This window comes from Eublepharis macularius, chromosome 5 (assembly GCF_028583425.1).
Source record: "Eublepharis macularius isolate TG4126 chromosome 5, MPM_Emac_v1.0, whole genome shotgun sequence".
Taxonomy (NCBI): domain Eukaryota; kingdom Metazoa; phylum Chordata; class Lepidosauria; order Squamata; family Eublepharidae; genus Eublepharis; species Eublepharis macularius.
The window spans coordinates 14,749,488-14,820,747 of NC_072794.1; the positions used below are offsets into that span (position 1 = coordinate 14,749,488).

Here is a 71,260-nt window from a genome sequence, read left to right on the forward strand (position 1 = left end):
TTCAACTCGGACGAGCTGCTACTGATGGACCGTTTCCGCAAGAAGGTCCACACTTTGGCCATGACTGCTGTCAGCTTCTACCAAATAGATTTCACCTTCGACCGCCGGGTCATGTCCACTATGCTCAACGAGTGCCGTGACCTCCTGCACCAAGCAGTCAACACCCACCTAACAGCCAAATCCCACTGCCGCATCAACCATGTCTTCAACCACTTTGCGGACTATGAGTTCCTCTCAGCACTCTATGGACCCACCGAGCCATACCGCATGCACCTGCAGAGGATATGTGAAGGACTCAACCAGATGCTCGATGAGGACAACATATGAGTGTCAAATTCACACCAGCTTTGGCTTGGCTCATGAACCGAGGAGACGCCGAGAGACATCCATTGACTTTGATGGTGCCCGCTTTGTACCTCTGTCTCTATACGGTGCTAAAATCTAATCCCCTCTTTCTCCCTCTCTGGTTTTATAATGTTTCAGAACTTCTTGCTCTAGCAGTGGCAGCTGGAATCTCTTCCCTTTCCTTCCCCTGAAATTAAATCCGTTCTGCGAACAGCTTGTATCTCCATCAGATGGAACCGAGGGAAGAAAAAGAATTAGGAGCATCTGTGGATTTGAGCCCGTGCTAATCTTGTGCCTTAAATAAAAGTCACCTTTGTAGATAAGACCAAAAGTCTATGTAACCTGGCATTCTGGCCTGTATCCTTCCATTCCGTACAGCAAGTTCAATGCCTTCCTTCGGGCAAAGGGGCCTCCCTCCAATGGAAGAAGCTGAAGAGAGGCTTCCATTGTAGAGAAGTCTCCAAACTGGGCTTGGGTGGAGTGGTATGATGCAAGCGCCGGTCTTCAGTAGCAGCCAGCCAGATGCCCATAGCAACGCCCTTCCCTTATGGTGCATTTCCAGCATCTGGAATTTGAGAGGTAGACTGCCTGCAAATGTGGAAGCTCCATTTAGCTATCATCGCTGTTGATAGGCTTCTTCTCCACAGATGAAGTCCTGTTAGATTAGACCATTTATTCCAATGTCTGTTTCTGACAGCACTCACCCAGATGTAGCAGGTAAACATGACATGAAAGCTATTGGCTATCCCCTTAAGTGCTTAATTTTGAGTGTTTGGTATTCAGAGATGGACTGCCCCTCCATGTGGAGGTTTTATTTAGTAGGTACAAACGGTAGCTGTAGGCAGACGTCTCTGTGAAGTCAGGGTAGGCAGATTGTCAAAATATTATGTGGTTAAGGCTACCGAGTTGCAATCATAGAATCTACATGATTTAACAGGTCTCACGAGAACTGTCCTTTAAACCTAGTGTTCTGTTTCAGACAAAATTCCACCTAAGAGGGCAAGTCATGGGTGTCTTATCCCCTGCTCTTGGTGCCTGGCAGTATAGCGCTTCTGGACATGGATATTCCATACCTAGCTACAGGAACTTGTAGCAATCCCTAAACTTACCCCCATGGATCTGTCCAATCCTTTTTAAAAAAGCTGTTGGTGGCACTTGCTGTCGTAGGACCTTGTGGCGGTGAGTTCCATAGGTGGTGTACGTTACGCATCCTTTTTTCTGTCTTGAGCCTGCTGTAATGGTCAATGCGTTCATTTTTCTACTATTCTTGCGGAGTTAAGTCTGTACAAATCCAGCCATGTAAATAAGTTACTCTTCTCTCGGAATATTAGAAGCCAGTTTCTATGCTCAGCGGACTCTTGGGGCTACGTGCCTCCTAGATCATACCACTTCACACTGCGGGGGGTTGCTTTGCCCTCCGAATAACAGCAAGAATACAGTCCCACACAGAGAAAAACTAGCACGGCCAAGTACTAGGCTGGCCTCTTGCCTCTGGTTTTTCCATTCTATGTTTGGAGATTTAGACAGCTGTAACTCTGCTCAGGATGGAAGACAAGTGGAAGGTTATGGAACTCTCCTCTGGAGGGCAAGTGGAAGATAAACTCTTCTGGAAGATAAGTGGTGGAATAGCACTTACTTCCCATCAGGGCCTGACTTTGGGGTACTCAAGGCTTCTCTTTCCAAAGCTAGTTCAGTGGGCAAATGAAAACACTGTTCCAAACTTTCTGCTTTCAGAAAACCTCCCCGCCCCATTGACTTACCTGCCGTGTAACCTGCAAGTCTCTTGCGGCGCTGGCAATGATCCCAGGCAATATTCCAAGTCACACAAGCAGATTTTGACACCTGCCAAGGTCCCACACCGACAGCATCCACCTCCAGTTTCTCAGTAGAAGTCTCTACAGGCAGCGGAAGACGCTGAGTACGAGAGAATCACATTTTACCACCACCTCACGATGAGGCCTCTGTAAGACCATTTTTTCTTGGTCCTTTTAGACTCTCCTCCTAGCCCCAGTGGGAAGAAAGAAGGTCGGCTTCCTCATCGAAACCACAGTGGGAGAGGGGTGGAATTTGGTATTATTTGGGGGGGGACTGCACTAGAGTCCATGGACAGACAGCTGGTACCTCATAAACATCTGCAGCCAGCTGTGTTGCTAGGCCTCATTGTGCAAGCAAAGGTGGCACGCCGCTCATCACTACGCTGCGACTGTGCCTTTCAGGGAAAGCTCATTCGCAATGGGAGAGCAACCTTCGAGGGCAGTATTTACCGATCTTTGATGCCAATCATCTGAGGGGCAGAGCATGGTTGGAAAACCACTAGTCAGTAACCTGGAAATACCCAGGTTCGAGGTCCCATCACAGTCTGGAGTTGCACATCAAAAGAGATCCCACAGCAATACTCCGCACTCCAGCTCTGGCATCTGTTCAGTTCTATGGACCATGATGAAGAAACTAGGATGGGGTGGGTGTGGAGGGGGGGATGAGGTCTGTTCCCTCACCCCCCCCCTCCACACAGAAAGGCAGAAGGGAGAGGGGTTTGCTCTGACCAGAACAAAGTCCCTGAATGTACTTGAGGTGATTCCATAGAAGTGAATGGCTGCCATTTGCTCCTCTGTGGGAATAGAAACATGAAGAAGCTAAGTTCCCTTATGAATCTGCTTTTGATCTGTTTTACTCTATACATCATTTGCTCTGACTGGCAAGTGCTTTCCAAAGTGTCAGAGCAAAAAATATCCTTTTCTTGAACTGGAGATTCAACCTGAGACTTGCGGCATGCAAAACAAGTGCTCTAACCACTGTACTGCATCACCGCCCCCTCCACTTCACAGTGGGGGCAAAACTGATTTGCTCACATTCCAGGAGAGGACGCCCCATTGTTTGTGATGCACCCCTTAGATGTTGTTTTCGGAGAGCTCCAAGGGTCCAAAATGGGTGCGGATGAGAGTTTAGAACCCTCTCCCCACCCCATCTTCTACAGATGGGGTGCCCTTGCTAAGACGGCCTGATTTCCAGATCCTTCCTCCACTTATCCCTCCTGGCATCGTGTCCTTAATATTCTTCAACCCTCTCTGGAAGTTCACTGCTTGGGAAGAAAGATGTACCAAGATCAACAGAAAAGGTCTTGCCTTCCAAAGAAAGGTAGTTTATCTTGTGATTGGGCCAATTGGGGGGGGGGGACGCAAAATAAACCTGAACTACAAGATGATTAAAACTATTTGCCATTGAAAAGCAGGGCCATGTGTATCCCATCACTGCATTACGCCTATACAGAAATGAACACCCGAGTCAGTTTTCGAGGGTTTTAAAAAAATTTATTTTACTAGTCCTTATGACTGCAAAGACGCATTTTAAGTCTAAGGTGAAGCTTAAAGCTCGGAAGACCTGGGAGAGAAATCGAGTGCCCTGTGTGGCTTCTTATCTCCTCTATGAAGAACTGGAATTACGCGAAGAGGCAGTCCAATGTTGTAGCTACAGAGTAAATAAGCTTGGAGCACCTGTGGATTGAACACATTTGTCTGTTTGTTTGGTTTTATTGGGATATGAAAAACGTACCGTGTTTTGTGGGTGTGAATTAAAGAGAGAGCTTTTTAAACCTGCTTTGTAAACATTTGTATCGTATTTTAACACGCCATGGATTACTTAAAACCATGCCGAGCTGGGGTTCATGTTTCATCTGGAAATGCCACATCTGGCAGAGATGAAACCTTTCCCCTACGGTGAGTGAGTTCTGCTGTGGTTGCAAATGGGGGTGAGAAAATGCCTTCCTCAAGGAGCTCAGGGCGTGGTGGTGCTTGGTTCTGTTCCACCCCTTTTATCTTCACCACAGAGATTGTTTAGCTCAGTCAGCCAGAGAGCTCCGTGGCTGAAGTCTGCCAGCTCCTAGTTCAGCACACTGCCCCTTGCACCACGGTACCTCCCCACAGCACAAACACAACCTGGGTGGGGATCTGTAATGGACTGGTCTATAGACACCCTAACAGCCCGAAGGCATAAAGCATTTCACTCAAATATTCGCCTCCTTAGCAATCAGCTGACCAAGAGCATGGTAGAATTAACTCTCTTTGCAAAGTTTGGTCACCTGGAGGAGATCCTGGCCTCACCCTAGGTGACCAAGCAAGTAGACATTATTTACAAAGGTCCCCTTGTTTCTCAGTTTCCTCTTCGGAAACTAGTTTTTGCTTTTCAAACAGCCCTTCCCCCCCCTTTCTCAGGTCCATTTGTTTCTACAAGCCGTTGCTGAGATGTGTGTTCTGGCAGCCATCCGATGCCATCAGCAAGCTCTTCAGAGCCTTCTTAAATTAAAAATTTTTGAACAGCAGGTAGCCCTCATGACCTCTTTAAAGGAGAGGCATCTTCCCCACACACAGGGAGCCATTGGGGCAAATTGGGTAATTAAAAACTTGGGCCTTCGCCTGTTCTCTGTCTCTCTCTGCAGCCGTAACTCAGTTCCACGGAGTCCAATTCTTTCTGACCTTTATGCATTGTGTCTGCAGAAGAGCTTAACCAGAGTAGCTGGGGCATCTACTGCCTTTAAAAAATACCTGAACACCACCTGCTACTTTGCAAAGGGTCCTTTTTAAAATTGGATGCTGTGATCGAGTTATAACGAGTGGAACAATTCCGAATTTGCTTTACCAGGCCCTGGGATGAATTTTAAGTTTGCAGCAATGCTGGAAAGGCAAGCATGCAAATTATAATAGATAAATGAATGGAGTTTTTAAATTAGAAACTGGTTAAACGTCAAAAGAAATGTTAAAAAAATAGAGGAATACATCCCAAGAAAAAGTAACAAACAAAAAAACCTTTGAGATCAAGTTTTATTAAACGTTAGAGCCCAAAAACCGAAATGTTATAAATCATAATGCAGCATAAAACCCAGATCCAAACTCTTAGCAGATAAGACCAATAAAATAAGATTAGGAGTAATAAGACAACTTTAAGATCCAGGTGTTTGCACTAGTAAACAGAACCCATCAGTAAAGCCCAGAAGCCCCTTAAAACATCCCAAAACACCCATCTTACTTGGAAGGAAGAAAAAAATCCTGGAAGAAATATATATCTTAAGCAAATAATTCTTGCAGCAAGATTGCTTCTTCAGAATGGCAGCTGTTCTCCAAGGTCTTAGCCAGCTCAAACAATTGAAATTCTTTTTTAAGGGAGAAGTCGGGGCCTGAATCTGGGACCTTAGATGCACAAGGCACGTCTTCCGCTGACCGCCGACCCCCTCATTGCATTCATCTGTCAACCACTGTTAGCTGTAATGGCTACATAGAACTTCCACATTCAGGAGCAATCTGCCTGAAGAGATCAGTGGCCTTCCTGCTCTGCTTGAGGGCTCCACAAGAGGCCACTGTTGGAAACAGAATGTAGGAGCAGCTGGACCTCTTATGTTTTAAGATCCCATGCCGGGACCGGCCATCTTTTTCAGTCTAACCAGTTGGACTAACCTTGGTCAAGCCTAGCCATTTACTGCTATGAAAAGGAGGGCCTCTGGTTTCACTCACCTGTCTCTTTCTCTGTCTGACTTCCTTGGTTTGGGAAACTTGTGGCTGTGAAAAGCAGTGGTTAGAGTATGGAACCTGGGTTTCAGTTCTGGGTTTTGCCTTGACCCAGCATAGCTCATTGCAAGCTATTTTGGACATGCCAGATTTAGCTATCAAAGAGGAAGATTCTTCAGCTGGAGAGCAATGATCTGGAAGACGGCTGGGCTTAGGAAGTGTTTTTGGTCCCTTTCACTAAATATGATGCCCCCAACTTGGTTCTGCACCTCTGGATCATCTCAACTGGCCGGTTTTATCAACTACCTGTACAGTTTTCCTCTTTTGAGCCTGTGAGGGCCCTTGTATTCTGCTTGGTGCTAAAGAGGCATTTGTGCAACTCCCCTGTTTAATATTTTCAACTGGAGCCAGCCGTTGCCATTTTGCTTCCCACAGTGCCAGAAGTGTAACCCTCCACCAGCTCTACCCAGCACCATTTTATCTAGTCAAATCTTTAAGAGCAGGACATGATGTTGCAATTTGATGAAGAGTTCTGTATAACTCAAAAGTTTGCACATTGGCTGGATTTCGGGGGGGGGGTCGCACTCTAAGGTGTTGCATGGCTTTTGGACACGTTTCTTCTCCCATCCAGCAGCTGGCAAAGGGAGGCTCGGGGATGGAACAGCAGGCAAGCTGGGAGATGCACAGCTGTGCATCCAGAGCCCATAGTGCATGGTGAGTGAGTGAGCCGTCGAGGAAGGGGGTGGAATGCTGATGGGAGAGAATGCCTAGCTGCCTGCTCCTCTGATTCATCTGTCAACACCGAGTTGCTCATCAATTGCATGCTGAGGAACAAAAAACTTCATTTGTGTCACATGCCAGAGGCGCCCTGTTGGATCAGGTCAAGGTCCATTTAGGGCAGCCTGCTGTTTCACACTACAGCCAACCAGATGCCTCCGGGAAACCCACAAGGAGATAATAAACGCTCTCCCTGTGTGTGCGCAAAGTGCCTTAAAGCCAGAGGATGTCCCTAGCTGACCCCCTTTCCAGCAGGTACTCTGCTTCTGAACTTGGAGGTTTCATTTCAGCACCGTGGGCTAATAGCTGTCGACAGACCTCCAATAGATTTGACTATTCCCCCTTTCGCAGCCATCCAGGCTACCAGTCATAGCACTATGCTATGGCAGTGAGTTCCAGAAATTAAATTATACAGAAGGCTGCTTTGTCCGTCCTGACTCAATTGCACAGGGAGCACCTCCCTAAGTTGTAGTATTGGGGGGGGGACTATCAGGTCCCCCTTTCCCTAAAATGATAACCCCCCCCCACCTCCTCAGCCTTTCATCAGAGAGTTTGTGCTCCAACTCTTTGATCCATTCAAGGTACTTCTTTACAGTTTTGCAATACCCCTTTGGAGCAGAGGAAACAACAATTGTACAGATCCCAAAATGTAGCCACACCACGAGGCTATCCCAAGCCAGTTCCAAAACTGGTGTTTTGTCCGCAGCCCATTCCCTGAGATTCCAGAACATCCGCTTTCATGTGCGTCTCATGGCTCAATGACAGTCTCTCACGCCCCCCAGTGGCAATCTACAGCACATGGATAGAGAATAGCCCCACATCCTACATACTTGCTGTTCACCAAGGCTGACCGGACACTTAATACAGAGAACATCTTGAAAATTCTACATACAAAAGGTTTTTTTAAAGTCGACATGGGGGAAGAAGGGGGTTTGAACCTCAGCTCGGCTCCAAACGCAGTAGATGGCCTCAAGCCAAGCCGCCATTTTCTCAGTCTCGCCACCCCTAATCTGCAACAGCCTATTCTAAGGCTGTTGAAAGGATGGTCAATAATTTGGGTGAGCCAAATTGGGTCCTTGCTTGGGTAAACCCTTAAATAAAAGGGTTATGGCATTTGAAATAAACTACCCAGGATGAGCTAAGCAGGCTGTGGAATACTGAGTATAAAATTCAGAACTAAGAAACGTCCTTCTAATTTTACATATTTTTAGAATGCCAAGTTCTTTGTCCTCATTATTTTAAAACCGTTTTTGGACCTAGTTTATATTTCTGCACATTCTCAAGGAGGTGTGTGGTCATGTGTAGAAAGAGTGCTTCCATTCGTTTATCTTCTCTCTCTATTCATCATTATTAGCCCCCTTTTCTCCATCTTCAAAGAACACAAAGCATTTCATAGACCCATCCGAGGTGGTTTTCAGGCTTAAAAAAGAACACAGTATTTTAAAGAAAGAAAAGAAATACAGCTGGGCATAGTAGAATGGAGCTTCTCGAAAGCATATGGCTGTGTCGTATAAAATGAAAAGGAGGCCCAAGGAGGTACCTCCAGAAGCCAGGACTTCAATGCTTCTCTTAATTCCTCCCCCCATGCTGCCAAATAGGTAAAAGTGCAAGCACGGAGTCATTGACCCATGGGGGGGACATCGCATCACAATGTTTTCTTGGCAGACTTTTTGTTATGGGGTGGTTTGCCATTGCCTTCCCCAGTCATCTACACTTTACCCCCAGGAAACTGGGTAATCATTTGATCGACCTTGGAAGGATGGAAGGCTGAGTCAACCTTGAGCCAGCTACCTGAACCCGGCTTCCGCCAGGATCGAACTTAGGTTGTGAGCAGAGATGGGGCTGCAGTACTGCAGCTTACCACTCTGCGCCACGGGGCTCCTAGGCTGCCAAATGCAGTGTGAAATGGGCACCCGCACCCAGCTTGCAACATCACCAAGTACAGGATACATAGCCATGTAACTAGGATAAAAAAATCAAGCTTCCATAAATAGAGGTAGTTTACCACTCAATACCAGTTGCTGGAGGCATGCAACAGGGGGAAACTTTGGCTCCTGGTGCTCCCTTGTGGGCCTTCAAGGAACATAGAATCATAGAGTTGGAAGGGGCCATACAGACCATCTAGTCCAACCCCCTGCCCAGTGCAGGATCTGCCTAAAGCATCTCTGACAAGTATTCATCCATCTGACTGGTCACCGTATAAAGTTGGGCGCTGAGTTAGATGAAGCCTGGATCTGATCCATATGCCCTTACAAGGCAGGAAAGAGCCAACATGTGTTTACAAATGAAATGACAGAGGATCTGGATAGATGTAGGGTTTAAGTCAGATATTCAACTGTTCACAAACTGAGCTAACATGAGAAATGCTCGAGTATGTATAAAGAAAAGTCAAGTGCACATGGATTGTACATGTCTTCACTGTGAACTGTGAACTGGAATAGAAGCGATGGGACAGGAGGGCGCCATTATTTCCATCAGGATTCCTTTTAAAAAATATTTTATTAAAGATTTTTAAAAACAATATAAAAATTTAAAAAAGAAAAATGAAAAAAAATAAAGAACACAGTTGTAATCATTATAAAGAAATAAAAGGAATAACTTCCGATATGTGACAAACACATACACATAATGTTGCACGCAAGCACAAAACATGTTTTTTCCCATTTTGTGCAAAAAGTCTGTAAGGGGTTTCCAAATAGCAATGAATTTAGATAATGTCTTTTCTCTAATCAAGGAAGTAAGTTTGGCCGTCTCTGCTGTTTCCATTAGGATTCTTAAACAGACCTGTGCAAGCACTGTATCTAATACATTTTTATCTTGCCGTTTGTTTAAGAAGCTAAGAGCAGCATCCACAGGTTGAGGATTCTGACAGTTTGCTTTTAGGATTTTGTGTAAATCTGCAAACATGCATTTTTTCACTGTAACAGTAACTTAGTTTTCAGCCTTGAGAAGAGGAGCAGATGCATCAATGGCTTGATGCCCGGAATAAATCCTAGAACAAATGAAACAGAATTTGCAACAATTATTCTTTGGAATGCTCAAACCTCACCCCTCTAGAGAAAACAAATTAGATGGTTTAATAGAAGTCATTTGAAGCTCATGTAATTGTGTCCCTGTAAGATGACACGCCCGAAACCCTGTGTTGTGGTGAGACTGTCCTATTTTTTCTGAAAATGTTTTGTAAGAATTTTTGACATTGCATTTTATGTTTAAATACAGGCTAGGTAGAAAAAGACATACTTACTTTACTTATACTACTTATAATCTCATTTGCATATTTTAATGTTTCTGTATAATTGTGATTGGGCACAAACTGAAATATGAACCAAAGTTTGTCACGAACCAGGTCTTTTTTTGATTTGTGAAACCAGCGGTTCGTTGGAGAGCATTTCTAATGAACGGCAACAATTTTTAGGCCGGTTTGGTTCGTTTTTTCGTTCGTCTCTGCAGATATCCTGGCACTGAACAATCAGTTTCCTAGGAAATGGGGGAGGGCTCTCTGCAGACCTTCCGCTGCCCTGGAAGTGACATATTCACGAACCAAATGAACTGGTTCACGAACTGGGCAATTTCATGCTGGTTCATGGCCTAAGGTCCACCCAGGGAGTTTCATAGCAGAGTGGGGATTCGAACGCAAAGCTCAACACTCTAAACACAGTACCACATTGGTTCGTCTATGTTTGTGTGGTTATATGTGGAATCTCAGCACTGCAGCATATTGTCTCAGGAACATTCTTCTAAGATAACATTTCACAAGGAAACCCATCATGTGTTTGGGTCAAAAATCACAGAGAAGACTTTGCTGCCTTTGTGCTTCGGCCAATGAAACATTCTAACTCCAAGACTTACCTAACTTTCCTTTAACAGCAGCAGGCCCATAAAAAGTGCATCCTGTCCACAAACAAAAGCCAGTAAAAAAGAAAGAGACACAAGTCTAATTTAAGAGACATACTTTGATTTATTCCAAAAAAAAGAATTTTGAAGCCCCTCTCTGGCTATTGAGCCAAATTATGCAGCGGGTGTGGGAGGGAGGAGGGGGGGGGGGGAAGAAACACGTTTTGGTTTGAAAATGTTCTGGAGGAGCCAAAAGGGTAAAGAATAATTCTGTGATATTCTGCCATTGCAGCCAGGGACTAACAATGTAGGTAAGTGCAGAAGGCATTTCCCCATCTCAACCGCTGATTTTTGTATTCGTTGTACCACCAAAGCAGGATGTAACAAATGGCACCCCCAAAATTCTCAGCAGTTTGGAAAGTTTGGGAATGCCTCCAAGTCCCAGCATATGAAAAAGTTCCAACCCTGACCGGAAAATCCTCATCAGCCAAAAATAGCAGCCAATGCATCCATATTGTTTCCAGCAAGGCACAACCCCTTCCCGTTCAAGTGTCACAGCTCGTCGTGGGCCGTTTTTGCTACGATCACCAGCTTGGAAAGTTCCGAGCGGAATTTGCCTTCCTTGTGAGATACTGAAAGAGGAAGACATGAGATGTGTGAGACAGAGGCGAAGCGGCAGAACCGCTCGGGAATCCCATTGATCCCAGAGGCTGAGAATTTGGCGCAAACTTCGCAATGCTAAGCAAGTTTTGGGGTTTGGCTGGAAATCTCCAGGGCAGAATCCTGAAAGCAGTAAGCACTCCACAAGCCACTTCTGGTACCACTGCAAAATGGCATGACCAAAACAAGTCACCCTCCTGAAGATAATCTACCAAAGAGGCTAATATTTTAAGCAGAATTCGGGCAAGGCAGCACATGAATGATAAACTATCTAAAAATGATTGGTAGCCTCAGGTCTTCTTTACGACTGAGACAGTTGATGTGGGAGAAAAAACTGGTGGCCACATCTGGGGAGCCCACCAGCAGGGCTTGAAGGCACAGCCCTTCTCTGGGGGGGGGGTCTATCCACAACATCTGGCGATCAGAAGGAAACCACTCCTGTCTTGGGCGAATATCATTGTTAGGTGTACACAATGTTATTTGGTTCTTATAGGAGGGGGTAAAAATTGAGACCCCAAGAACTGAATGAGACTAAAGGTCCACTTCGGCTAACATTCTGGACCACTTGAAGAAGCAAAGAAAAAGAATAAAACTGATGCAAGCAGGCTGATTTGGAGGAGATGATTTAATTCTGGCCTCCCCTCAGGCAGCCTGCTGGCAAAACTAGTTGTGATGAATTAGTCTCACATTACCATTAACAAGCAGGAAGGCACATAAAGTGAAAATCTCATCCCAACCCTAAACTCGCCGCCCCCCCCCCATTCTAAGAGCTCTCAGGGGCTTAAGCAGGCCCTCCTTTTTCTTTGAAGTGACCCTCAACTGCTCCCCATAGTCCATCTCATCTGGAGCACACTCACTCTTCAGCAGGCTGGAGTGTATCTTTTGATTAATTTACAAAGTCAGAGTTTTCTGCGTACCTGTGGACTCTGTCCTCTGAGTACATCTTGACCTTGCTCACGAGCGGTTCTTTTTTGAAGCTTTTGCCATCCACTGGGAGGGGTGTACTATGAGCGTGATACTCTCCAACCATACAGGCCAACACTTCAGTCCTCACATCAGACAACAATAGGGATCCCGGGTGCCCCAGTGGAGGCGGGAAATCCCCTGCTCCCACCCTCCACTCCCTGCCACCACTCACCTGGCTGAAAGAGGGGGAAAGCAGGCATCCTGGGCGCGCTCCCGGGGCAGTGTGACATCACTCCTGGGAGTGACGTTGTCGCGCAGGGCCCAGGACGGCTCCCCCACTTTGCTGCAGGCTGACTTGGGCCCCAAATGGATCTGCTGCAGAGCATGGGAGCGCTCCTGGGCCCTGTGTGATGACATCCTGGAAGTGATGTCATTGCGCTGCCACAGGCGCATGTACGCAAAAGTGCCTGGTCCCCCCTCTTGCCAGGAGGGTAAGGGGACCTGGCAACCCTCGACAACAAGCATCTCAACGGTCACATCCAGGATCAAAAAGCAACTACCGCTGATGGACTACTCAGGAAGAGAACAAGCTGAATCACAATTGGCTCATGGCAATCCCATCCACAGGGGCACACCCGGCAGGAGATGGGCAGAGGTGGTTTGCCACTGTGTTTCCTGGTGGTCTCCCATCCAGGTACTAACCATGGCCAACTCTGCTTAGCTGCCAAGTCCTGATGAGCTGGGCTAATCAGGCTGCTACAGACTACCTAAGCGATGGGTTAAATCTGTTCCCCTAGCAGTGGTGCTTTCCTCCAATGCAAGGCGGCTTCTCCAACCCAGGCATCAAGGGAAGGCCCCCTTAGGCTGAAGGAAAGCACCACCGCTAGCCTTGCAAATCTGCAAGGTCCAAATCTACACCGTTTCACAAGGAAAGCGACATTTCCCAAACTGCAAGAAAAAGAGGGGCACCAATAGAAGAACAGGGTGCATTTGTGAGCGCTCAGCCGTACTTCAAAAGCATCCCACGTTTCTCCTCAAGCAGCCCCCATTTCCAGCTTACCAGCCATTTCTGTCACATGGAATTCCTCCTCCTTCAAAGGGACGTCACTCTGTCCACCAGCTGCAGCCGCGGACTACAAAGAACGAAGGAAGGAAAGGTAAGACACTGCAAGAAGTAGCAGATGAGCAGGCACACACATGTAGAAATAGTTCTATCTTGCCCACCCTCCAGTTGTTGCTGCGGCAAGAAATTTCTTGGGCCTAAGAAAAGACCAGAGGCTGCATCTTATTTTGACCTTGCCACTCCTCTACGGAGCTCAGAGTTCCTCCTTCCCCATTTTGCCCCTCCCCACAGCCATGCAAGGTAGGCTAGGTTTAGAGAGAATGTCTGACCCAAAGGATTTTGCTGCCGAGAGGAGATATCATCTTGTTTCTTCCAGGCCCAGGGCTCATTTCGAAGGGGAACACGCAGGAATGCAGTTCCGGCAGTTCCCCAAAGAGGTCACATGTCAGGTGGCCCCGCCCACCTGACTCGGCCATTTTGGGCTCGTTTCAACCTGGACTGGGGCTGAAACGGGCCTCTGACAGGTGATGGATCAGTCTCCCACTCAGCAGTGGCCCGATCCTGACCATTTTGGGCCCCTTTTTGGCCGTTTTCATTCCCTTTTTGCCATTTTGGGCCCAATTTCAGCCCTGAATGACCAAGATTGGGTCTAAAACAGCCAGGATAAGTGATGTCAGGGGGTGTGGCATATGCAAACCAGTTATGCTAATGACACACTTCGGGGGATGTCAAGGGACATGGCATATGCAAATCAGTTATGCTAATGAGTTCCTCCAGCTCTTTTTCTACGAAATGACCCCTGTCCAGGTCCTAGCCTGACCCTACAACTCATTGAATAAGATAATATGGGAGTTACTGTAATGAAGAATGCAAAAAGAAGTCTAGTAGTATCTTGATGACAAACAGTTTCCTACTAATCTTTAAGGCTCCTTCACAAAGTGATCCGGTGGAACAACTGCACAGTATATTTAAGAGTACTTTGCAGCCAGCCCTCCGATTCCCCACGCATCTGAAAAAGACTTACGTAAGCCATGCCATATTCAATCTTTGCCCCTTTCACCTCTGCCTTAAACTGGGTAAAGAAGAGATAGGATTTTCCCTGGGGCCTGCAAGTGAAGAGAGAGACGGCTGTGATGCCAAGGAAGGAAGGGATTATATGCAGCAATCACATCAAGCCAGATAGCCGAGGGAAACGGACAAGGCCCAGCTGAGTTGGCAGCTCAGCACCTGGATTATGACCTGGGCTTTGCAGGGTAGCAGAAAGGCTGTGGCACTGCACATCAGTTGCAAGCAGCAGAGAAAGCCCAAAATTGCACTTTGTTGGGGTGATGGGCAAGGATCCATGTATGCCCAAAGGCAATGGAAGGCGAGTTTCCAACCAGGGGGAGCAGGATTCATGCTTCGCCCAGGCAGGAGAGCTGGTACAGACTAGTTGTTAAGTAGAGATGTGAAGACCGGGTTGGGGGTGGGTGGGAACTTTCAGGAAAAATATGTTTTGTTCTGGGTTCCTGCTCCCAAAGTCTTTTTCAATTGTTCCGATGGAAAAAAATTGCAATTTGGATGAGAACTAAATAAAACACAGGAAATAAGGAGTGAACAGCTTTTTAAGACAAAGTTTTACTCACTGAAAATCTGTAGCATGAAGATGTTATTCAAGACTATCTCCAGCAATAGATAATAATCATTCCAGTCCATGTTCTAACCACATTTATTCCAAGAGGGTATGGCCATTGTATGTACTTTTACATTTATACCACACTTTCCCCCCACCTCCCTTAATGGGTAATCCCAAACGGCTTACAACGTTGTTCTGCCCTCCTCCATTTTATCTTCACAATAACCACATTATGAGATCGGAAGTTAGGCTAAGAGACTGACTGGTCCAAGGTCTCCCAACAAGCTTCCATGACAGATTGAGGACGTGAACTTGGGCCTCCCAGATCCTAATCGGAGTCTCTAACTAATACACTTAGGCTGATGTAGTGAGACGAACTTCTTTTGCTTGCGGACTGCTGCATGTCTCCCTCTCGTAACCTTTAAAGCTAAGATATATGTGCTAAAAGATCACAGAGTGCGGCAATTTCTATCTTTCGTTCTCAGTGGATAGATTCACTATTTTGTTTGTACATAAACCAAGGTATTTATATTTTTAGATTTTCTATATATGCCAAATAGTCCAATTTTATATGCTAAGATATAAATGATACATTTGATATTGTTAAAGTAGAAGGTTTGATAAGAAAGTAAGTACTGCATATATTTCAAATTTTATCCAAATTTCAGAGGGGGGGGACTAAATGATCCCCCCCCCACAATAGCAAGATTTCCAGAAGTTTTCCATCTCACCAGGTGTGAGTGAGAGTGAGCTAGCGAGCACCATGACCCAGGAGGGCCCAGTGTCTGAACGCTATCTCTGCTACTAGGTGGCCGTAGGCAAGCCCGTCTGTTAGCCTTCCCCACCTGCATTATGGAGATTAATCCTGGCCTACCATTAAGTGCTGTTGTAAGGATAGCAAGGTGGTATAGCTCAATCCCATCAGATTCTGGAAGCTAAGCAAGGTCCATTCTTAGATGGGAGAACACCAAGGAAGACTGCAGAGGAAGGCAATGGCAAACAGCCCCTGCTTCTCACTTATGGAAAGCCCGTTGATGGGGTCACTGTAAGTTGTGACTTGATGGCACTTTACACACACACAGATAACAAGAGCACATGTGCATGACACTTTAAACACTGAAATACTGCAATATAAATGCTAAGCTCTTAGCCAATACACAGTACCGGTTCCCCTGGGGTGATACACTTTCATTCCTTCATTCCTCAGTATTATGATGGAGCTCAATCCCTTCCAATTAACACTTAAGCAAACTAGGGAATGTCTTCCCAGTGGAGGGGATTCCTCAGACATATATACTCACCTATCAGGGTAGGGAAGTAGAAGAAGAAAAACTACTGGCTAAGATAGCTAAGAGTCCAGTAGCACTTTTAAGACTAACCAACTTTATTGTAGCATAAGCTTTTGAGAGCCACAGCTCTCTTCGTCAGATGCATCGTCTTAAAGGAGCTACTGGACTCTTTACTATTTTGCTACTGCAGACTAACAGCTAACTCCTCTGGATATATGGCTATCACATATATAGAACCATTCAAAGTGGTCTCGTTAGAACTATAATAGAACCATGCATGGTCTCTTTCTGTAATCCTTACAACAGTTCCACCAGGTAGGCCAGGAATAATATCACAATACTGCAGGGCGTGTGCACGCTGGGACTGAGACACGGAGAGTTGCTTAAGGCCACCCACTGAATTCATAGCAGAGGTGATTATATCTGTTTTAAAGAAAAACAATTCGTACAAACCTCCAGACTGAACAGGAGAACAGTAAATTGTCTTCGCTGACTCCAACGCTCATCTGCCATTGCTAGGATGGAAGAAGGGACCAGAGTCAGTTTTAGAAGCCATCTGCACATACCCTTCACAGCCCTACCAGATGCATTAGACAGCTGCCAGACACATCCAAGGTCACAGTATCGACAAAGCCACATTGCACCTCAGCCTTAGTGACAGAGAGAACTCGATATTTTGCCATGAGTTTTCAGCTGCAAGTTGTACTCCACACCCCCACATGCCACACGGTAGTTTCACTTGCAGTACTCTGACCGAGAGAGGGAGGCAGGAACTTTTTTGCAGCCCTAAATCACCTCTTGCTTCACTCCCAGAAACATTACTCCATGTCAACATTCTACGGTCAATGTTTACCTTCTGAGCAGCTGGAACAATGGCAGAATGAGCAAATTAGCCGTCAGAGATCAGAGCAGAAAGCTCAGGAATGGGGGGATACAGGGCTTAAGCAAAAGCAACCCGGAGAGTGATGCAACTCACCTCGTTTGTCCCGCCCTGAGCTGCATAGGTAAAAGTACATGTATAATCTCCCTGCAAAACACAAGAAACCCAAAGAGAAACAAAAGGTTTTATATAGTTAATTGTTTATTCTCTTACAAAATATTAGCTGACCACTTGGCAAGCAAGGGGGAGCCAAGAAGATGTGATGGGGTGGGCAAATAATATGGTTAGGAAACAGGAACAAGGTAGAAGGAACTGGGTTGCTCTCTCTTTGCAATACTTATTTTTTTAAAAAATGATTCTACCCCTTCTCCACCCCAACCAGCAAAGTTTCAGATTAAACCCTGAGGTTTAAGTGCCCTCCTGCTGAAATACTTTTGGGACAACAAAGGCGCCCAAAACCTCTTAGGTGAAATCTCACAAACTGCTATGCTAACTGAGGAAGGAATGCTAAGTGGGCAGACACACAGGGTTTTGCTTAAAAGCAGGGGCATTAGTAAAGGAGTTTTTGAGGCAGTGCAGTGATCAGGGCTCTAGATCACCCTGTTCCTCTACTTGGCTGGGATAATATGAGCCACTACAGGTGACGCCACTTATGTGCAAAATCAAAAGGGCACACCTTGCAATTATGAAGCATTCATTTCAAACCCATCCTTCAGCCAGGTCAAATTGCATACTATTAACAAACACACAAGTGAGAAATTTCTTTATGCATTCCTTTTGTTGTTGTTTACACCTCCTCCTAATTATGCCATTCAACTACATTTATGTTTATTCCTAATATTACACAGCCAAACTATTATCAAGAAAGATAAAAGAGTGCTGGACTTCAAGCAACCCAAATGACGCCTATTTAAATTTAATTTATATCATACTATCGCGCTAAGGTTGCCAGCTCCAGAATGGGAATTTCCTGGAAATTTGGGTGGAGACTGGGGAGGACAGAGTTGGGGAGGGGCTTCGACAGGTAAAGTCCACATTCCAAAGAAAATTTTCTCCAGGGGAACTGATCCCTGTTACCTGGAGATCAGTTGTAATTCCGGGAGATCTCCAGCCTCCACCTGGAGATTGACAAATCTAGAAGTAAAGCGTCATCTCTCACTAGCACAAATTAACTAGACTTGCCCAGCTTGGCCACTTTCTACGGATACCCAGCAGGGCCAAAATTGCCGTAAATCGGAGACCAGTTGGCCAATAGCAAGACTGTATTTATCGTCCCGCCCCTCTTCACCACGCCAGCCAATCCAAAGGGGTTCCAGGCTCAGCCAATCAGGTGGCTCCACCTGGCTCGCGCGGTTTTTGTTCCTCACCAAACTTCTGGAAAAAGAGTGGACCATTCCTCCAGGCCTCACGTCGAATTCGGCCGTGCTAGCGCCTTCCTTTGTCCCGGCGATGGAATAAAAGAGGTGCAAAAAGAAGAAGACTGCAACTAAGCCATCCCGGAGCCATCGCTCGCTGACTGAGCTGGGCGCCGCCATCATGGAAACACCTAAACAGTGCTGGTACGGCAAGGCTGAAGGGTCAAATCTAAGAGTAGCCTGCCCCTTTCGAGAATTTCTCGCGGAGGCCATATTTGAAATGGGCAAAACTGTGCGAAGTAAAGTGGGCGGGGTGACGGTAATGCTGCTCGTTTTCACCTAGTTCCAAAGCAGCCATGTTTTAAATGGGCAAGCCTGACAGAACTGTCAGAGTTTAACCCTTTCTTAGCTCATATCCCCGACTGGGTTTAGTATTACAAAAACTTATTCCTGGTGGGAATTTCTTTCCTTTTTCGTTAGTTGGACCCCGGGCAGGTGCTCGCAAATTGTCAACCCGATGCTAATAATTTATGCAATGGAGGATTTGATTTATTGAATTCCCTGCCTCAAGAAGACGCACACCAGCTCGAGTTACCAACCTCTTGGAGATCTCCCGGAATTACTTCTGGTCTCCCAGCCATAGAGACCAGCTCCCCCAGAGAAAATGGCTGCTTTGGAGCGATTTGTACCTTGCTGTGGTCTCTCCTTCCCCGAACTCAGCCCTCCCCAGCATCCACTCCCCAAATCTCCAGGAATTTTCCAACCTGGATTTGACAATCCCTTCGGGAGCTTTAAAAGAAGTACTGGGTGCATTTAAGGAAAAGGGTATGGTAGGGATATCAATCACCATGATTGTTTGATTGCACCTCCATGTGCAGAGGCAGTCTGTCCCCCCCCCCCCCCCAAATAGACCAGGTCACGGTGACGCAATGCAAAGGTGTTTATGAGAAGAGGCAGTGGCTCGATGGGACAGCAACTGAAAAAAGCTGTTGCATCTATGCTCTTTTGCCCTGCTCGGCTGCTTTCTTTAGGACATCTGCCTAGCCATTATTGGAAACAAGGGGGATATTTGGGGTATGATCCAGAAGGGCTTCACTTATGTGCTTATGAAGAAATATATCAAAAATTACAAGCAGGATGGTAGCTAAATGGAACCTCCATGTACAGCTGCAGTATACCTTTGAATATCAGAAGCTGGGAGACAAAGAAGTGGGGATATTATGACCTTCAGGTGTTGCTTATGAGCTTTCCAAGAGCACTGCTGCTTGTACCAATCCTTTTATAATCCCTTGCAATGCTTCCACATTTCATGGTCCCATAAACATTGCCCCCAATTGGAGGTTTAAAAAAAATCCTTGATAGCCGCATAGCTGGCCAGGACACTGTGTAGATTATAAACCCTAAGTATTTGGAGAGGGTCCAAAATAAATAAGTGTATAGACTCAGATAATTATGCAGGACAGCATAATCCAAGGGGAAGCTATGAGGAGAACACATATGTGATGCCTACCCTGTGAACACCACTTGTCATGGACAGTGGAAAAAAAACAAGGGTCTGCTATGATCTCTCCCCATCCCCACATACAGGAATCTCAACATCCTTTTCCAATGGCCGCTCTGCTATTATATCCCTTTGGACCGAATGGAAAGTATCCATGAAAAATCCAGATGTCGAGATCTTGGTGAAAGCTTCCACATTCTCTCATGCTTATACTTTGGGAGTGAGATAGTCCCTCAACCACAGGGTCCCTTCCTTCTGAAAGGCAGACATACAGCGACTTCACATGATACAGCTAAGGACATTGTTCATATTTATTCAGAGGGTTTTACAGTGGAGAAAGACGATAAACAGTTTTCTATGTTTCTGGCGCAAATTGGATCCTGGGTTGAAGTCCACGAATCAGCTATTGGCAATTTACATATTTGAGCCTGCAGGGAATGTGCAGTCCATTCTGAGAACAATTGCCATCAAACTCGGGTGGTTGGGGAGCGTGCTGCCACTTGGCTGGAAGCAAAGCAATAGAAGCAGTGTGACATTGAAGGATTCGGAGCACAGAAGGCTGAAGATCAGATGTCAGGATGCAAACGCCTTGACTGGTTACATTATAGGGAAGCTTGCTGCTGAGGCCACGCCGCACATGTTGTTGGCTCCTTTTGCGACTTGCATGTAGCCTTCCTCTCCCCACTCTGTACCCCAGCTGTAGGAGAATTCACACAAGAGTGAGTTTATATGAATATGTTCACAAAACATGAACAAACGCAAGAAGCTGCCTTTTTCACTGTAAGGCCACTGTAAGGCCACTGTAAGGCCATTGGTCCGTCAAGGTCAGTATTGTCTATTCAGACCGGCAGTGGCTCTCTAGGGTTTCTGCTAGAGGATGGGCTAAATATTCAATATAATAAATAAATAAAATCACCTACTAACTGATCCTTTTAACTGGAGATGCTAGTGATTGAACCTGGGACCTTCGGCATGCCAAGCAGACCCTGTCCCACTAAGCCACTGGCTCCACTTTGAAACATCTTTGTAGTGTGTTCTTGTGACCTTTCGGCCTCCATTTTGCTGGCATGAGTCCCCCTACCCCTTGGCTTATGACCAGCCCACCTACACCACCAAACTCAGACATTTCTAGCCACCCTTGTCCAGAAACTTGCTCCGCAAGGCAAATGCAGGACAAAGAAGGCTAGAAAGGCAAGAGAAAAAGCAGGAGGGAGCTACTTTGCCTGATCAAATGTTACCTGTGAAGAGGCACTACTAGCTCTGTGAATATTATCCGACATTTCTTAGCCATACTACCTTACTGTTTTGTCACATTCCTCTGTACAAAGGGCCGGTGACATCAGCCTTAGCTTAAAGTTTCTCCGAAAAAGGTAACACCTCTCATCCCCCTCTGAACACAACTCTTCCTGTTCTCCTTGTCTGGAAAGCTCTCTTATCTTCAGGCTGCTGCTTCCTCAATTAGTTGTAGATCCTACTCAGTTACACTTTTGTTTATCTGCCTCCCCTGCCACCCCCCATGAGTGAGAGGCTGAAATTTCTAACCTTTTTCATCATCCATTACCTAATCCGGGATCAGAGTCTCAGACCTGAAAGTTTTATGACAGGGTTCACCCTGAGCCTTTCTCTGCCCCCAGCTCCTTCATTTCCCCTTCCCCAACTGTGGTTTTCTTTATAAAAGCGTAGAAAATGGCTTCCTCTTCATAACATCTGAAGAAGTGAGCTCTGATTCATGAAAGCTCATCCTGGAATAAATGTTAGTCTTTAAGGTGCTGCTTTTATTTTGCTACAATAGACTCATACGGCCCTAGGGTTGTCAGGTCCCCTTACTCTTCTGGTGGGGGGGGCACTTACCTTGTGCCTTGCCCATGATCCTTTTTGCATGCACTCCTGGCACTTGTGTGATGATGTCACACTTCCTGGAAGTGACATCATCACGCCAGCCATGGGTGTGATCCTGTGCTTCATCCAGGGCTAATTCTGGCCCGTTTGGTATGAAAATTGGCCCCAGTGAAGTGCAGGAGCGTGCCCATGGCCGGCACATTGATATCACTTCAGGAAGTGATGTTATCGCGCCCCTCAGGAGCTCGCACACTGTGTGTGTTCCTGGGATGCGTGCTGGTGGCAGACAACCTCCGGGAGGCTTGCTATCTCCCACCGATAGCTGACAGATTGGCGGGCAACGGGGCAAACCTGGGGACCCTATGGATCACTTACATAAGACCTGGGTCCGACATTCACGTGGACAGAACACACAGGATAACAATTGTGGCGGTCTTGGTTGGGACTTTGTAGGAAAGACACCCGCCAAGCCTTAAGCTCCTGTTAAGAGTGATGGGACTTTGGTTCAGGCTGCAAGTGCTTGCAAGCCCAGTTCCGGCCGGCTCTGTTATTCTCAACACCTGAAGGCCAGTCTTGGTTCCCTGGAGATTCGACCTTGGGAGATTGGCTCACAGAGCTCCTAATCTCACTCCCCAGTTCCACACGACTAGCAATGCCAATTAAGCACATGCGCCCTGTTTGGCTTAGTTGGTAGGAGGATTTCAGCATTCTGTTCCCTTCTCCAATCATCATTCTCTTACCATCATGTAAGGGAAGAGATATTACTTCCCTGCCTCTTGTCATCAATATGCCTTGTATAGCATGGCATGGCAATGGACTCCTTTGCTAACCCGGTGGGTGAGAAACTGCCAGCTATGAAGCTGATCAGAGATGCATAGATAGCAAGCTTTATGTATTTTCAGACAGACAGATGTTAGCCTAGCAATAGTAAGGTTTATTTGTTTTCTTGTCTATTGCCTGATTTAGAGTCCCTTATGCTCAGCAATACTCTGCAATCAATACACTTAAGCTATTTTTATTTAAGCCTGTGTCTAGAGTCGTCATAAGTTGTTCGTGGGTACAATCTCAAAGAACCCTGAGACTGAAGATTCTCATAATTTACATCAACAGGTGCCTTTCTTCTGCCTAAAGGGGTCTGGTGTGGCTGTTGTCAGCACAGCACCCAGAAATAGGAGATTGGGAGTGCCTGGCTGATCCCATCCTTCAAACCAAGTATTGTCTATTGTGGTCAATAGCAATTCTCTAAGATCTCAGACATAGAGAGGTACATAGACAGCCTTACAATTCTTTTAAACAACAGATGCTAGTGGTTGGATCTGAGACCTTCTGTATGTAAATGTATGCTTTAGTCCAGAATGGAACTGACTGTGAATTACATGAATGTAAAAAGCCACTTCCTACCAAAGCAGAGAATTGGTCCATCTAGCTAGTACTGTCTCCTCTTCCCCATGGGACTCCCCAGAGGTCTATCTCAGCCGCCGCCTGAGATCTTAGAAATTGAACCTAGGACTTTATGGATGCAAAGTGTGAGCTGTCCCCATAGAGATGGGCACGAACAGAAAAAAAACCAAACATGATGTTCGTTGTTCATTGCCATCCACGAACAGGGACTCACGAACAACCACGAACATGGCCCTGTTCACGAACATGTTCGTGGTTGGCTGTTCGTGGGGGCCAGCAGGCTCTCCTCCAGTCATCATCTAAGTCAATATCCCTACTGCACCACTCCCAGAAATAATAGCTTGGCCCCAGAGCTGGCAGCAGCCCTGGAACTTAAAGGGGTAGATTCCTATCCCACCACACACAAAGAAAATTCAAGCTCCAATGCACTCTATCAAAATGCCAACAGCAACTGTCTCTCCACCGTCTGCAAAGTCAGAGCTGGGAGTTCCCCTCCCCCCGGTCTTTGCTCCCTTGTTGTAACTAATTTGGAGCTCCACACTTGAAAGGAAGACCTGCCTATCAAGCCAAATTGGGCTTAGGTTGGGGTTTCCAGGGCAACAGCAGGAGTTCAGAGTTCAGACAATCCCTGCCTAAGTTGCCAAGGGAATTGATTGCAGGGGCCAGACTGTCTGGCTTGACGAACAGCAACAAACGAGGCTTGCAACGACCACCTGTTCGTTTAGAATGGAGCCTCATGAACAGCTTGTTCGCGAACAGCAGGTTGGGCTGTTCGTGGCTTTTTTTTGTTTGTATTGCTGTTTGTGCCCATCTCTATTTGACCCTTCTCCACCTGAAGGGCAGGTGTGCTGCATCTTGAATATAAGAGCTGGGCTCTCCAGCTCCAAAACTGACCTAGTTTATCTATCTATTGCAGTTCCTGCAACTGGGGAGATTCCTATCAGAAACCTAATTTTGGAATGCCTTCACCTTTTCCCCCAGTCAGTAGCCTGGTGTTGTCTCTGAGGATTTTTCCATATCCAGTAAAGCCATGCCTGTTCACCCAGGTCTTCTCTTGAGATTTTAGGCAGTCTACCCTTGCTCTCTTGGATTAGTTTCCATTAACCCTGTTTCTGGACTGTCGAAGCTGGTTGGGTTGTGCTGCCATTCCATTCCATTTATTAAGAGGGTTGTCTGTATAGCTCATGGGCTTTAAGACAAGACTCAGTTTTGTACAAGGTTTTAAAAATTAATTACAAAAGAACACCCCTCCCCTGTGTCGTCAGAAGTTTGTTAGTGGGTCAGAACCAGGCCTTTTTTGGCCTATGTTAGAAATAGAGAACCAGCTATAGTTTGGGGGAAAGAAATCTTCCAAAAGCTCTCTCTGTCCCTGCAGAATAAAGTTGCATTTCCTGGGAAGATCTCACCCTCTGTGACAGGGAATAGATAAGGCCATAAAAGTTGTTAATTGTTAGTTATCTTATAATATTGTTGTGTCTTGCATGCTAACTTGTATTCTGTATCTATCTCTATAGCGCTCTAGTGGTCAGTGGGCTGGGCCCCAGGTCTGGAGCCTTGCCCAACTGCTCTTTTGCCTTTATAAATAAAAACTTCCAGCTTTGCTTAAAGATCTTCTTGCTGCTGGCACGTTATTCTTAGCAGAGACACTAGTTTAGTACTAGGGAAAGATCAATTGAGGTTGCACTCTTTACATGCCTACGGTAAGAGGCGAACCCAAGCAGCAAGCCGACAGCAACTAGTGGACTGGTCCCTGGTTGCAGAGTGACAATTTCTACAACACCCTGATTGAAACAGCTAACAAGATCACCAGCAGAATCAAGTGATTAAAACTAACTCAAATGAGTTAAAAATAGAGTAATCAAAGAAAAATAGATCAAATTTCAGAGTGGTGATCTACCTGTATTTAAACAAATATTGCAGAGCCTCAGAGCCACGGATATAGATTCAGCAACAAGTATTGCATGATCATTCCAGAAGTGTAACACAGCAAAAGTGTATCACAGCAAAATAAAACAGAAGTCCAGTGGCTCCTTAAAGACGAACAACATTTATTCCAGCACGAGCCCTCTCTTTCTGAAAATATCATGCTGGAATAAATGTTGTTCATCTTTAAAGTATCCGTGGACTTCTAGGTCGCATTGGCCTCTTATCCAAGGGTTGTTTTCATCACATTTTGAGATATAAAGCATGTTTTATTTTAAAGAAGTGCTCCTAGTTAGGGGTTTCTTTTTTAAAAAAAAAATCTGTGTTGTAATAATGTAATGTTTGTTATTTTTATGTATTCAAGACATCCTTTTGTGGCTTCCTTAGGGTGTTTCTTAGCTGCCTTGCTGAAGCACGGGATGGGAATCTTTCAAATTAATCCATCACCGTGGAGGAACTTGCTTTGCAGTTTTCAGCCTACCTACAGTTTTACACCAGCCTCTGGGCATCATCAGAGTACAAATTAAACATTTTTTCCCATCCAAACCATCAATTTTAACTTGGTAACCTGCGGAGGGAAGATTCATTTCATCACAAAGAAAATAAAGCAGGGGCACACAAACTCTGTATGCCCACCCTGCCTTCATCTTTCTCCCCTTCCTCTTTCTCACCTGTTCTTCAGCAGCCAGTAATCTTGTCCGTTCCACTGAGATACGCCATAGCCTACCACCAACATGCCGTGGTCCAGGGTGTTGCCACAACTTTCGAGATAAAAGATTCCTGGACAGGAGAAATTCAGAGGGAGAGAAATCAAAGAACAAATGCCACCCTTCTCTGTGCAAAAAGGAATCCAGAATTTGTCAGCAAGAAACATAGGTTTGGGAGTCCAAAGTAAACATCCCAGCATAGCCCACTTAGGATGAGCCTGCATGGTACATTCATTCATCACTTGAAAGCCACAGTGTCAGGGGAGAACATGGATGGGTCCTGTTCATCTTTGCAGCATTTCTGAGGTGGGTTTTTTTACCCATTCATTTTATACCGGCAAAACATTGGGCCCTTCTCTTCTGTTGTATTGACTACTGCAGTGCTTTGTAGATGGGCTTTGGCTTGGCCTCATCACCAGACTTCCACTCATTCCTTCTGAGTGGGTAATGCTGCTTGCTACAGAGAGGAGAGGAGGTGGGTGAAGGAGCCAAGCAGGAGCGGAGGAGTCAAATCCTTCTCTGCTTTTTAGGAATTTTTGAAGGGGAGCATCATCTTTATATGGCTTCCTTTTCTTTAATCCAAATGTAAGGCCAGAATTTTGATCAGTGCAGTGGGAAATAGAATAAAGATGCCACTAAACAGTTTATGCTACGAGTCTCGGTCACCACGTTGCATCCCAAATCTCTAAAAAGAAACATGGTGAGCTCTTGAAAAGATGGCTGTCAATACTGGCGGTGTCCGCTGATGATTTTTATACAGCTGAGTGAAGTAATACGGTTTCTTAAACTGCTGCTTTTATTACTGACTAGAGATGGGCAGGAGCCAGGCAAACAGCGGTTCGTTGCAGATCGTGTTTCGTCGCATTTCACGAACCACGAACTGGCATGAAATTGCCCAATTCACAAACCAGTTAATTCGGTTCGTGAATATGTCACTTTCAGGGCAGCAGAAAGTCTGCAGAAAGCCCCCTCCCCAATGGCCTAGAAAACTGATTGATCAGCGCCAGCCTGTCTGCAATGACGAACCAGCCTAAAAATCATCGTGGTTTGTCAGAAACACCCTCCGCCGAACCACTGGTTTGTGAATTTAAAAAACCGCCCCAGTTCTTGATGAACTTTGGTTCGTATTTCAGTTTGTGCCCACCTCTATTGCTAACGAATGGTTTTTATTTGTCAGTGGACTAAATGATTTTACAAAAGGTTTTTTTTTTATGTTGCTCTTACAACTGCGGTTGATTTTACTGGCTCTTTTGCTGATTCGATATTACTTTTTGCTATATTTTCGTACGTTTTTGTTGTTGTTCCATACTTGTTCCGAGAACTTTCTAGTTATGTGGGGCACTGCATACATGAATTTGACAGATCAGTTCATAAGTTATTTGATGAGACTTTTATGTCCCAGGGATTTTTGACAATAGCAAGGATTTGATTTGACCTGGATTTTTAGTATGTTCAAGGTACTCATTCTTAATTGTTATTAGTGTAGCCAACATCCAGGTGGTGGCTGGAGGTCTTCTGGAATTACAACTCATCTCCAGGCCACAGAGATCAGTTCCTCTGGAGAAAATGGCTGCTTTGGAAGGTGCGCTATATGGCACTAAACCTCACCTTCTCCAAGCTCCATTGCCCAAATCTCCAGGAATTTCCCAGCATGGAGCTGGCAACCCTAATTGGTATCAAGTATTCCAGGGGGTCATTGCAAACCCTTAGGCACAGCATCCTTCTAGACTCACCCCTCAGGCCTCCCAGACTCAACAGAGGAAATCAAGTCATGTGACTTGCCCAGCTTCAGGGTGACAAGTAGGGTTCCCAACATGGTCTAGGCAAATGCTGGCAGATTCGAGAGGGGGGGGGGTCAGTGCCTGGGAAGAACGCAACATCACTTTCAGGTGACACTCTAGGAATTTCTCCAATCTTTATGGTAAAACCTGTGGAGACTAGGGGAATTCCTAGAGCTTCATTATGGAGGCGAGTTTTTTCTACCACTCCTCAATTTCTTGAGGGCAGGAGATTGGGAAAGGGGGGGGGGAATTCCCTACTGGATCTCAGCAAATGGAAAGCTTAGTGGCAAGGGTCCCAAGAATTTGTGTTTATAGTCCTCCCCCTGCTCTTGCCAGTCCTATGTGGCATATCCCTGCACCCCACTCCCCTTGCCCTCTGTTTTGAATTAGATCCAGTGATCACCCTCATTGTCTTGAGGAGCGATGGAGGATCAGAGACCTCTGCCCTCTCCAAACGAGTTCCTTACCTGATGAATAGAACTGGAAATGGATACTGGAAGCATCTACTGCGACTGAAACTGGGCCTGTGGTGGCCACAGCTTCCTCCAGGGCTTCCTCACTCCCACTTTGAACCATCACCAGAGAATCACAGGTGGCTGCTCTGTTCCAGGGGCTATACCGGCAAGGGAATCCACTCTGCAGAGAAATGGCACAAGGTAGATTTCTTCAGCCAAGTGACTACAAGGAAGGTGTTAGCACTCTGCTCTTGGTCAACAGGAGCATGGGAATCCTATGGGACTTGGCTTGAGGTAAACTGATCTGGCCAGTGGCAGCATGAGAAGAGGCAACTGATGTCCCTTTCTTGGGGTGACAAAATACCTGCAACAGGGCCTGGTTTGTTCTGTCTGTATGGAAGAGTTCCAGATGGGCCACTCTCTTGAAAGCTCATTCTTGGGTCACTTTTGGGTGCCGTTCCAGCATCCTTGGCAATAGACAGCTCCATGCTAAATCTGCTCTGTATTCACCGTTAAACCTTGCTTTCTACCTTTCTAGTCATCCAGGGGTGTGGAGAGTGCCCTCAAGTCATAGCTGGTTTATGGCAACCCCTGGCAGGGATTTTCATGGCAAGAGACTTAACAGAGGTGATTTGCCATTGACTGCCTCTGCAACCCTGGTCTTCGTTGGAGGAGTTTGACTTGGCAAAGGCCATCTAGTTTAATGTCATCTGTAGACTTACCATTTGCCCACTTAGGGCAGGCAGAATCCCGGGGACTTGATATGTTGCTCACTGCCACTCATAGTGGTGGCGGGAGAAATGTAAAGGAAAAAAAAGGGCTCTGGCCTAATTGCTGGCATGTCACTTCCAAGTACAGTCTGGAAGTGTGGTTGCCAGATCCACTAACACTCCTGGTGGGAGGGAGGGGTCCTGGCACTTAACTCGTGCAGACTTTGTGTCTGTTTTCTGGGAACGGCTGCAGGCATGCTCCTGCACATCGTGTGGGGCTAATTCTGGCCCATGCCTATGTCTGATGTGATGTTGTACCCCCTGGAGCACAAGCACTTAGCACATTCCCGGGGTACCTGCCAGTGGCAGGTGACTTCCAGGGAGCTGACCAGTTCCCATCGATCGCTGGCAGATGGGCAGGCAATGGGGCAAACACCCAGGAGTTGCCCACCACCGGCATGCACCTGAGAACTGTATCCAGAAGTGACAATGGTAGCTCTAGGTATCATAGAGTTTTACCATAGAGTTGTGATTCCTAGAGCTACCAGTGACACTTCAGGGTTGTGCCTAGAAATGACATGATGACATCAGTGGTGCCACATGCCCCCTCCCCACCCACCCCCAACCCTCCCACTGTTTACCGGGCTCAGTCTGGCAACTATAAATCATCTGTTCTGACTCACTAGGACTCAGGGAAAGAAAGGTCTTTCTCAGCAGCCGCAGTCCTTTTCACCAGAGATGCTGAGGATCGAACCTGGGGCCATCTGCATGCAAAGCAGCTGCTCCGCCCCTGAGCTGTGTCCTCTCCCGAAACTTCAGGGCATGTTTGGATTTGCTTATTGCACCTTACCTGTGCCTGGTAGGGGTAGCTTCTTTCTGAGTCAATGCCGTCATTTTGCGCAACGTATTCAAAGGCTAGGGGCATCCATCCTCCATTGCACCCGTTGTTGCCGAGATATGTGGAGCAGTCCATGAGATTTTGTTCACTGAGTGAGATCAGGTTTCCTGTCCTCTTGAAATGCAAACCTTCCAGGGCCCCGGTGGAACTAAATGCCCAACATGACCCACAAGCGCCCTGCAGATAAAGAAAAACTGTGTGGATCCCATGAATTGGGCTAGATGGGGCTCCACACCCCAATTTTGCCATCGGTTTCTCTGTGAGGCCGCTGAATAAGCGACAGTGCTGGGCTCTAGATACTACAGAGCCAATGTGGTGTTGTGGGTGGGCTGGGACAAGTTGTCAGTCAAAGGTCAGAGGACGATCATAGTCTGTTTACTAATCCTAAATTTCTTCATAGAGCCATGGATATGACACGGGGAGAAGAGAACCTTCGCTGCACCCATGAGTTCCTTGGTGAAAAAGATCCAGAGAGAGCTGTGGTTCTCGAAAGTTTATACTACAATAAAGTTGGTTAGTCTTAAAGGTGCTACTGGACTCTTTACTATTTTGGAGGAAAAGCAGGATAAAAAAATATAATAGATGAATGAGGCTGCACACGAATTAGTTCCCATATGACCACCACCAGAACAGAGTTTCATCCAGATGTAATGTAATGACAGAGGGGATTCTGTTAGAAGCAAGGAAGGCGAGGCAACCAAAGCATGGGCCAAATTTATTAAGGACATACAGAGAAGGAAGAAGGACAGCTCCTGATCAGAACATGAATCTTTCAATGTATCTAAGTTTTGCAAACTGTAGAACTTCTGATTTTTTAAAAAAATGGGAGGAGAACCAAGGGGCAACTAAAATCATCAAGGATTTAGAACACTTTTGCTTATCGGGAAAGGTGGAAGAATTTAGGGCTTTTCAGTCTTAGGGGGTTGGGAAGGAAACATTATAGTTGCCAGTTAGTTCTAGAGCGAGTGTGACATAGCAATTAGATCCAGAGGAGTTAGCCATCTTAGTCTGTAGTTGCAAATTAATGAGTCCAGTAGCACCTTTAAGACTAACCAACTTTATTGTAGCATAAGCTTTCGAGAACCACAGCTCTATTCATCAGATGCCATACATCCGACGAAGAGAGCTGTGGTTCTTGAAAGCTTATGCTACAATAATAGCAGTTCGAGTGTCAAACTAGGATGTGGGAGATCCAAGACTGAATCCCTTGGAAGTTGGCTGAACTTGAGACAATGTAACCTACCTCATGGGGTTTGTTGTGAGGATAAATGGGGGAAAGGGAGAATGATGTCGGCTGCTTTGCACTGGGGAGAAAGGCAGAGTATTTATGAAAGAAATGTAGTGTTTTATACGTTTAAGCGTGGGGTGCAGAAAGGAGAGAGGGAGAACTCTGTATCCCTTTCCTATACTACTAGAACTCAAGGCAAGCAATGTAGCTGTTGGATAACGGATTCAGGTCAGGCAAAAGTCCTTCATGCAATTTATAATTAACTTATGGGACTCACTGCCACATGATGTGATGGCCAGCCACTGATGGCTTTAAAGGCAAATTTATGGAGAAGTCTATTGATCACTGTGAGTCATGATGGCTAAATAGAACCTCTGTTTTCAGAGGCAGTGTAGCTATGAACACCAGTCTTTGGGGGCACCCACAGAGCCCAGGCATTGGTTTTTGTGCCCGTGATTGTGGACCTTGCAGGAGATCTAGTTGGTCACTCTGAGAAAGAGGATGGACCTTTGGAGGAGAACTATTGGTCTAATCCAGAAAGGCTCTTAAAGTGGCAGGGGTATCTATGTCTACTGGAGGACATTGGCAGGCGGGCTCTTGGTCATTTAAGTCATTCCAAGTGGGTCTGATTCTGCCTTGTAAAAGATGCAACTATTAAATTGTGTTGAGAGGAGCAATGGTTTAAGAAGAACTCATTCTAGATTTTGGCATTACTTCCAAGTTCTTGCTACACAGACTGTAGGTTTGTATATTCCACTTTACCACTTGCACTGGAGGGTGTCTGCTCTATTTCGTTCCAAAATCATGAGAAATTTCACCTAAAAAAGCCCAGTGGGGGACCAATGCACTCAAGCACTTGTTAAGGATATTTCAGTTGTAAGCAGTTTGTCAACATGAACTGCAGAAGGCCATCAGAGATTTGGTAATTCAAAAGCTGCCTCAACATTTGTTGCAAAATAGTAAAAAGTCCAGTAGCACCTTTAAGACTAACCAACTTTATTGAGGCATAAGCTTTCGAGAATCACAGCTCTGTTCGTCAGATGCATTTGTTCTAATCTGGAAAGTTCAATTTTTCAAAAAAAATGACTAGAGATTCTCAGCCTTGTAACAACCCATGAATCCCATCAACACTGACCATCAACTGTTCTTGACTCACCTGGTTTTTCACTGGGGTGACATAACCTCTGGCACGCCAATTCACATATGCGGGAGGTTGGAAAGTGGCCGATCTTCGGAACACGTTATTGACGCGACGGTTTACATCCAGTTCGGGACGTGCACCATTCACCAGCCTCCTGTACTCGTCATTGCTCTGGAGAGAAAAATCAAGATTCCCCTCTCTTCCGTTAGCAAATTTTGGAAAAGGTGTGCACAAGAAGACACACAAGGGAAAGCGAAAAGACAGTTGTGGGAGATCACTTAGGGAACAAAGGAGGGCCGGATTTCATGTTATGGTTTACGCAAGTTCACTACAAGGATTGGCAACTGTACTATAGCTGTGAGCCCCCAGTGGCAATCCTGAGTGAAAGCACCATAGGACCTCGGTTTTGGTTGAGATCGCGACATGGGTGGGAGGTCCTAATAACAGCAACAGCAACAGCAAGAACAACATTCGATTTATATACCGCCTTTCAGGACAACTTAACGTCCACGCAGAGCGGTTTACAAAGTATGTCGTTATTATCCCCACAACAAAACACCCTGTGAGGTGGGTGGGGCTGAGAGAGCTCTGAGAGAGCTGTGACTGACCCAAGGTCACCCAGCTGGATTCAAGCGGAGGAGTGGGGAATCAAACCCGGCTCTCCAGATTAGAGTCCTGCACTCTTAACCACTACACCAAACTGATGCTGGCTGCCTTCCCTGCATCCATTTTCTGGAGTCAAAATGACCCAAGGGGAATGCGATCGTAACACTCATCATCACAGAAATTTGGAGATTTAAGTCATCAGGGCTGCAGGAGGGTGGATAGGCTGGTTCTACTGCCTCACTTACAGTGAAATCTTAATCAGAGTTACTTCAGTCTAAGCCCATTGAAATCAATGGACTTAGACTGGAGTAACTCTGCTTTGGATTTCAATGTTAGAGCACTGATTGGCCCCAACAAAAGACTTTTTTAAAAAACAGGCTTTTTAGTTCATGCCAACATGTGTTTTTGGAATACAAACATTTCTTCTTTTTTAAAAATTAGTGGCAACTGGTTCTTCTTTCAAGGTATCCTGCTCCAAAAAGTACCCATCTGATCTGCCCAGCTCTGCTCACCCAAGGTCCCCCTTGACTCAGGGTAGAATGTTATGGATCACACTCAGGGCTCATTTTGAGGGGGAATGCACAGGAACGCAGTTCCAGCAGTTCCCCAAAGAGGTCACATGTCAGGTGGCCCCGCCCACCTGACTAGGCAATTTTGGGCCCGTTTCGGCCTGGATTGGGGCTGAAACGGCCTAGATTGGGCCTCTGACAGGTGGTAGATCACTCTCCTGCTCAGCAGCGGCCCAATCCTGACCATTTTGGGCCCCCTTTCATCCATTTTCAGCCCCTTTTTGCCATTTTGGGCCCAATTTTGGCCCTGAATGGCCAGGATTGGGTCCAAAACAGCTAGGATAGGTGATGTCAGGGGGTGTGGCATAAGCAAATCAGTTGTGCTAATGACACATTTCTGGCGATGTCAAGGGTTGTGACATATGCTAATGAGTTATGCTAATGAGTTCCTCCAGCTCTTTCTACGAAATGACCCCTCATCACGCTTAAATCTTCATGAAAAATAATTCCCACTTAGCTACTGGGATGGTGAGCATGATGCTAAAAAGGAATTATTTAAGGAAGCTATGCATTATAAACACGTCTCTGAGATCAGAAATAACTATGGCTATATAACCACTTACAAGATCGCCAAATTGGTTCATATTCAGCTGAAAGGTGTGTAAACCTTGGGAAGCTTCCCAGTTATGCTGTTGGATCACTTGTAGGTTCCACTCCCAGATGCTTCTTCGGTAGCCCTCTTCCCCCTGCAAAGAAGGAAGGAACAGTGCAGGTCACAGGGCCCAAAATACACGTGTCCAATGGTCCCCTCCCCACCTTGAAAAGCAACATCGGAGAAACTTCAAGATAAAGAGATCAGCCCCTGAGCATGTTTTTAAAGCCAGAATTCCCCTACAAAGGCTTGTATTATTTGGAGCTGTAGGATGGCTAGAGAGGAGAAAACTTCTGAACGTGGATCCAAATGGGTAGCTGTGTTAGTCTGTTTGTAGCAGTAAAAATGAGCAAGAGACCACTAGCACCCAGGGCTTTTTTTCAGCAGGAACGCAGTGGAACGGAGTTCCGGAACCTCTTGAAAACGGTCACATGGCTGGTGGCCCCGCCCCCTGATCTCCAGACAAAGGGGAGCTGAGATTGCCCTCCGCGCCGAGGGCAATCTCAACTCCCCTCTGTCTGGAGATCAGGGGGCGGGGGCACCAGCCATGTGACCATTTTCTCCGAGGGCAACCCACTGAGTTCCACCACCTCGTTTCCCAGAAAAAAAGCCCTGCTAGCACCTATAAGACTATTGTAGGGTTCATTTTGTAGGGTATGAACTTTCATGAGGCACAGGCACACAGTGATTTCAGAAGCCAAATTACAACTGGTAATGAAGCTCAAGACAATGCATCCAGCTGGAGTGAATCAAGATCTGGACTTCTTGTCTCATTACCAATGCTGATTTTGCCACACCTAATCTAATCACTTCGGCTATTGTCATTCATCGGCAATTGTCATTTACCTGTTATTGTCCTTTGGCTTCTGAAATCATTCCACTCTCCAAGATAGATGGACTCACATTCTAGCTGTAATCTGAAGAAGTGAGCTGTGTCTCACAAAAGCTTATACCTTACAATAAATTTTGTTAGTCTTATAGTGCTATTGGTCTCTTGCTCTTTTCTACTGCTACAAACAGACTAACACAACTGCCCATTTTGATCCATGTTCAGAAGTTTTCTGAACATGTGTAGAGTGCCTTCACTTGCTGTATCCTTCCAGAGTTAGAGGGCAAAAGGGCTTTGATTTCAAAAATGACGTTGTGCCTATTATTCGGGAGGGAAGGTGACATGATATAGTCAGATCTCGGAAGCTAAGCAGGGGCGGTATTAAGATGGGCAGCCACCAAGGAAGGCTCTGCAGAGGAAGGCAATGGCAAACCACCTCTGCTTCTCATTTGCCTTGAAAGCCCCTTGCTGGGGGGTCACCACAAGTTGGTGGTAACTTGATGACAAACACACGGGCACGCCCCTATGATTCGCTCTAACTTTTGTCCAGCTCCCAGTTTTGCCAGAGACCAAGTTATTGGCTCCCTGCAGTGAATAACTCCCTGTTGCGGTATAACTTAACTTGGTTGTCCAAGCACCCCCAGATGGGGCCAAAACACAGGACAGGGAGAAGATGTGATCATGTCCATCAGGGAAGAGTCTGGAGAAACCTAGAAGATTAGCATCAGAGCCAGGGAAGGACACTTGTGATGGTTAAAGGGAACTGCCACGTTCAGGGGCAGTATACCTCTGAAGACCAGCTGTTGGAGACAAAACAGAAGAGGACGGTTGCCTGTGCTCCTTGCCAGGATTGCTAGGCCCCTGCCTCCAGCTGGTGCTTCCCACTGCTGTTGAGCTGGACGGTGGGGGGGGGGGGAACAAGGAGAAACTTACAGGCAGCATGAGCCTTTGCCAGCAATGTCATCACATGGCCAGCAACATGCTGATGTCACTCCTCGTGCACCCAGAAGTGACATCATCACATTGATACGTGAAGCCCTGGTATTTGGGCAAAATATCAGAGCAGTTCCAGTGACACTAAGGACGTGATAACATCACTTCTGGAAGTGCTGTCAGCACATCACCGGTGACATGATGACATCACCGGCGAGCACCCCTGACACCCAGTAAGTCCCCCCCCCACACACACACCAGTTGCCAGGCCTTGCTTGGAGCCTTCCGTACATAATTTTATAAACCTCTATCATGTTTCCTTAATCATCTTTTTTTTCTAAACTAAAAATCCCAGGCTGAATCCACTCATCTCAGCGTTGCACTAAACTTTTGCTAAACTTCTGGAAGTATAGCATCTTTCTAGCGCAATTTCTGACTTGTGGCACGAGTCAGAAATTGTGCTAGAAAGATCCTATACTTCCGGAAGTTTAGCACAAACTTCCCAAAGTTTAGTGCAACGCTGGGATGCACCGGGACGTGTGGATTCAGCCCCCGACTCTTCAACCTTTCCTTGTAGGAGAGGTGCTCCAACTCCTTAATAATTTCTGTTGCCCTCTTCTGTACTTTTTTCAGCTCTGCAACATCCTGACTTGACTTGAAAAGATCTGTCCACCACCCGATATATGGGCCATGTCTGAAATGGAGTAACTCTTCCATCGCCATCTGAGAAGTTTTTATTGTGTGTAGTGTTTTAAATTTTATTGTAATGTTTTAATTGCTTTTATGTGTTTTTATGTAAATTAAAATGTGCTCCGCCCTGAGCCCGCTCGGTGGGAAGGGCGGACTAAAAATCTAATAAACAAACAAACAAATAAATAAATAAATCTTTTTTGAGACACAGGATGGCACTGTGCACATGCTTAGGAGCTCTGATCTCCAGGCCGGGTGTATGTGTGTGTCAATGCCCATTATACACGAACAAACTTACCGGACCGTACACTCTACCATGAGCATCTTTCCATTCCCTCCAAGCTCCATCCAGGGTCACATTCCGTGCTTCAGAAAAGGACCTCAGGAAGACCAGTAAGGTCATCGCCACCACCGAGATCGCCACCATGGTTTCGTCTAAGAAGACAAAGCATCCCTAGGGTTGACTGTATTTTCCCTTTCCCCACATCTGGTAACCCCAGAGAAAAGGTTGCTCTCTTGGGCCATCACGATTACCAACCATATATCATTTCCTAGTGTATTGTATTAATCAAATCCTGTTTTAAAACTTTGTTTTGCTTTGACTATCAAAATGTCCTGTGGCGGTGAGTTCCAGGGGTAGTTTGTATGTTTCTTTGAGAAACATTTCCTTTTCTTTCCACTAACAAGTGTGCTATAGCAGTTAGAGATAGGCATAGTGGTTAGCATGTAGGACTAGGACTGGAAAGTGGGGGCTAGTCATACTCTCTGACCCCAAGAGGATTCTTATCTTGTAAAGTTAAAATGGGGAGACTGTAAGCCAAATCTTTGGCCTAAGGGAAGGGATGGGTATCAGTACATAAGCCAAGATCTAACTGAATGCACAGTGCCTTTCTTCCAAGGAACACTGTATGATGTGTGGGAGCTCGCTCCATTATCATACTTTGAGAAGACAATTACTTAAAAAAAATTACATTCCATTAATACAACGGATCCTTGATTTCAGTAGAAAAGCGTGGCTGATATTAGATCCATCAATTCTCTGATACCTGCCGTGAACAAAGAAGATTAGAGAACATTTTGATCTAAATGATGATTGCTTAATTTTTTTAAAAAATCCTCTGCTTCCAGAATTCACATCAAGCTTTGTTTTGAATGATCCTCATGCAGCATTTCTTGACTTAGCGTCTAGAAGTTTTGAGTTCATTGATGGTTTAACCGGAGATATTCTTTAAAGTTTGTTCCACATGATATATTTGAGAAAACTAGTGAAATCTAGTGAAAACTAGTGAAAAGAGATCTGCCTTAAAAAAATCTGCATTTCTGTCCTCGTTTCCCTCTGCCCTCTCTCCATCAAAATGTAACTATCTTTAAAATGAGCAGCAAGTGACAACGGAATTGTTCTTCTGAAGCCACTTTGGTTTACACATTAATAATGAAACGGTGGTCCTGGGAAAGGGCCATGTGGCCTTGCGAGATTAACATTGTGCTACTGTAAGATGCAAAAAAAGGGGGAAACTCCACAAGATCACTACATTGATGATACGTTCTTGGAAGCAATGTGGTTTCCGTATTCAGGATGAAAGGATTACTCAGGGAGAAATGACATAAATGACATAAATAAAATAAATTCCACATAGCAGATATTTTTGTTCAACCCTTCAATCTCCTGCGGGAAAAGTCAAAGTTTGTATAACATGTTCTGGGTTGAATCTTTTGGGAATTACCCACCAGAAGAGATGGGCATGAACCAGGAAAATGGCGGTTCGTTGCAGTGTGTGGTTCGTCGCATTTCACGAACCATGAACTGGCATGAAATCGCCTGGTTTGCAAACCGGTTCATTTGGTTTGTGAATACATCACTTCCAGGGCAGCAGAAGATCTGCAGAAAGCCCATCCCTTGTTGCCTAGGAAACTGATTGATTGGTCCCAGGCTGTCTGCAGTAATGAATCAAAAAATGAGCCAAACGAACCGGCCTAAAAATCATCATGGTTTGTTAGAAATGCCCTCCGACGAACCACCGATTTGTGAACCAAAAACCGGCCTGGTTCGTGATGAACTTTGGTTCGTATTTCGGTTCATGCTTGCCGCTATTACTGACTAATAGTTTTTATTTGTCAGTGGACTAAATGATTTTACAAAAGTTTTTTTTTATGTTGCTCTTACAACTGCGGTTGGTTTTTCTGGCTCTTTTGCTGATCCTATCTTTTTGCTATATTTTAGTAAGTTGTTGTTGTTCCATACTTGTTCCAAGAACTTTCTAGTTATGTGAGGTGCTGCATACATGAATTGGATAGATGAGTTAATAAGTTATTTGCTGAGACTTTTATGTCCCAGGGATTTTTGACAATAGCAAGGATTTGATTTTGTTGGAACAGGTGACTCAGCATGCCTTGGACATTGGGGGGTGCTGCCTGTTTCTCTGAACGTATACGTAGCTCTAGCAATCTGCCACTCATTTGTCTAAGGTGGGAATGCCTCCTGACTCCTCCTTCTTGTCTCTATGCAAATTGGTTCATTTGGTTTATGAATACGTCACTTCTGGGGCAGCAGAAGATCTGCAGAAAGCCCGTCCCCCTGTTGCCTAGGAAACCGATTGATCAGTGCCAGGCTGTCTGCAGTGATGAACCGAACAATGAACCAAACGAACTGGCCTAAAAATCACGGTTTGTTGTGGTTTGTCAGAAATGGCCTCCGACGAACCGCCAGTTTGCAAATAAAAAAATGGCCAAGTTCATGACAAACTTTGGTTCGTATTTCGGTTCGTGCCCATCTCTACCCACCACCCTTCGCTAGATGCAGAGTGGACCTGAGCTGCTGACTCGTTATACTTTTCTCCAGTGACATTCACCACAGGATCTTCTAGCAGAGAAGGGGTGGCATTCTGCCTGGTTACTGACGGGTTTGTGTGTAAGACCAGAATTAGTTCTCAATGCCGCTGGTTAAAACACACCAATGGATTTTATTAAGCCAGTATCTTTACAGACTTCCAAAATCTTCCAAATGGCACACCACTCTGTCTTATGGTACACGCACGTCCCATTTTCATGCAAGGAACAGAAGGCCTCTCCAGGCTTAAAAGCCATTGGCTGCTCAATAGTGCAGAGATCACCGTCGTTTAGCTTCAAAATCTCTAATGTCGCCTCTAAAGTTGGATGCACCAATTCTGGCGGATGACATGTTCCACAGTTGTCACACTAAAGTTTGTCTTCCCTCTTGAGGGCCAGTTTGGTGTAGTGGTTAAGGGCGCGGGACTCTAATCTGGAGAGCCGGGTTTGATTCCCCACTCCTCCTCTTGAAGCCAGCTGGGTGACCTTGGGCCAGTCACAGTTCTCTGGAGCTCTCTCAGCCCCACCCACCTCACAGGGTGTTTTGTTGTGGGTATAATAATGGCATACTTTGTAAACCACTCTGAGTGGGCATTAAGTTGCCCTAAAGGGTGGTATATAAATTGAATGTTGTTGTTGTTGTTGTTGTTGTTGTTGTTGTTGTTGTTGTTGTTGTTGTTGTTGTTGTTGTTGTTGTTGTTGTGGACCTTTCCTTCAACAATTTTCTCTCTGATAGCCTACCCACTCCATGCAAAAACTCCATCGATGTGACAGTGGCCCACCTGTATCGATGGCTGTCCTCACCGAATCGGCAGAGGTGTCTCTGGGTTGGTGGGGTGGGTGCCTTGGCACTTGTGCTGATCCTTAAATCAGCGGGATGCTGTTCCCATAATTCAGCAGCCAGGAGTGGTTTTCAGCAGTGAAATTCATCATGATGTGTGAACAGCAGCAGGTCACAGTAGCCCTTCTGATGTATGAGAATCCTCAGAGAGGAATTTCTTTTGTGTGTAAGCAAACGCACTCCAAGCTGCAACTTCTCCTACTGATAAAAGGCACTAGAGAGCAACAAATGGCCAGCAGTCAGTTGCCTGTCTCCACCTGCAGGTGCAAGATAATTCTTTTTCTTACAATTCAGCTCCCTAAAGGTACGGAGAAGCTAAATTCCAAAACGCAGTGAAATCTGAATTTCCAAAATTTTATTTCAGGCTTGACATTCAAATTTAAACCATGTGATTTTCTTTTCATCCATTCAAGCGATGCTTCCTAATCCATTTTATCTCCATTAATTCATTGGGCTGGATTTACAGAATGACACTACATTTCAGCTGTCAGGGATGTGCCTTAAGGTTTTTTTACGTGGGTGGGGGGTGGAAATCATTAAGTGACAAAAGCCAATATTGGCTATCAAATATTTGCCAAATATTAGCACAGCCAGGGAATATTCACCACCAACAACGTTTGCAGAGGAGGATGCTGAGAGGGTAGAGAAAATATCATGCATGGAGCCATCATCTATATTGTAGTATCCTGTATTGTGCTTGAGGGATGTAATTAATTTTTATCAGACTGTGCTAAAGAATGTATTAAAATAAAAAGTTTTGTTTAAAGCACACCTGAGCCTAATCTGGTCTCGCAATTAATGTTAGAAATGCTCCTTGCTGAACCAGTGTTAAGAAGGAATGGAATGAGCTCAGAAAGATTTAGAAGAAAGAGAAATAGAAGAACGAAAACCCATTCATCACTACTGGCTTGCTTAGAGGACACTTTCTTCCCAAACCCAGCTTACTTGGCTTTGCCCTACCAGACTGAACAAGCTGTTTTCTGTGCTAATGCTCTTCTCCCCCACCCCCAAGTTAGTGTATAACTTGCCTACACATTTATTTTGACCAGAAAGGGGATGTTAACAACTGGTCAATGGTAGAAAATATCATTTAGATCCAAGAAGGGTTTTTTTCGGAGTATCTCACAGCTCCCTTCTTCTAGAGCAGGGGTTCTTAACATGAGGTCCACAGACCCCTCCCCGCACCAGGGGTCCATGGATAGATTTCAGGAGGTCTATGAACTTAAATGGAAAAAAATTACATCTTTGTTTTTAGAGGTACTCATTTTACTGACCTCAGAAGGATGGAAGGCTGAGTCAACCTTGAGTCGGCTATTTGAACCCGGTTTCCGCCAGGATAGAACTCAGGTCATGAACAGAGCTTGGACTGCAGTACTGCAGCTTACCACTCTGTGTCATGGGGCTCTTCTATTTTTTACGGACCTAACTGAAATTTAGCATTTCCTTCGATTATGAATGTAGGCAACAAACCACAGTCATATTAGCTGTACCTTTGACTTTGTCATCAATAGAAATCACAGATTTTTAAATATTACATTACAGTTGTTGGAGATATCTCAAAATATCATTTAAGCTCATCACTACTTCAAACTTACGGTAGGTATTAGACCTGTTGCTAGATCGTATGTGATCGCAGTCTTCCTGTATACAGATGCTCGTGTGATGTAGCGGTCCAACAATTGGGCAATTCTGCACCTAGGTAGTTGTTAAACTACCAAACGGTGAAGTTGCATGTTCCCACATTGGTGACCCAGACATCATACTGCTCTCTAGTATCCCCTGTCTTCAATTGTTTGTTGACCAATATGTGGATGGAGGCAAATCATGGAAGGAAGTGAAATTGGCGAATGCCTGGAAACACTTCAGAACTCTTTCAAAAAGTTATTTCTCTCTTGATGGCATTAAAATTGAACCATGAATCCACAGTCCTTTACTTTCTGATATAAACTGTATTGAAGATGTTGACCTGGCCAAAGACGAACTTATTGATCAAAAAACTTGTTACAGTTGGAGTTTAACTAAAAAAGCCTTGGAGAATTCTGGTGTTCTCCATCTGAGGCGGAGGACATCTTTGATGGGGTGATTCCCACCCTTCATTCAGGGAGGGAGGAACAAGTTTTTTCTACTTCCTGTCTTCCTTGTGGGAGTCACCTTTCCTTTCAGTTTCTTTCCTATCTTAACAGTGAGAGCTTCTTCATCTGTGTGCTGCCTTCCCTTTTAAAACAGGACTGAAGGAAGAGAGAAATCTCCCTCATGTTCTCTTCCTCTTGACCTTCGCCTCCCAGACAGGTAGGCATAATCCCTCATAGAGAAACCTTGGAGAATTTTGGTGTTCCTTGAGAGAAGTGCATCGTCGTCTTGAGAAGTGAACTATGGAAGTTTTAATTCCATTTGCACAACATATCTTTGCAAATGTGGATTCTGAACACTTGTAACCCTCAAAATAAAAAATTGAAATTGATTGGATGTCCAACATGACATGCGCATTGCCTTGTCAAAGACCACCCCACAGTTTCATGTTCTTATTCAAGCTAAGGAACAACAACCTTCACACTGATAAAAAATAAAATTTAACTTTAACGTGCCTATATTTTAAATGTATTGACTTGCTATTTAATGTACTAATAAAGAAGCACTTATATTACTTTGTCACAAATTTGGTTTTTTAAATATTTTGATAACTATTTCAATATAATCGATTTCCTTTGTAGTCCTATGTATTTTATTTCATGCATTTAAAAATATTATTCTGAGAAGGGGTCCATTGGCTTCACCAGACTGCCCAAGGAGTCCATGGCATGAAAAAGGTTAAGAACCCCTGTTCTAGAGTTTTATGGGCACGTCTCTCAATAAATCCGTTAGATCTGAGACCCAACAGGCAACTCTGCTCCTAGAAGTACTAGCCATGATGGACACACAGGTGGTAGGCTGCATGTATCCCTCCAAACTTCTTGTCTGTAGCAACTGGAAAGGGCATCTGACCTGATCCGTCATCTAATTTTCATCCCACACTTACATGAATGGCAAGGTGTCCTGCAGACCACTTCCTTCCTATCAGTTTGGCTGCTGACTAGAATCAGTTGAGCAATCCAGAAGTTCAACGTTGTCTGACATGAGGATCAAGGCATTTATATTCCCAAGTTCTTGTGGTGAAGGAAAGGGGTGGAGAGAAGAGCTGAACAAACAAAGGTGGAGCAACCTCAAGGAGAACCCAACCCAGATCTCCACACTATCCCAAAAGAAATGTAACTAATATTCAGTCTTGGGTCAGCTACATTGCAACCATTGCTAGGAAACGTCAAAATGGAACTTCTAGTGGCTCATGTACGTTGATGTGGACATCTGTGAACTTTGTACGTGTGGGCCCTCCCTCTTAGCACTCATTTATCTCTGGAAGGATACAGCTCTCACTTGGAGGGGGTAAAGAGAATGGCCGAGTAAATGCAGGCAGGACACCTTGAGGAAAACACCACCCAGATGAACACCTTTTCTTTTGGATTTCAAAAGAAAGGTGACTATTTGACCCATCTTGGCCACATTGCAGTGGTTGTATAACCTGTACGTCGTCCACAGCAGTTCTCCAAGTCCACTTCCATTCAAATCTCGAATATGTTCCAAAACAGGCATTTAAACTATATTATTTATTTATAAAACTGAGGATCAGGACAGTTTACATAAGAGTACAGACAAGGAACTTTAGGGCCTGCCCTTGCGCAGCTCACAGTTGACCTTTTGCACTCCTTGAAACTCTTGGTGAGAGAAAGTAGGAATAGAAAAATGTTAAATGAATAAATTTGGAAGTGCGGAGCATCACACAGGAGGGGAAGGGAGGAAAGAGGGAAAGGGAATGAGAGAAAGATGTGCACAAATGCAGTTATAGATAGTAAGTTCGAGTCTGAGCTGGGATGAGAACTTAATTGCTGTCAAGAGTTTCTCTCCAAATAAGGACACAAAATAAAAAAGAGCGGTCTAACAGAGTAGAGAGAAGCAGCATCATATAAATGTTGTTTGGGACACTTTGGTTCCACGTTCCATGGTTGTGGGTTTTAGGACAATGGGTTTTCCAGGCTCAGAGGTAGGGCCCATTTGCAAATACAATTCCTGGCAAAGAGTCTTCTCGCCAAAGATTACAAGCAGAGGGCCTGCTGGGGACACCAATCCATTTCCCCAGGGGACAGCGGGGGCCACAGTTGCCCCATTGCATCGGTTCTGCTGCTGATGCAGGGTTCCTGCGGCAGGCTCATGTGATTGAAGGCATCCTTTCATACATAAGCCAACCAGGGATGGAAGCCTCCAGAGAAGTTCTACCCTGGGCAACGTTAATCAGGACGTCGTCCACCAAGCCCTCTAGGATCTGTCTGAAAAGGGCAGGTTCAGTCCAATACAGACCCTGGGCTGGTAGGCACAAGAGAAGGCTGATGTAGTCCAGGACTAAGTGGGTGTCCCCTTTGCAAGCTTTAGATCCTATGGGAAGTGGTTTCTGCCATCAGTGGAGTTTTCCTGGGCAACTTTCAGTTCTGCTGTGAAGGTTCTGTGGCATTTTAGGAAGGGACTGGATTGTGGAAGAACTCCTCTTCAAAATGTTATAAGGAACCACGCTTTAGCTATCTCTGTGGGTACTAGGGTTGCCAGCCTCCAGGCTGGAGAGCTCCCGGAATCGCAACTGGTCTCCAGGCCACAGAGATCAGTTCACCTGGAGAAAATGGCTACGTTGGGGATTAGATTCTATGGAATTCTGCCATGCCAAGGTCCTTTCCCTCCCCAAACCCCACTTTCTCCAGGTTTCTCCAGGTTTCACCCCTCAAATCTCCAGGAATTTCCCAACTTGGAGCTGGCCACCTTAGTGGGTACAGAGACTTTTGGTCTTGGCTTTGGAATGGGCTTGATGCCCCAATATAAATTATCCAAGGGCTTCGTTCAAAGGCACAAGATGAAACAACCTTGAAAACCCTAGAGCTTGTCGAAGGAGGAGAGGAAGGAATTTTGGAACTCAAGCCATCCGGAAAAGATCTGAGTGTCTGCCCCTCCCTTCTGAGGTATTTTGAAAAGCTCTGAGCTTGCGAAAGCCATGAAGGTGGAAGGAATTTGGGAACCCAAGCCAACTGGGAAAGACCTGCTAAGCAAGTGTTTGAAAAGCTCAGGGCTCGCCAGAGGCACGAACCACAGAAAAAGATCCAAAGGGTGTTTGACCTTTGAGCCTGTTCGGTCTTATGGGCTATGAAGATGATCTTCTTGGACAAGAAACATTGATTGTTGGAGAATATCTCTCCATTTTCCAGAAAAAAGAACAGCTGGGAGCAGCTGTGCCATTCATTTCCAGACAGATTTTCTTTAATTTTTGTGCTGCTCTACAGGTGAAGGTACACAATTTTATATATAATTATTTACATTAAACCACTTTGAGTCCCCGTGTCACAGACAAAGCGGTATAAAAGTGTATAGATAAATATAGTAAATCTGGTGGAAATTAAGCTGGTCTAATCTAGTTAAACCTGCATTCCCTGCCCCCTACGACTCCATGAATGCCACCTTGTGCTTGGTAGAGGAAACACAGTCTATAACTACAGTACATAGAAATAAACTGAATTTTCAAAAGTATTTCAAAACATCTCTCAGAATTTATTTGCAGCAGGTTTGCCACATTTTCAACTTTAAAAGTCAAAACATAACAAACATTTTCATTTTATTAATATGTTGCCACTGCTTTGAGAACGCAGAAAGCAAAAAAAGGGGGAAAAAAGAATGTCTTTCGGGTTGCCAACCCCCAGGTAGGCCAAAAACAACAGCGGGAGTTCCCCTGATTAACAAGGAAGCACAAACTGAAGAAAAAGACTGGGGAATGCAGTTAGAAGTAATGAATAATCAATCTATATTGTGCACTTTGCACAATATAGATTGATTAATCATTACTTCTAACTGCATTCCCCGGTCTTTTTCTTCAGGTTGCCAACCTCCAGGTAGGGCCTGGAGATCTCCCTGAATTGAAACTGATCTCCAGACTGCAGCAATCAGTTCCCTTGGGAAAAATGGCTGGTTTGGAGGGTGAACTTTATGGCATTATACCCTGCTGAGGTCCCTCTTCTCCCCAAAACTTTCCAGGCTCAACCCCCAAATTTCTAATAATTTCTCAATCTGAAGTTGACAACCTTACTGACCACTTTAAAACTATTTTGGTGATGTTCCACACTGAAGATAGTACCCCCCAAAAAATGACTGTTGTTTTGACAGCTGTAATCCCTGTGAGAGACGTTTCAGTTCTATGGGAAAAGAATATTGATATATCTGGATGATTATAAGCAGGGCTTTTTTTCTGGGAAAAGAGGTGGTGGAACTCAGTGGTGGAACTCAGGACCGCACAATGATGTCAGTTTGGGTCATCTGGAACAAGGGGGGAGTTTTTAAAGTTTAAATTTCCCTCAGCAAGGGCAATCTAAACTCCCCTCTGTCTGGAGATCAGGGGGCGGGGCCACTGGCCATGTGACCAGTTTCAAGAGGTGCCGGAACTCCGGTCCTCCACGTTCCCGCTGAAAAAAAGCCCTGATGATAAGAGTATCCCCTAAATAGGCAATTCATGTGAAGTTCTGGGATTTTAGGGCAGATCTATAAATGAGAACGAGCAACTGAAATTTGAATTGACAGAAGAAAGCTGAAATTTATCTGGGTCAGTGAGAATTTGAGGTATAATCTATTTGAACTGTTGTATTCTAGGAATCGGATGTGATGTGGTTGTTTATCTTAGGATGTGTGTTTTTCTCTCCACTTCTCTGCTTGTATCTTTGTGGTTTTGTTCAAACACAGCATCAGTGCCCAGCGCTCTGTCATCCAAAATCTTGTCATGCTGCCTCTGGAATTCCTAGCGGAAGTGGGTAGCATGCAGCTGTAATCCCTGTGAAAGACCTTTCAGTTCTATGGGAAAAGAATATTGATATATCTGGATGATTATATGGGACAAATACTTCTGAACATCTCAAACTTCTGTTGCTTAGGGAGCAATGTAGAGCTTCAGTAAATAAAAGTAAATATATGCTAGAACTTATGCTTTGTGGGCAGAGCTGTTCTAGCAACATTACTGGAATTCCTTTTGAAGTATTTTAAGGAAGGACATAACCAAACAGTAGTACATTTACACTTACATTCATGTCTTCCTTTTGTGTATAATGTGTTTTCCTCCTGATTTGCAAGTTCTGAAACATTATTATATCTGATTCTGTCTGAAAAGTCTCTGAGCTACTAAAGCAGAGCATGTATTGCATGTTTTACAGAAAGCCCCAGATTCCGCATTCTCTCTAGGGTTGCCAGCCTCCCGATGGGGCCTGGAGATCTCCTGGAATTATAACTGATCTCCAAACTACAGAGACTAGGTCCCCCTAGAGTTGCCGTGGCATGGCCTGGCAACTGATAGTGGACTTACTGGGTGGGTGGGGGCCTTGCTCGTGATGTAATGACATCACCAGTGACACATTGATGTCACTCCCAGTGTGTTTGAATGTCAGCCCATCACTGGGGATGCTAGAAATGCTTTAGCATTTGGGCAAAACTCTATGGTTAAACTAGGGTTGCCAGGCCCCTGGAGCCCAAACCTGGGGTTTGCCAGGTCCCTTTATACCCCTGGTGGGCACCTGGGAGCCATGCACTCACCTTGCCACTCAGGGGCTTTCTTTTTCACATGCACAGATAGTGTGGGCATGCTCCCTGCTTGTGTGATGATGTAACTTCTGGATGTGATGTCACCACATGGGCATGAAAGGCCAGCCAGAAGCACTCATGCACTCACCAAGGGCCGGATTGAGCCCTGCAGGGCATGGTTCTCCCCAAAACGAGCCCGCTGTGGATGCAGGAGTGCATGGCATGGCTCGGGGTGCTAATGCGCCACTGCGCAGGGGGGCGCACCCTGGGGGAGCGTCCCCCACCAGCCAAGTAAGTGGGCGTGGGGGTGGAAGGGTGAGAGCAGGAGATCCCCTGCCCCGGCGGGGAAATGGTAACCCTAGGTTAAACCCAGTGTGCTGACATCACTCCTTGTGCACTCAGAAGTGACATTAGCACATTGGCAAGGAATGGTGGAGACACTCTAGCATTTGGGCAGTCGCCTGGTGAAGCTTGGAGGTCACTTCTGGGCACATGTGGAAGTGACATCAGCATGTCATGATGCTTCCCTTCGGCCCTAATTTTCGCATTCACTCCCCCCCACACACACACACACTGGAGACCTAAGCAGTGACATGGAGTTTCAACTGGCCGCAGGAGATCCCCCACCTGACCAGAGAGATGACAACCCTAGTTCCCCTGGAGGAACTGGCCGCTTCAGAGCATTGACTGTATTGTATCATATCCCACGAAAGTCATGCCCCTCAACAGCCCCCACCCCCTAATCTCCAGAAATCTCCCAACCAAGAGTTGGAAACCCTAATTCTGTCTGAGCACCAGACATCTATTGCTGAAAATACACTGAAAGATGTTCACCCGCCCTGGTCTTCCTGTTGTCCAGTTAATTTATGGAAATATTTTCAGTGTTATTGGTCTGGCAGAAGCTGTAAATGCATATAAAATGGACATTGGAGCAAGTGGGAGACTCAGAAGTTGTGTTTACCATTCAAAATGCCCAGCCCTTCCAGCCTTTAGGGTTACCAATCTATGGGAGATCATGGAGAGTTCTTCTGTAATTGCAGAGGTCATTTTCCCTGGAAGAAATGGCAGCTTTGGAGAGGAGCAGGGCTTTTTTTCAGCTGGAATGCGGTGGAACAGAGTTCCGGCACCTCTTGAAAATGGCCACATGGCCAGTGGCCCCGCCCCTTGATCTCCAGACAGAGGGGAGTTTAGATTGTCCTCTGCACTGAGCAGCGTGGAGGGCAATCTAAACTCCCCTCTTTCTGGAGATCAGGGGGCGGGGCCACGGGCCATGTGACCATTTTCGCCACGGGCGATTTAAACTTTAAAAAACTCCCCCCTTGTTCCAGCTGACCCAAAGTGATGTCATTGTGGGGTCCTGGGAGCGTGCGTGCACTTTGCATGCGTGCATGTGGTACCGGAGGCACCACCTCCTGCCAGGAGTTGCCCCCTATGCTGGCAGCCCACTGAGTTCCACCACCTCTTTTCTCAGAAAAAAAGCCCTGGAAAGGAGACATTATGTCCCTGCTGAGCTCCCTCCCCAAACTCCACCCTTGCCGGACACTCTTCCCAGGAATTTGCCAGCCCAAAGTTACCAATTCTATTCTTAGTCTTGTCTTATATCTTTTTTGGCTTTGGTGACACTCACTTGCTCCAGATGTGAGCGATTGTGGCAGCAGTGGCAAATGGAAGAAAAAAGTGACTTTAAAACCTGTGCCATGTTTCATCTCAAGCTGGCTTGGACAGGCTGCCATTCCGGAGTCAATATTAGTTATAAGTTGCCCAATATAAGTAAAGCTTGATGGTTTCACACTTTGGAGCTATTCTTTTGCAATTTCCGAAAGCTAATATTGCAGCTTCAGTAAGAATTACTATCATTTTTATAATTCCAGGGGAGAAAATAATCTTCCCATGACCATGGGCTCTCTTTGCACAATGGCAGGGTGGAGGTGGGGAATGCTGCAAGACAGCACATGCCACTTTGCTTATTGAACACATTTTTTTTTTACTACGATTTTACGACTTCTCCCCGTCACAAGACCTCAGAGCTGTTTTTGCTGCCAGAAATCAGCTTCTAAGCACTGGCCAATGTGTGGCTGAGGTCCTAATTCCAAAACGGTCTCCAGGTTTGCACCAAAGAGGCAAGGCCTTAGCCCTGAAAGGAAATGAAAGAGGTGCAGGAACTGGTTGTGATAGAATGGCCCTCAAAGCATGGATGAGCAATAGGCAGGAAGATAGGAGAAATTGATCACAGGTAGCAGTATTGGGAAGTTGGGGACCAGGTGAGAATAGGACCTCAGAGCCAAGCTACAAGTGACGAATTACACTTGCCTGGCAAGTGAACAGACTCACGTGTATTCCTTCCTGTTCACTTGCCCTCCACTTGCGCTCCACTTGAGGGCAAGTGAACACATGAGTCTGTTCACTTGCCAGGCAAGTGTAATTCGTCACTTGTAGCTTGGCTCTCAGTCATGAGCTCTTGCTCACCTGAGTAGAGGGAATGTTAATATGGCTCTTAGGGTTGTCAAGTCTCTTTACCTCCCGGTGGGAGGGGCAGACCCAGCAGTCACCTTATCAACTTCCGTGTGTGGAGTGCGGGAGCACTCCTGGGGCCTGCGCGATAACATCACTCCTGGGAGTGACGTTGTCGCACCACACCAGGAGCGCACCTGGGAGGTCTGTTCCCCTACCTTTCCCCCCTGCCAGCCAGGTAAGTGGTGGCAGGGGGGGCGGGGGTGAGAGCGGGGGATCCCCCACCCCCACCAGGGGACCTGGCAGCCCTAATGTTATTTCCACAAGATTAGAATCGGTTATGAAGATTAGAATTCATACACTACAGTTTTCTGATTCTAGCAGTGACTTTCCGAAGGAGGACATGAATGTTATAGCCTCCTCTTAGGAGGTTTTTTTTGGCTTCAGCTGTTACTCAGAGGGAGATACTACCTTTTAAAATGGAAGTCCCATTTATTTATTTCTCTCAGCAATCCTTACAACGAAGTTCAGCCTGGTTGTTCCCCTCTTGCAAATTTGGGGTTGTTGGCTACACAGAAAGCCTAACACAAGGGTTCATGGATGAAGGAAGATTTGCAACAGGGTTCTCCCAGCTCATCAATCAAAAGTCTCCACAAGCACAGAGCCTGGATTTGTGGCGGTATTGCTATTAGCAGCAGTAGTAGACACAACCCACTAGGACTTGCAATGGAGAAGAAATCATTTCTCCCACCCACAGGCCCCCACTTCCTCTTTGCTTGCTCTGTATTGGATATGTTATTATTAGGTAGTTGTGGACAGCTGTAAGCTCAATAAATATGGGACCCATGATTGCATGATCATTTGGGGTAGCACTCTGGACCCACGCAATGGTTGTATAATCTGTAACTACAACAAATGTTTTTAAAACCCATGGCTTAGTTCAAATCTTGAACAGATTAAAAAAGATTTTTAATCCATATTTTCATTTATATATAAAACTGATAGACACTTTACATATGAAGAACGTATGTGAGGAATTTATTGCCCCCACACCTTATAGCAACCAATCAACTAGAGCAAATTAATCTCTTTTACTGAACTCATGCCTTGACCTCAATAGTCCCAATCTTGGAAGCTAAGCAGGGTCGGCCTTGGTTAGTAATTGGATGGAAGACCTCTAACGAAGACCAGAGTTGCAGAGGCAGGCAATGGCAAACCACCTTGGTTAGTCTCTTGAGACCACCAGGGGTCACCGTGAGTCAGCTATGACTTGATGGTACTCTCCACCACCACTGAACTGATAGGAACAGGAAAAAGAAGTCAAGGGAGAGCAAGATTTAAGAAACAATATTCACATCTCTTCTCTCTTTGAACATTCAAAATAATTGCAGACTACCTCAAACAGCATGTAATTTATCTGAAGGTATGCACACCTCAGTTTTTTGGGGAATTGTTTACGTGGGGTCATGTTTTTCTCAGAAACAACTGGCCAACTTTACAACCTGAAATCCATGTGCACCACTGATTTCCTCGCTCTCCTGGGATAACAAGTTAAAGGAGGGCCTATGGTATTCTGGCTTTTGGGAGGTAGCAGTCATACAAGATCAGCAGGTTCTGGAGTCAAGCTTTGCTCTAAGAAGTTATCAACATCAGTTAATCACCATCGTATTATGGAGAGATGCATTTGGCAGAATGAACATTCCATGGCTTTGTTTTCAAAGTCTGACAGCATATGATGCTTCCGCTGGTCAGCATGTCTTGACCACAAAATCTCATCAGTCAGACATACCACAGAGGAAACAGGTCTAATATTGCACAGAGATGCATTTGACAGAAAGGGACATTCCACAAGGATGTTTTCGAAGTCTGGCATAAGACTATGCTTCTGCTAATCAACATGTTTTCTTCACCACAAAATCTCATCAGTCAGACATACCACAGAGGAAACAGGCCCGGTGCATTTATTAACTTGTTGCAATTAAGATGTGTACTGATATTAATGCATAAGAGGACCAAATAGCCCTTAGGTGACTCTTCAGAAAAAGAGGGGGATTACTAAGGAGTTGCACATCGTGTGGTTCTGTATAGTTTCCTCTGGTGGCACAGAAGACATGGATTGTGTGGTGTGTGTTTAAACGGCTGTATAAAATATTCAGCTAATCCATTATGTGCAAGATAAGGACCTGGATGCCATTTTATTTCAAGGATCTCTGAAATCCATCAGAACTGAAATGAGGCCCATTATCGCTAACTAATAAAAAAAAACCCTTATCCCACACCGGCTCAAAGTGCCAAGGGGGTGGCAACATATGACTTACCATCCGTGGCTGTCGTACGGCTAAGAGTGTTGGGTTGGGGAAAGCAATGGTGAACTACCCTGTAAAAACTTCACTGCGAAACTCTATGGATCAATCTCAACAAGCTACAAACATGGTGCTAGAAGGTGGGACACCCAGGCTGGACAGCATCAAACGAGCTGGGGATGAGCAAGGGACGATCCGAAGTAACCAGACCAATATGTGTGACGCAAAAAGGACAAACCCGCATGAGGGCCTGATTGCTGATAGGGTGACTGGTGGAAATGATCGCCTGCGCTGCACAGAATCATTCACTATTGGAACATGGAATATGAGAGGATTGAACATTGGAAAATTAGACATTGTGAAAAAGGAAATGGACAGAACTGGTGTCGACCTCATGGGAGTCAGCGAGCTGCATTGGGTTGGTTCTGGGGATTTCAACTCGGGTGAGCACGTTATGTACTACTCGAGTAACAACAACGAAAGAAGACGTGGTGTGGCCTTCATCACCAATAAGAAGCTAGCAAAGTGTGTCGAAAATGTCAGGTACATCAGTGACAGGGTAATGACAATCCACCTTAGAGGGAAACCTCTAAATTTAACCATTATCCAAGTCTACGCTCCAACAGCAGATGCAGATGTGGAGGATATTGAGGAATTCTATGCGAATGTCCAGAGCACACTCAACCAGACCCCCAAAAATGACATCACTTACATCATTGGTGATTTCAATGCCAAAGTTGGCAATGGGGAAGTCACAGGAGTTGTTGGCAGTCATGGACTAGGAAAGCAGAATGAAGCAGGTGACCATCTTGTACTGTTTTGCCAAGAGAACAAATTCCGGATTGCCAACACTTTCTTCATTCAACCAAATTGCCGCCTGTATACCTGGACATCTCCATGTGGTCAGCATCGAAACCAATATTGACTACATCCTCTGTCAACAAAAGTGGAGAGGCTCGATCCAAGCAGCAAAGACTCTCCCAGGTGCAGATTGTGGAACAGACCATCAGCTTCTTGCCGCCAAATCAGAGTAAGACTCAGCAAGATCAAGAAACCAATCATACAGAAAAAATTCGATGTGAGCAACATTCCAAAACAGTACAACGTAGAGGTAAAGAACAAGTTTGACATTCTCAACATTGAAAATGACCACCCAGATGAACTGTGGAAGAAAATCAAGGATATCATCATTGAAACTGCACAGGAGTATGTGCCATACAAGAAACAAATCAAAACCCAACCATGGCTCACAGAGGATACCATCTAGATTGCAGACAGGAGAATAGCTTCCAAGGCTATGGGTAAGATGGATGAGGCAAGGCGACTAAATGCAGAATTTCAAAGAGAAGCCCAGAAGGATAAAAACAAACATTTGAATGCTCACTGCGCCAGTCTCGAAGAAGCATACAAGAATGGACGCACCAAACAACTATTTGCCACAGTGAAACAAATAAAAAAGCCTTTTTCTACTTGTCAAGCAACCATCAAGGGGCGAGATGGAATTGAGCTAAGTGACCAACATGATATCAAAGAGCGATGGTGAGAGTACACAGAAGAACTGTATTCCAGCCCCATTAATGATCAACCAGATGACTATTTAGATAATAGCGAATTGGAACCAGACTTGTTGGAGAGTGAAATAGAATGGGCAATTCAGCAACTCCCAAACAACAAGGTGCCAGGCATTGATACTATTCCAGCTGAGCTCCTCAAGCCTGTCCCAAGAGCTGCACTAACAGCTCTATGTCGAGCGATCTAGAGGACCTGTACCTGGCCAAAGGACTGGAAACAATCAGTATTCATTCCCCTTCCTAAGAAGGGTGATGCCAGGGATTGCGCCAATTATCGCACAATTGCCCTTATACCACATGCCAGCAAGATCTTACTGAAAATCATCCAGAAGCATTTGGGGAACATTTTCGACCATGAACTGCCTGATGTCCAAGCCGGCTTTCGCAGAGGCAGAGGAACCAGGGATCATATCGCCAACCTCAGGTGGATTATGGAGAAATCAAAAGAATATCACAAAGACCTCTATATTTGCTTTATTGACTATGCCAAAGCCTTTGATTGTGTCGACCATAGCAAGCTCTGGCTTGCATTGAAGCAGATTGGAGTACCAGCCCATATAATCAGACTGATCAGATCACTGTACACTGACCAAGAAGCGACAGTACGAACTAGATATGGAGACACAGATTGGTTTAAGATCAGAAATGGCACCAGACAAGGCTGTGTTCTCTCCCCATTCCTCTTCAACTTATACGCAGAAGTAATCATGAGGAAGCTCAACCTGGATGAGATGAACATTGGGGTAAAGGTCGGTGGCAGAACAATCAGCAACCTGTGATATGCAGATGACATTACACTGCTAGCAGAGAAGGCTAAAGATCTGAAGACTCTGATCATGAAACTAAAGACAACAAGTGAAGTAATGGGGCTTCAGCTGAACATCAAAAAAACAAAGATCATGATCAACACTAACAAACGAGTCCATATCAAGATAAACAATGATGAGATCGACGTGGTTGATAACTTTGTTTTCCTAGGTTCACAAATCAATAACAGGGGTGACTGGACACCTGAAGTAAAGCGGCGAATCACACTTGGACGCTCAGCAATGGTCAGCATGGATTCAATCTGGAAATGCAAAGATGTCACAATAAGCACCAAGCGCCGACTGGTCACAGCCATTGTGTTTCCTATAACAACCTATGGATGTGAGACATGGACCTTAACAAAAATGGACAGGAGAAAAATTGACTCATTCGAACTGTGGTGTTGGAGACGACTCCTGAGGATCCCTTGGACAGCAAAAGTAACAAACCAAGCTGTCTTGGAACGCATAAAACCTGACATGTCTCTGGAGGGGGAGATTACAAAGCAGAAGCTCAGTTATTTCGTGCACGTAATGCGGACCAACTCACTAGAAACATCAATGATGCTAGGAATGGTGAGTGGAATGAGGAAGAGAGGAAGACCAAAAACCCGCTGGCTGGATACCATCATGAAAGACACCGGACTGAACATGAAGGAATTGAAAGAAGCAGTCAGAGACAGAAAGGCCTGGAGGGATACGATCTACAGAGTAGCCAAGGATCGGACATGATTAAATGGCTAGGATTGGACTGGGGATTGGGAATAAAAATTCATTTTGAATGACATGCCATTTGGGATCATTACGTTTAAGGGTCCTGCAGAATCTATTTGAATGTGTGTCCAAGATCTTTGTGGCCGCAACCAGGGCTGTAGGCATGCAGGTGCTGGATCATGTTGGATTTGCCAACATGTAGAATAATATTTTGCCTTCCTTTCAATATCTTTGTCAATACCAGCCATTTATCCGGGCAGCAGCCTTCATTTGTGCAATACCAGAATAGACTTTATGAAGATCATCTAGAATATCATACAGGAAAGATCTTGGTTTCATTACCTTTGTACCCCCATAAAGCACAACTCTGATGTCCAGAGTTTCCATCCTTGTGATACTATGCAGGATCACGCTTTACACAAAAGAGGGGACATTGTCCTCAGCACTTTCTTTCCTGATAGTAGTGTTGGTGTTGTGGTTCAGCTTGGCCCAGCCAGCCCTGACAAGGCCGTCAGCTCAGGAAAGGAGGAAGAAATGGTCATATCCGGGCCTTACCTGCCACTGCCTCCAGATAGTCTGCTGCCAGAGGCCTCAGCTACCCTGCCCAGTGGGGGACCACTGCCCGATGATGACTCCCTCACATTGGTCTCAGCCCAGGACACACCACCAGCCCGCAGCTACCCACAGGGCCTTTGCTCCCATCTCCAACCAGCACTGCACTCCCCACTTCACCTCCCCCATCGCCTAGCAGTGCTCCCCTACCCACCTCACCTTATTGCCAGAGCTGTGGGAGCAAAGGCGCAGGAGAGTCTAGCGCAAACTATAGGAGAGGAGGCGAAGTGCACAGTTAGCAATAGCAATCCAGAGGCACCTGGAGCCAATTGGGGACAAAGAGAGCTCACGCCCAGGCCAGGGGCTGCTCGGCAAGGAATGAACACCTCGGTATAAAAGGTGGAGAGGGAGAGAGGCCGGTTGTGGAAGAAATGAGTCTCTTCACCCTCGACCCCACCACCACTGATCCTGACTCTGCCCAGCTCCTGTAACTTTGTACTACCTTGGACTATGACCCGGATCGGTCCCAGTGACAACCACCCAGCCATCACTGATCCTGACTCTTCCTTGCTCTTGTGACTTCAGACCACCTTGAAACACGACTCAAACATGACCTACGGACTGGATTCTGACTACGTCTTAGCCTGCCCCAGGACCAGACCTACAATAGCTAGTGATCAGCAGCTTATCCATTCAATTGAGGTAAAAGATTTCATTGGAAGAATCTTTGATGGTGTTTGTGGCTAGGGAGATGTAAATGTCCATCAGTACTGCTGGGTTTAATTTCCGTCCAGCATTAAATGGTTTAAGAATAAGTGAATAACAACCATGCCCACTATCTTGCATATGAGCTGTTGCTGAATATTCCATTTTGGTCCAAACAATTAAACAATAGTCAATGTTCAACCCACAAGGTCTGCTCCCTCAGTTATTCCAAGACAAATTTCAATCTAATTGGCAAAAGGCGACTCTGAAATCCCTGGGAAAATTGGGTTTCCCCCCTCAAAAGTTTGCTAGTCATGGGTTTAGACCGGGCAAAATCACTCATTAAGCAGAGAGTGACAGACATTGAAAGACAAACAGATTTACTTAGAGCACCAGGTTTTATTTCTTCAGATACTATTAAATATATTGCTGCTCCTGCAGCCTATTTTTACTTTCTTGAATCCAGTAACTCCAGAAGGGCATTTACTTTAGCTAGAAGTTCGACTCTACCCTCTGCCATGCTGGAAGGAAAGTTTAAAGCAGTCCCTTACTCTCTTAGGCTTTGCTCCTGTCCCCTAAGAGAAATTGACTCAATGGAGCACATCTTCTTCAACCGCCCAAGTCACAGTAAAATTAGAGCGGAAACCATCAGTCCGTTAGTAGAAAGATTCCCTGGAAGTTCAAATAAAATCAAACTTGATTATCTTTTGTCTGATCGGAATCACCAGACAACACGTCAAGTAGCAAGATTCTGTGCCCAGGTCTACAAGCAACGTAACTCGCATAAGGCAGACTGAATGTATTTTAACCTTTTAAACAACTAATTTATGATGATTTTATTTTTCTTTTATATTTATGTATTGCTCTTCTCTTGTATCCAGTCTTAACTGTTTTTAAACTGATTTGCAAATGGTTTTTTACGTGCTGGTTGCAGACTGTAATAATAAACCTGTACCTATAGTCAATGTTCAGTCAATAAAACAACATGCCTGCCATACAAATAGGAGCAACGCGTTCTTACACCAAAAATAATGCACCAAGCTTCACATTCGATTTGTGCATAATCCCTTTCAGCAGAGCTGAGTGTGCGCGAAGGAAAAGCAATTCCATCAAGAAAAGCATGAAAAGGAATCAATATGGAAAAGCATCATTGGTCAGTTGCGAAAGAAGAGAGCCTCCGCCGTGCATGAAAAATGCAGTTGAATGCAGAAGTTTCTTTGTTTCCTCAAATACGTTTGCTTATTCTCGAGTCCCTTTCCATTTTGCCTTCGCTTAGAGCACTCCATGTAAGTCATTAGATTTGGAAGAAATTTACTGTAATAGTCGAGCTGTTCTAAAAAAGGAATGCAGCCGTGAAACGTTCTCTGGTGTAGGTGCTTGAAGGACAGCATTGTCCTCCTTCAAGAGCCTAAATGTAGCCTGCTAAGAGGAGAGACCCTTTGAGCTGCAGCTGTTAAGAAAATTCCCATCTGCTGATTAAGGATGGAAACTAAAGGCTAATGGACAGTGATAAGAGTGAGTTTTCTTCCATAGAGACACTGACCGAATTTGTTTATACTCATGTGTGTAAAGTGCCGTCAAGTCACAACTGACCTATGGCTACGTCAGCAAGGGGCTTTCAAGGGAAGTGAGAAACAGAAGTAGTTTACCATTGCCATCTTTTGCTGAGCCTTACTTGGTGGTTGCACATCCAAGTACTAACCCTGCTGAGCTTCTGATATCTGACGAGATCGGGCTATACTATGCTGCCTTCCCTCCATACTCCCAATTAGGCCGTATCTATTTAGGGATAGTTATTTTTTGCGGCTCCCAAAAATCTGGAGGCGAATGCTATTGGTCTTTCTTGATGATCAGGCATCCCATGTGATATTACTGCTCCTATTCCATGTGGACAAGAATCATATGCTAGCTTAAAGGGCAAGGGTGGATCACACTGTGTGAGCACATTTTTGGCATGTAAGAAGGTTTCTTCACAGGTGTCACAGAATGACCCCACTGGCTAATGAGCGCCATTCTGCATTGGACCCTCCGAGAGGTCGAGACACTCAGCAGCTGTACTGGGTCTCTGCCTGGTGGTACACCACTCTCTCAAGCCAACCCTTGGAAGTTCTCTTTGTTTCTCTCTGGGTCTCTACACTGCCACCAGCTGGTCTTTTAGAGTATCTCCCGCTGAGATGGCCAGCTGTCCTAGCACTCCGTCTGTGTCACCAACCATTTACACTTTTGATCATTTTGTACCAAACCGTTTAGCAAATGCAGATGAGCTGGCTTGTGAGACTTCCTTGGGCTGTGAAGCTTTCAAGACTGCTCAGGTGTTCTCTGAACACCTTTTGTAAGCCTCGTGCATCTATAATACATCTACAATACATGACTGCCTTTAAATAATCACGTTCTATATTTGACTCTTAACCCATATTGTTCTAAGCATCTCAGTACCATTTCCAAGATTTTCAGATGTTTTTCCTCATTTTCACATGTCATAATATCATCTGTGTTCTTGGGTTACCTTGGGTTACCTTACAAATTCTTATCCACTGCTGATGTCTGTACCCCATCCATGCCATTATTTGAAGCTGAGCTGTTACTATGAACCATTGCTAATGCTGTATCTTGATGTCACATTGCCAATGCCATAACTTGCCTTGATTTCACAGGCCTAATGAAGCTGCAGGTGCCTTATCTAACTGCTTTGAAGCTCTCAGTGCTTCTGACCTTGTACACTGTCCGTTCTCATGAATAACTGTTTCATGTTTAATCTTCTGCCTTCCTGGTATAAACTGATTCAGAGAAGCCGTCAAGACTGCTTCACGCCAAAAGTTAAGTTTTACTATTGGGAGGGGGAAAGGATTAATTGAGCCCTATAATAAGAATGGTTTTCACACATTGAGAGTGGAACTACAAGTGACAAAAGGCACAGGTTGGACAATGGGAAATGTAGGCAGCTTGGCGGAATGTTGGACAAGTGACAGTTGAAAAGTCCATTGGACAGCAGTCAGAGAGCCAAGCTGCAAGACTAGGATGCCTACATTTCCCATCAAAACTTGAGGGAAGCTGACAAGCGTCCAACCTGTGCCTTTTGTCACTTGTAGTTCCGCTCTTAGTTATTCCTGTCAACTTGCTTGTTTGCTTGCTTTTCGTCTGATCAGTCCTATGGACATATCTGTGGATTTGATTTGATTCCTGAATAAAGCCTTTTCAAGCAAGATCATGGAGTTCTTACTGTGAGAGTACAGGGTCTATCTGCCTTAGCCTGTCATCCATAGACTGACAACTGCCCTTTGTCAGATTGCTGGAGTTAATGCAATACCAAACTCTAGTTTATTAAACTGATATATAATTTTTGAAGCATGGATGATGAGGTATTCCTTGGAATCTTCTATAAGCTTGTAGGTTTCTGACAAATTGATCTTGCTGAATCGTTTCCTTGCTGATGAGGTTGCGAATATGCTATAAGTCCTCGTCAGCAGATACCTTTCCATCCTCAAGACTGGGTTTTTCCCAACCTTGAAATCTCCCTAAAGCTGCACTGCCCTGCCTTTTTCAAAGGAACTAAAACAGGGACAGCTCATTTGCTCCAGGCCACTTTGGAAAGAATGTCTTCCTCTTCCAAGTGGTCCAATTCAGCATCCACTTTGAGGTCAATGCTATTAGAAATAGGTCTGATCTTGAGAAACTTGGGCTGTGCATTCTCAACTTGGCTATTATACTTTTTAGAATTCCTGTGCCGTCTCTGAATACTTCTGGTTCCTGATTTAAGATATTTTCCAGCTTTTTCTTGAGTGTGTAACTAGTTTTTCTGGACTGATTGCAGTACCTGTTTGGGGTTCCAGTCCAGGGGTAATTTCTTGGCCCATTCATGTCCCCACAGCGCTGGTTCATTGTTTTCAACTATATACTTGTCTTAAGAGTATTGGCTATTTTTATAGTAAGATTATGGTCCAATGGCACCTTGAAGCCCAATAAGATTTTATGGGGTATAAGCTTTCAAGAGTTAAAGCTCCCTTCGAAGTTTTTGGCTCTTGGAAGCTGATACCCTGTAAAATCTTGCTGATCTCAGATGTGATGTAAGCCTGGATGGGGCCTTCTTCGTTGCAACTGCAAGAACGGCTGGGAGCAAAGGAGGGCTGTAACTGTAACAAAATATATATATATGAAGATTTCAGGTGATGAGAAGCAATAGACGTCTTTCTGAAGAAATTCTGAATGCACAAATGTCTTTAGTCGGCTGCCCCGGCTCCTTTTTGCACTACCCACACTGGATGGAGAATGTCAATCATCTGTCGGGTTGTAGGAGCATCTGGATTCCAACAGCCATCAAGTCACTTCTCCTTCAATCACCAAGATGGTGATGTGGACTCAGAAGCATTTGTTAAAACCCGCATAGGCATGTCTGTACTCCACCTACAGTATGTTTCTGGAAATTACACCACTTCTTCCAAACAACCACCTTAACTGTAACCAAATAAGCAGGATGTCATTGACTTCAATGCAGATGGGACCCACGTACAGTGGTCAAGATCCTAGCAGATATGACAACCTCTGCTGGCTGCTTGTTTGCAGTAGTCATTTGTAGATGTCAACAGCTGGGCAAGGGTTGCCAGGTCTCCCCAGCAACCGGTGGGAGGAAAGGCAGTACTCGGTGTTCTTCAGTTTCACACGCTCCCATCCAACACATAATGACTTCCAGAAGTGATGTCGTCACACTGCCCGTGGGACTGCACCTGCACTTCACACAGATGATTTGTTAAGAATTGGCCTGTTTGGGGCTGAAATTAGCCCTATGCAAAGTCCAGGAGCTTCTGCGGCCAGTGTGATGATATAACTTTTGGAAGTGATGTCATTGGGCTAACTGGAAGTGCATGCACTACCCATTTGCCTGGGTTTCCGGCAATTGCCAGGCAGCTTGCCATCTCCCACTGATCGCTGGTGATCAGCAGGCAGAGGGGCAAGCCACTGGGCATTTGCCCTCCACCGGCAAGCACCTGTCAAGCCTAAGATGGACCCCATGTGGCACATCACCTTCTCCTGCAATCAGAAGAATGGTGATGCACTTGTGGCTCAGCGGAGTGCCAGAATGAGAAGTGAAAGTAAATTTTTGCTGAAGAAGAGTGATGCAAAATATGATCCTATGAATTGTTTTCCACAGCAGGAAGTTGCTTAGGGTTAGCAGTTAAGTGACTGTATTCCATGTCACAGCTCACAGCGAATTTTTGGAATTCCATTAGCTGTCCTGAAATTACAGTGATTCTGGCCTGGAAAAGAACAGAGGAGGAAGTCATAGACTGGACTCTCTTGTGTTGCAAAAGGATACTCAAAGGAACCGAGGCTCCTGTAGCTATTTATTACAGATAGTTGGGAGGAAGCCATACAATCCTCCTCCAGATTTATGGATTTTAAATGAAGGAGCAGGAGATGCCAGATAACGGCTCCGAGAAGCCTCAATGAAGGACCAGAATTCAACAAAAAAGGAATACTCTGCTTCCATGCTTTACCGCTCCTGTAAAAAGTCACGTGCTAGGTCCTCCAGAAACAGATTAAGACTTAATTCTGCCCTCTTTACTTGACTTAGGAAAGGGGAGGGACTAAGACTACGTTTTCAGTAAATATGTATATTGGGGCTGCCGCTGTCTTGGGGCCAGCATGCCCAGAGAGCTCAGCAGTCTGGCCACAGGGACTTTCTCAGACGGAGCCATGTTTGACCCATGCAGGGTTGATCTTCAGGACATGGGCTCTGGGAGGTCTTCCTCAGACCAGCACACTGCAGTGGTATCCCTTTGACTCCCCAGACAGCAGCTGAGGCTCCAGTGGATGATCTTTGGCGATGGGAATGACTGAGGGATTGAGGTTTCGCCTCTGCTTCCAGGATCTGCCCTCCTCCAGTTCTTTAGAAGTTGATCTAGCCAGGGATCTGAAGTCTCTTTGAGGCTTCAGAGAAATCTACAAATTACCAGTTCCTTAATAACACAGTAAAATATCCCTTTGGCTCCAGTCGGAGTCTGGTTTTGGTTTTATCTTCAAAGAGACTGCTTAACAAGATGTTTTAGTTGCTGTTCTCCATATTATAAGACAAAAAACAGAGGAGTATCATGGTAAATCTACAATACAAAGGGAAACCCTACCGCAATAAGACTGATGTCAAATAACAATGTAACGTACTTTATAAGTACTTACTGGAAGTGCTAGATGCAAAATTCACAGTATACTAATGAATATAACAGGAATAAACATGTCATTCTATCCATTTTTAATATAACAATAACAGTACAAAACTTTCACGACTCTGTTTCCTGGTTAAATGTATTCCAGTTCTACCGCCTCCATCCGATGATTGCATGTAAGGGAACTCATTACAGTCCATAGATCATTGTAATGTGTTCCTGTTGCTTGTTTTTTATCAGATGGTCTCAACAGGCTGTTGGAACAGTTCAGAAAGACACCTTCACAGGCCAGTCAATAGAACCAATCAAGTTGTGAAAGCCATGCTCTCCATATTATAACTGTTTTAAACTGTTCCTCGTTAGCTAGTGTGATCTGTAGAGCCAGAAACATTACATTATCATCAGTAGTAGTGGTTCTACTGTTTAGTATTATTAGTATTAGTATTTTGTTGTAGATTTTCCGGGCTGTATGGCTGTGGTCTTGGCATTGTGCAATGCCAAGATCACAGCCATGCAGCCCAGAAAATCTACAACAACTAACGTTCTCCGACTGTGAAAGCCTTCGACAATATATCGAACACCTCTACGGGGAGGAAATATTTCAACACAATGCCAAGACCACGGCCATACAGCCCGGAAAAATCTACAACAACTAACATTCTCCGGCCATGAAAGCCTTTGACAGTATTAGTATTGTTAGTAGTGGTGGTAGTAGCGGTAGTAGTTTTAGTATATTTTAGTGGCTTAATGAAAGCTTAACAGTGGGAGACTGTTGCATCCTATGAGCAATGTGCGGTCGGAGCTACGTTGAATGATACACAGACACAGCATGGTTGGTAGAAATGGCCACAGCTTTATTGATTACAGCCCCTGGAGCATTGGCAAGGCATAGGGCAGTGTATCCACAGCATCGAAAGGCCCCACACTGTTCAATGCGTTGCTCCCCAGCAAGTCTGCTGGCCACCACAAAATGGCAAGTGATGTTCTGCTGCCAACAGCTGCTGGACAGTTCTTGCTACCCCCATGGCAGGCAGAAGAGCTGCTCTTTCCACACTGCTCACCCCGGTGGATCTGGCCCAATGCCTCAAAATCCACCAAACTTCCTAAAGTTGTGACTAGACCCAGGCTGATTCCGCACACGTTGGATAATGCACTTTCAATGCACTTTATCAATCATTTGAGGTGGATTTTCTTGTTCCGCACACACAAAAAATCTGTTCCAAATGATCTATAAAGAGGATTGGAAGTGCATTATCCAACGTATGCGGAATCACTCCCACAGTACCCCTGCTGCAGAGGGTGGGAAAGCGTCCTGCTCCTGCCGCCGTCACCTTGGAATGGCGGCAACCACAAGGTGATCCAAGGAGGAGCAATCTCTTTTTCGGCTTTTCCTCTTCCACCATCATTGTCCTTCGCCTCGCCCCAGCCACATCAGCAACAAAGCCTGAATTGATTCTGCGAGCTTCTTTTGTAATGTGTTGCTCATTACGCTCTCCAGAAACTGGATGCAGGCAGTGCTGTGCTCAGCAGGTTCGCTCTCCCCCCCGAAACCTCACTCTACTTGTGTATTTATAAATATTATGAAGATATTAAAAACTTCTAGCACAGTCTCATCCAAAGGATGCGGAACCCTTTGCTACCTCTGAAACTTCCCACTACTGGGGGAACATGTGGCGAGCATAGTAATGTTCTGAACTGCTTGAATGACCTTTGCTATGGAGACATGCAAAAAAGTTCATACATTAATCTAGGCGAGGAAGATATGAACGGGATAGTTTCCATGTCATACAGGCTTGGAAATTAACTTGAAACATAAGCATTGTGCAGCATACTGTTCTACACACCACTGGATTTCCTTTTTAAGCATTTTAAGGAAGAAAGGCACGATCCAACCAAAGTTAAGCTCTTTAATACCCTTTTTAATACTGTGTTCCATTTGGGTTAGCGGAAATTGATGTACAGGTTACTCGAGCTGCTTTCTGCTCAGATGAGTTTCTCCCTTCTCTTCTTTGCTTATATATTTATTATTTGTGTTTCAAACATGGGATAAGCATCCAATAGAAAGTAACAGTACAGTCCTAAGAACAATTTTCTGGGAACAAGCTCCAGTGGATATACTTGTTAAAAGCACTGAAGTGATATGGAACATGAGATAAACCCTAATGCATGGAACTGTTTGTTTACTAAAGGTACACAAATCACACCTGCGGGCACTGCCTGTGCACGGTGAGTTCTCAAAGCGAGTTGGCAAGACATGGCTTCAAGGCAGGAGAAATGCGTTATAATAGGGCAGTGTGGAAACAGCCTCATGACTAGACATGGGCACGATCCAAAAAAAAATTCCGATTAAGCCGTTCGTGGATCTGGGCTGCCGCCAAATGCAGGTCACCGATTCTAACCGATCAAGTCTTGTTTCTGGTCCAGAATCGGGAATTGGGGAGGCCAGCGCCCAGGGCAACCGTAGTCAGGCTCTTGCATGCGCACACGCGCTCCTGAGTCACCCCCGCCCATGCAGCAAGCCGGCTGTCCCAGTGTGCTGCGGAGCTGGTGGCAGTGCGAGTGGCTCGGAGGCTGCCCGCGCCATTCATCTGCCCCACAAGACAAGGGGCGGCGGGCTTGCCCGTGCGCCCTTTGTCCTGGGGAAAGGCGAACGGCGCAGGCAGCCTCCCAGCCTCCCACGCTGCCTTTTGCCTTTCCCCAGGACAACGGGCGGCTAGCTTGCCTGCACCCCCCTTGTCCTGGGGAACGACGAACAGCGCGGGCGGCCTCCCAGCCACCCGCGTTGCCTTTTGCCTTTCCCCAGGACAAGGGGCGGCTGGCTTGCCCACATGCCCCTTGTCCTGGGGAAAGGCGAACGGCACGGGCGGCCTCCCAGCCTCCCGCGCTGCCTTTTTCCTTTCCTTTGTGCCCATGGCTTCAGAACACCCTCTTCCCCCTCCCTCCCCTGGGTTGCTGCTCCGTGGTTGGAAGGAAGCCTGCTAATCAAGGAAAGCTGGGCTTCCATTCGTGTTTCGAGGGTGACAGAAGGAGGGCAAACACAGCTCATTCCCCGCCCTGACTCCATTGCCCCAGGAATAAATTACTGGTGCCAGAGCGTCTGCAATTCCAAACAGAAGCTGACCCATCCAATCAAGTCCCGAACAAGCAAACTCCCGACCGCTGGATCGGTTGCAGTGGACAGAACCAATTAGCTGAGTCACGATGGCTCAAACGCCAAAATCAGGGGGGGGGGGTTGAAATTGTAATTCAGATCGTGCCCATGTCTACTCATGACGATCAACAGCTGGGACTGTCAATAAGCAATATAATAGGGAACGCAAGTGCAAATTTGCAGAGTTTTGAAAGTAAGCAGAAATTCAGTACAGACCTGAAACAATGCTACAACAGAGCACGAGCAATTAAAATTTGACACATTAAATAACACAAAAACTATCCAATAGGATCACATTTACAGCATCAAACAGTACACAGTTGCATAGTCTACAGCCCCTATTCCTTTACCAGTGCATCTCTTCAAACCATTTCCTTATTTTACTGTCCTTCTAATTGTGAAAGAAAGCCGTCCTGAATAATTCAGGTTTGCATAGTTTGCGGAAAGCCAGGAGAGTGGCAGCCCTCCTAATCTCATAAGGCAGGCCATTCCATAAAGTGGGAATCACCACAGAGAATGAGCATATACAGGCCATTGTTGAGCTTGCCTGTTTATAGGGTGGCATCTGCAGAAGGCCCTGTTCAGATAAGTGAAGCTACCGTGGTTGAGCATAAGGACAGAGGTGGTCCTGTAAATATGAGGGACCCAGGCCATGAAGGGCTTTATATATGACAGCCAGAACCTTGAATTGAGCCCAATAATTGATTGATAGCCAATGGAATAACTGCAGAATGGGAGTAATATGCATGCTTCATCTCGCTTCCAATAATTACCAAGCACTGGTGTTCTGCAATGACTGGAGTCTCTGAGCTGACTTGGAGGGGAGACATATGTAAAGTGCATTACAGTAGTCTAGTCTCGATGTTACCATGGTATGGATTCTGCTGGCCAGACTGGCCATGCCAAAGTAAAGGGTCATCTTCCAGGCTAGACTGAGTTGGTAAAAGGGATGTTTTGCAGCTGCTTTAGCTTTCTTCTCTAGCAGTAGTGCTGGATCCAGTATAACCTTTCGGTTCGTAACTGAGTCTGCAAGCGTTAGCTGAAGCCCATCAAATGTGGGGAGCAAATGTCCTTTAAAATCTCTGGCTTTCCAATCAGCATCATTTCTGTCTTGTCTGGGTTCAGTTTCAATTTGTTTGCTTTCAGCCATTTGACCACATCTGTCAGGCAGCGACTCACAACCTCTACTGCATCACTAGAGGATTTGGCTAGTAAAATATAGAGCTGGGTGTCATCCGCATATTGATGGCATGGTTTACCATGGGGTTGGCTTCTGCTGCAATGGCGGAAGCAATCGAAAAGGGGCAATCTTTTCAATGGCTTCAAGTAGCTTCACTTTTTGAAATTCCACTGCAGCCTCAATAGAGCATGTATTTGGATTCCTAACACACACACCCAAGTACTTTGCAATCCAAAAGGATCCACGAGCCATTATGGGTGGACCATTTTTGTGGCGTGATGGGGCCATAATCACCCTTGTTCTCAGTAGATAATAGTTAGATTATAGTTCAGGCTGAATCTTCCATTGTCCCTTCAAAGGTTCAGTGCAAAAGATTAAGTCCCAGGTGTGTTGGGCCCATAATGATTTGAGAGAGGCCCAGGGCAGTGAATGAAACCAAGTTTATAACTGTAATAATCTGGTGAAGATTAGGGTTGCCAGGTGTCTGGTTTTCACCCAGACAGTCCAGTATTATTGTGGACTGTTTGAGGAAAACATTCTCCAAATACCGGACACCTGGGACTGCCTCCACCTCCTCCATCTCCCTCCTGCTTCCAGGCAACTTCCTGCCCAGCTTGGCTGCCTAGCTTGCTGAGCACCACTGCTTGCCCAGGGAAGCAACCAGCCAGGTGCCCAGTCTTCTGCAGCTTCATGGTGCTGCCCAGAAGTGGCAGGCCAGCCTGGGCTCCTGTGGCTATGTGGCACTGCCCAAGAATGGCCACACAGCCTGGGCACCAGGAAGTGGGGTTGGTGTGATGACAACACTTCTGGTAGTGACATCATTGTGCTGTGGTGGGAGTGCATGCATGCTCTGTGTGCATATAAACAGCAAAAGCCTGTAAGTGCCCACCCCTCACCTTCACCCAGTTGTCATCAAGAGTGGAGCAGGTGGCAATGCCGACCCCTGCCTTCACCCAGCTGGGATCACAAGTGGAGCAGGTGGCAATGCCTGCCCTTTGCCTTCACCCAGCTGGGATCAGGCACAGAGCAAGTGGCAATGCCAGCTCCCCCTTCACGCAGCTGGGATCAGGAGCAGAACAGATGGCAATGCTCGCCTGCTGCCTTCAGCTGGGATCAGGCACGGAGGAGGTGGCGATGCTCAGCCCCCACCTTCATCCAGCTGGATCAGTCGCAGAGCAGGGGGCAATGCCTGCCCCCCACCTCCACCCAGCTGGGATCAGGAGTGGAACAGGTGGCAATGCCCACCCCTTGCCATCATCCAGAAGAGATCAAGAGCAAAACAGGTGACAATGCTCACCCCCCCACCTTCACCCAGCTAGGATCAGGAGTGGAGCAGGTGGCAATGCCCGCTTGCCCTTCAACCCACCAGAATCAGACATGGAGCAGGCAGCAATGCTCACCACCCTTCACTCAGATGAAATGAGGCACAGAGCAGGAGGCAATGTCCAACCCCTCTTCACCCAGCCAGGATCAGGAGTGGAGGAGGTGGCAATGCCCACCCCCTGCCTTCACATGGCTGGGATGAGGTGTTGAGCAGGTGACAAGGGCTGCTTTCCCTTCACCCACCCTGGATCAGGATCGGAGCAGGTAGCAATGCCCGCCCCCCTTCACCCGGCTGAGATCAGGAATGGAACAAGTGGCAATGTCCGCCCCCCACCTTCACCCAGCTGGGATCCATCACGGAGAAGGAGGCAATGCCCACTTGCCCGACCTCTCCTTTCTAGAGCCCATTGTATTTTTTCCCATAACAGGCTTTGTTACTAGTTTTACATATATGGTGGAAGTGCCCAAGAACATTTTTTGGCAATTGGTTTCAGAATGCTTATTTTTTTTGGTATTGGTCACCATGTTTCATTTACTTCTGAAGTGATATTATTGAAGTAAGTGGTGGAAATTCTGGGCAAATTAAGAGATTTCAGGTTAGATCCGAACAATCACTTTTTGGAGTTCAACCCTCCTCCTTACTACAGCTCCAGTAACACTTTTGATCATGCAGATCCCATGATCTTCAGCATAACCATTTTGGGTGGTGAGAGGAGATCCTTCTTCACTTTTTATTACCAGAAAAACTGGTTGGATCCACCCTTTTGTATTAGATGTGCGTACTACTGTAAGGTTGGTTTTTGCCTAGTAGTGGAAGAAGAAGTCAAGCCCTGAGAGACAACAGTGGCTAGATATCTGAAAGGCTTCTCAAACATGGTTAGACTGAACATTTCATGTAAGTAGTATAAGAGCAAGATTTGAAGCACCTTAAAAGAAGATTTGAAGCACCTTAAAAGAAGATTTGAAGCACCTTAAAAGACCAACAAGATTTTTCCGGTTTAAGCTTTCGATAGTCAAAGCTCCGTTCATCAGAATTATCTATTGAGGCTAAAATATATAAAAATGCGAATAACTGGAGACTAATGATTATATGCATGGAAAATTTGGGATGGACATTGAGTTGTTACCCAATAGGTGGTATCCTAATTAGTTGGGAGAATTAGCTTAAAGGGGACCAATGAAAGGTGGGAACTGGGATTCTCCACCAATGTTTACGGGGATTATTCCCTTAAGAAAACTCTCAAAATGAACGAGCCATATGTTCAACTGGAAAGGGTGTTTTTTATTAAAAGAGAAATAAAAGGGCAAATGTACAAAAATCACACACAGCACACATACAAGGCCAACTAAGAGAAAATCAAGGAGGAGAGGGGAGGAAGCTGTTTCCGGTAAGGTGATAGTTACCAGTCTTGAGGATAGAGTTCCATGAAGGCAGCCGCAAAACAACCAGCATTCCACAGAGATGAAGAAAAGAAGGCCCAAACAGATTGGGGGGGGGGATGTATGGATCCAGAAAAAAACACACACACATGCACTGGTGGCTAAGGACTCGAGATATAGGGCAAAGTGCTCCCCAGGGCTAGCTGATGTTTTCGCCCCAAAACAAAAACTTGATGGGTTTTCCAGAGGTGGATAATGAGTTGGGAGAGGCTTAATGGGTGTAAATGGTTCTTGATGACCCTGTGAATGCCAAATGGGAAAAGCTACCATGTTTGATTAATAGCATTAAATGGTGCTTAATCAGGGAAAATGGGTGAGGGGGAGTGAGGCAGGGCGTGGATAAGATTAGTCAGGAGTCAGGACTCAGGAGTTCTTGGAAAACCCATTGTCCTAAATTATGCATCTGTCCTGGGCCTGGAGGGGGTGTTTAGTCAGCAGGCGGCTCAGGCTTCTCCTTCTAAAAATATTTTCCAGGCTCCTACCTGGCTGGCATATGTGTCTTGCACATATGAAGGGTGTTTATGATTTCATGTCTATGAAATGTCCCTCAGCGGGAGGAGGGGTCTGACCACTAACAGAGTAATGAGTTATAGTAAAGTAGTAACAAACCCCATTGTGGGGGAAAATGCAATGGGCCCTAGAAAGGGGAGGGTGAGTGGGCTGGCATTTCCTCCTCCTCCATGACTGATCCCGGACAGGTGCAGGGGGGCAGACATTGCCACCTACTCTACTCCTGATCCCAGCTGGGTGAAGGGGAGAGCGGGCATTGCCTCCTGCTCCGCGCCTGATCCTGGCCGGGTGAAGGCAGAGGATGGGCATTGCCAGCTGCTCCATGTCTGATCCCAGCTGGGTGAAAGTAGGGGGCAGCCATTGCCACCTGCTCTGCTCCTGATCCCAGCTGGGTGAAGGCAGGGGATGGGCATTGCCAGCTGCTCTGCTCCTGATCCCACCTGGGTGAAGGCAGGGGGTGGGCATTGTCATCTGCTCTGCTCCTGATCCTGGCCGGGTGAAGGGGGAGGGCATTGCCTCCTGTTCTATGCCTGATTCCATCCAGGTGAAGGGGGCAGGTATTGCTGCCTGCTCTGCGTCTGATCCGAGCTGGGTGAGGGGGAAAGGCATTGCTGCCTGCTCTGGGCCTGATTCCGGTGAGTTGAAGAGGGTGGGCATTGCCACCTCCACCACTCCTGATCCATGCTGGGTGAAGGGGGGAGCGGGCATTGCCTCCTGCTCCATGCCTGCTCCTGGCCGGTTGAAGGTGGGTGGTGGGCATTGCCAGCTGCTCTGCTCCTGATCCCAGCTAGGTGAAGGAGGGCGGGCATTGCCACCTGCATCACGCCTGATCCCAGCTGGGTGAAAGCGGGGGGGGGGCAGGCATTGCCACTTGCTCCGCTTCTGATCCCAGCTGGGTGAAGGTGGGGGGTGCTCCACACCCGATCCCGTCCTGGGCTTCCTGCTGTGGTGTGCTCTCTGGAGAGATGGGATGCCTCATCTGGGCTTCCCTCCATGGCAGCACCCTCTGGAGGTGCACTATGGTAGGAAGTGAGTTGTTAGGAACACGCTTACTCTTTTATATAGTAGGATATTAGAATGT

The 71,260-nt window shown here is 45.8% G+C and overlaps 3 protein-coding genes and 1 pseudogene across 4 annotated transcripts in view; 2 read left to right on the plus strand and 2 right to left on the minus strand.

Annotated features, from left to right (window-relative positions):
* The window catches only part of TNFAIP8L1 (TNF alpha induced protein 8 like 1), a 14,766-nt gene extending 12,377 nt beyond the window's left edge, over positions 1 to 2,389 (plus strand). For both annotated transcript variants that reach the window (XM_054981749.1, XM_054981750.1), the window contains exon 2: positions 1 to 2,389. This exon is cut by the window's left edge and continues 239 nt beyond it. In XM_054981749.1, the coding sequence (XP_054837724.1) occupies positions 1 to 327 (327 nt within the window). In that variant the 3' untranslated portion in view covers positions 328 to 2,389.
* Positions 2,390 to 10,555: 8,166 nt separating this feature from the next.
* Positions 10,556 to 18,417, minus strand: MYDGF (myeloid derived growth factor). The gene is made up of 6 exons (XM_054981894.1): positions 18,232 to 18,417; positions 16,961 to 17,011; positions 16,438 to 16,499; positions 14,105 to 14,186; positions 13,078 to 13,150; positions 10,556 to 11,083 (listed from the first exon to the last, which is right to left on the minus strand). Exons 1-6 carry the CDS (start codon positions 18,400 to 18,402, stop codon positions 11,004 to 11,006), a joined length of 519 nt encoding a protein of 172 aa, XP_054837869.1. The 5' UTR covers positions 18,403 to 18,417; the 3' UTR covers positions 10,556 to 11,003.
* A 1,622-nt stretch (positions 18,418 to 20,039) lies between these two features.
* LOC129331366 (procathepsin L-like) lies at positions 20,040 to 42,776 on the minus strand. Its single transcript, XM_054981893.1, has 8 exons — positions 42,706 to 42,776; positions 36,321 to 36,457; positions 33,542 to 33,664; positions 31,819 to 31,974; positions 29,387 to 29,611; positions 27,839 to 28,007; positions 25,555 to 25,663; positions 20,040 to 20,417 (listed from the first exon to the last, which is right to left on the minus strand). The coding sequence occupies exons 2-8, from the start codon at positions 36,447 to 36,449 to the stop codon at positions 20,318 to 20,320; spliced, it is 1,011 nt and encodes a 336-aa protein (XP_054837868.1). The 5' UTR covers positions 36,450 to 36,457; positions 42,706 to 42,776; the 3' UTR covers positions 20,040 to 20,317.
* A 9,420-nt stretch (positions 42,777 to 52,196) lies between these two features.
* LOC129329943 (craniofacial development protein 2-like) lies at positions 52,197 to 53,336 on the plus strand (annotated as a pseudogene).
* Positions 53,337 to 71,260: the final 17,924 nt, after the last annotated feature.

Coding starts and splice junctions, on each gene's coding strand:
- MYDGF (XM_054981894.1), bottom strand. CDS start 18,402: ATGATGGCGGCGCCCAGCTCAGTCAGCGAGCGATGGCTCCGGGATGGC. Junction 17,012..18,231: donor ACTCTTTTTCCAGAAGTTTG/GTGAGGAACAAA, acceptor TGTGTTTTGCAG/GGAGATTATACATGTACTTT. Junction 11,084..13,077: donor CCATGTGACAGAAATGGCTG/GTAAGCTGGAAA, acceptor TTCCTCTTTCAG/TATCTCACAAGGAAGGCAAA.
- LOC129331366 (XM_054981893.1), bottom strand. CDS start 36,449: ATGGTGGCGATCTCGGTGGTGGCGATGACCTTACTGGTCTTCCTGAGG. Junction 31,975..33,541: donor TGAACCAATTTGGCGATCTT/GTAAGTGGTTAT, acceptor TTTTCTCTCCAG/AGCAATGACGAGTACAGGAG. Junction 20,418..25,554: donor TACTGGCTGCTGAAGAACAG/GTGAGAAAGAGG, acceptor ATTCTCCTACAG/CTGGGGTACAGAGTGGGGAG.